Source organism: Anopheles nili, chromosome 3, assembly GCF_943737925.1.
Source record: "Anopheles nili chromosome 3, idAnoNiliSN_F5_01, whole genome shotgun sequence".
Classification (NCBI taxonomy): Eukaryota; Metazoa; Arthropoda; class Insecta; order Diptera; family Culicidae; genus Anopheles; species Anopheles nili.
In genome coordinates, this window is record NC_071292.1 from 57125726 (window position 1) to 57196810 (window position 71085).

Here is a 71085-nt window from a genome sequence, read left to right on the forward strand (position 1 = left end):
TCGTTGTTCATTTCCGGTGCATCGCTGAAATTGGCTTTCCGCGAATGGGCACATCAAGCCGAGATGATGGTGAATAATTGTTGGTCATTCTGCCCATGGGCCGTACTTTGTAAAGGTCTGATTTATCACATTTTCTACTGAAAATGAGAGGATGGGATGAAAAATAATATGCTTTACTGTAAATTTCTCTGTCAATTTAACCTATATATCGTTTGATTGAAATCAAAACCATTAGGCTACAATTGTGTGACCAGATTTGCAAAGATAACTGTGCGGATCGTAAATTGCAATCAATTACGTTAATCTCGGCGCAATCTGCTGCTGACGACGTTCTGCCTTTATAAACCTCTAAAATGCTCTATTTTGTTTTGATTGAATTTTCTCAAATTTGTTCCCGCTCTCTCCTGAAAATTGTCAATGAGCATGTGAGGCAGGAAAACGGTACCATTGCACGGATAATTGCTTTCTAAGCCCAATTTCTTCCATTTTCGAGTGACTGTTGCGTCATTTGTGTTATTTCGAATGCAACCCCGGCCATACGCTGCTCTCCGGGATGTCGATTAGGGGAAGGCAGCGATATTCAAACTCGAGAACATTAGCTTGATTGTTCGGGATTTTGGAAACCGATGGGAAGTATTTGATCCCGTGTAACAATATATGCTAATTATGATCTGATAAAGAACCCCTGCTTTCTTGCTGTCGTAATGAAAATCAAACCGTTTGTGGCTCAGCTCCGTAAAGTTCGCAACTGCAGAAGAGAACGAGAGAGATGTGAGATGTGAAAATTTCTTAATTCCTCATCGCCGCCTGTCGAACGATGCACACCGTTTTCCTCATCTCCTTTGTGCGCTGCGAGATAATTATGGGAACCAAGGTTGGGTTTCCCTGTGCAACCTGACAATCCTTGGCCTTTTCAGCGGTGCACTCAAACACACGGCTGACGATTGATTACCGAGGACTTAACACTTGATCCCCAATTGCCGTCGCTCCCGCCCGGACGCTCGTTGGCTGCCGTTTTAAATGGCAAATAAAAATTGAACATCGACCTAAACCGGGCCGCAGCCCTTCGTCGATCGAAGCTGGGAAGCTGAAATTAACTTATCTTTCCAACCCGGGGAACCGTTCGCGACGTTGATCGCAAAAAGTGCTGAGCCAAACGCAAAACACCGCCGCGCGCCTTGTCCGGGGCAACAAAGTAGCGACCGAAGGAGCTTGTGTGTGTGTGTGTGTGTGTGTGCGCCGATGACCCAAGACCCGCCGCGGTGGGTGCCAAGCCAGCAGGCGGTTCAACATGCCAACGGGAGACGAGAGCGCAACATGTTACCATCGGTACCGGAATCGACGAGCATGGCGGACGGAGGTCGAATCCTCGTCGCTCGTGATCCAGATGTTGCACAATGGCATGTCTGGAGCGGACGTAGCGTTATACAATGTCGATCGGGATGATGTGATGACGGAATGGTGGCGTGTTGCTGCTGCTGCTGTTGCTGTAGCTGCTGATGCCCTCGAAGGGTTCCGTTGCTTCACGGAGCTAGAGCTCTAGTTGAAAGGAAAAGTACCGACACCGCGTTTGGAATGATGGGTTTTTAGTTTGCACACGGCAACCGGCACACCCGGCACGTTGTGTTGGTTGAGCGGAAGCGTTGTTTTGCTTATACCATCGCCCATTTCTTTTGATTCTGTCTACCAGATGGATGCTATTTTGCACACCGGCTTCCGATGAGAGAGTTCTCTTTGATAAGGTGAAATATTGTTCAGCTGTTCAGCAACAAACTGTATGTTAAAGCAATAACGTGTTAGAGCAGAAGAATGAAAACATTTATGTAAGACATCGCGAAAGGATGTACCCATGCGCATCACCTTTGATATGTTTCAAGAAGCACCGTAGCAAATTCTATCAAATCTCATCAAAATCGATCCATAGAGAAACGCTAATTGCACGCTTATAAATGATTTATTTTTTAATTACACTTGCCAACCCCTAAGAGGGTGAGAAGCACCGATCATCTCACGCCCGATGCTGCTAGCTAACCGATCGATTCACCTTTTTCCCAGGTACCCGGGCAGCACACTTGACAATACGCCACTAATTGCACCGCGGCTTACGTAACGCGCCTGACCTTAGGGGTGCGATAACAGTATCCTGAAAATTTTCACGTAACACTAACCCCCCTCGGGATCGTTTGAACTCGCGATGCGCGAAAATAGTGCTGTCTTCCGTTGCGCAATCACGTTGCCGCACGCCAGAGAAGAATGAGATCTCGTGCCGCTAAAAGGCAGCACTAGAGTCGAAATATGTTTGCATGAGGGCAAGAAGGCGCGCTATATGACCCCGGTGGAGGAAACTCCGCGTGGTACGGCTGATATGACGCACTAATCGTACCCCTCGTGACGTCTCATTCAACTTCTTTCCAATCGAGCGCCAGGTTTCAGTATCGGTGTCGTGCAAATTTCCAGCTGCTCCTTGTTGTGCGTCGGCGAGCTGCCTCCGCGGTGATCGGCAAACGATAGCTAATTTCGTCCGAAGCAACCCTCCGCCGGTCACCTTTTCTTCCGTTATTATTTTATACTTTATCATCATTCTGCACGCCCCCCGGGGACGCCCCCGGCAGAGACGCCGTGGCGAACGCCAAACCGCGCAAAATGAGCCTTTACCGCGCTCTGTGAGGCGTTCGTCCCTTTTTTTGCCAGGCGTTTCTGGCAAGGGCCGACTGATTAGTTGTTGGCGTGTCTTGTGGCAAAACCGCACCGTGGTGTATGGCCGTGTGTGCTGAAGGTGGTGACCAGTGTGCGCCTTCCTAGTGCTGGTGTTGGGCGGCACGAGCCGACCGGAACCGTCCGCGATGACGCGAACGCTGACGTGCAAAGAGGCATCTCGGCGAGCGAAAATTGAAATTAGTAATTACGATAATTGCTAAGGATCATAAATTAAACGAAACGAAATTGGCCTGCCATTTGGAAGCGTTTTGCTTTGCGGTTTGTGTCGAGAGGTAAAGCATCTTCCGGAAAGGAGAGAGATTGCTTCAACGAACTGCAAAAGTGAGTGCGTCAAGTGGAAAACGGTTTGATGGGATAGGAAAATGGTGTGTGATATGGTGGCTCTAAATCAAGCGTCCTGCTTTTGTTTTCTTATCATGTTTTGTTTGAGTTATTGTGTATGTTTAGGAAATAGGGTGAAAATTGTTTAAGAAATTAGTTACATACTTTTTCGAATTAATATAGCTCCTTTTCTTATTAGTAAATCTATCCCCACTCATCCATGAAATGTTGAACTATTGTTGCTTTTATCTGTCCTCGTCATAAAGCTATTGGTAAAAGGTTTGTCGATCACCTTTACTACCTCCTCCTGGCTACAATTCACACATTTCGTGCACTTACCCCCGCGGCAATAAGGCGTAACAAATGTTTCAGGGTACGATTGCATCTTCGCGCGGCCGTAATGAACTCTCCCTTTCAATGAAAGCTCGTCAGAAATGGGAAACTCGAGCATTCGGTGTTTGATTAATGGGCCGCCACAGCCAGACGCACGTCCAGTCAAAGCGTTGGCAGGCGATCACGGGCACTCTGGCCGGGGCCGGAATCGGTCACCGGTTTCCGGCCCCGCTTTTTTTTTTCGACCTAATCACCGTAACAAGATCGCGCAAACCGCCACAAGCCACGCCGCGGCACCTAAACGGTGGGGCTGATTAATTGAATTCGTTTTGTAATCTTATCATTCGGACCGATCGCGCGTCCGATCGCTGGCCGAAGAATGAAGCGAAGAAAAGCAGCAGGTCCTGGCTGGCAGCGGGCTTAGGCCACGCCGCTTCCCTGGGGTCGCAGTCAGTCAGCAAGCCAGTCACTCATTCGCCCACTCGCCCGACAGCAACCCGTCAGGGCTTCTTGGTTCGGGTGCATGGCTTGATTAATTGGGACCGATCCGTGCCGTGGCCGATGGCGCCCGGGGTTGTGGCCCTTGCAGGATCGACTGTGCCGCCAGCCCTCAGCATGTGGTCCCAAGGGCCCGGCCAGTGAGGATTCGGTCGCTTTTCCTGTACCATTTTTCAAGCACCTCACACACACGCCCGCACTCAAATCCCGATGACTGTATCGGTAGATCTTGGATTGATCTCAGCGAGAAATCAGCACCACTAAGCGCCGGCGAGTAGCCTCGTGCACTGCATCGCCGATGGTGCAGCAGTCCTGCCAGGGGGTGGAGACGGGAGGAGGGAGGGGTGTCTAACACTGCACCGAAGGGGCGATCAAGTATCATTCGACCGCGTGCAAACAGCGCCACCAGCTCGATGACCCCTACGATCGAGCCGATGACGCTGCGACTTAATTGAGCAATTACAACCAATAAATCACACCGCAATCGATGATTAATGGGGACTTCCACCCAATTTCCCAGAGGGGGAGGGGCAGAGAAGAAACAAAAAGAGCCAAAAAGGGGAGTAAAACGAACCGAAAACTGCTCACCTCGAGCGCGCGAACGGTGCAGCGCTTGAAGCTTTTAAGGCTAATTTTAAGTGTTGAACGAAATAGATGGGTTTGAGGGTGCGCGGAGTGGGCCCACCAGCGGATGCGCGGGACACGGTGAAAAGTTCGCGCGTCCACATTCGCGGAGAAAGGGACCCCAGGGTCGGTGTTCCGATATCGGCCCTTCCGACACCGGGGCCATAAACTATCTTCGGCATCGAATCTACATCTTAATTATATTAATAAAAATTACCCGCCTTATGGGGGAAAATTGATCCGCGGATCGGAACTCGCGGCGTCGGGAGGGATGCACAGCGAACGGGGAAAACGGTACACCCTTCACCCTTTTGCTGGTGGGTTATTTTTGTGTATCTCCCGTAACGCGATCCGTTGATGCGTTTTGGATAAACTTTCGGACCCGATCGGTCGGCTTCTTGGCCTTTCCTTTGCGCTTCCTGAAAGGGCGTGTAGAGGCTGCAGGTGCAAGCGAACGGGCATCCCTTGTGAAAGGAGGCTCCATCTTCTTTAGGTGGCTGCGGGAAGACGATCGTGGCATTGAAACACCACTTTATGCTCCACGCCAATTCGCATTCGTGTGCGTGTTTTTATTTTATTTTAGCCCAACAAAACAATTCCGCAAATTGACTCGCCGCAGAAATGATCGTTTGGGGAGTGGTTTCCATGCTATTTGGTGCTGCTGCTGTTCGTCTTGCGGCTGCAAAAGGGCACCACCAACAGGCAGAAACACACGCAATCGGACTAATCTCGATCTGTTCACCCCAAAGAACTGCATTTACTCACCGAAGCACCGATCGCACACGTACCGCCGCCTGGCGCACGTTTCCGTTTTGATAATTTATCAAACAACAAAACTAAAAACCAAGCCGGGCGGAAAAGTGCAAACTCCCTTCCAAACACGCTGCAAATGAAACAATTTGTTCGTTCCCTCTCGAGCGTTTAATCGAGCCGCCAAACAGCTCAACCCCCTTTCGCGTTTGGGAGCGCAAGAAAAAAAATGGCGAAAAATGATAGCGATAATCGCGGGACCACCGACGACTTGGCCAGCGTAGGGTCTCGAAATCGGGAAGTGGTTTTTCCTGCCGGGCGCTGCTCCGTCTCGCTCCAGTCTGGGGGTTATTTATTTCGCTCCCTCACTCGGTGCGTGTAATCGGATCACGAAGCGAACGGAATGGAAATTAATTGGACAATTTCTTTGCGCGCCGTGCACAAAATCGCCAGCCGTAAAAGCGTTGTCGTTGGCACGTACAAGCACATGTTCGGCTACTCGATTTGATATTTATTACCTTTCCCGTGGTGACCATAACTCGGTGTGGTTATAGGTTTTTTTTTCTCCTTTCGTTCCCCATCCATCCACCCCACCGGTCGACGAAATGGCGCGGTTGGGCGAAGGATCGGTTATCAAATAAACATTTCGACAAAACACATCCCCGCAGAAATAGTGCGCGCGCGTGTGCTAGTGGTGGCTACTCGGGGGAAGAAAATGGGTGGCCAGGTATCTGGGGTGAGCTAATTTTAAAACGTGTTACTAACTGACCGCGTAGTGTGAGGGAAATGAATGGAGCGATACGTTTCAGATTGAGTGGAACATATGTAAATTTATGTCCAATATTTATATCCTCGTTGACATAGGTCCGGAATCCGAGAACATACATTCGGTGGCATTAAAATATGGACAGCTAGTAGAACATAACTATCGCTTTTTTTTCTCCCTATAATTGATCAGGATCTTACGATGATAAATCCCACATAAAACGGATATCTAAAACTTAATTTCTCTCTCTCTCTCTCTCTCTCTCTCTCTCTCTCTGCTTCCCCACAGAACCTAAGCTGGTGTGAAGGTTGGCCGCTGGCTGTCTCAGGAGCCCTGGTGCTCCATCTGGGAGCTCTTGATGAATCGCTGGTCCGGTCGCAGGATACGTACCTTTGCATTCGACCCGAGCCGGACACCAGCAAACCCGAGCTCTATGCCGTTTGGCGGGGTGCATCCGCGACCCTTTCAGCAGCAGCAGCGAACATCGCGCCTCCCGCAACCAACGCAAGTGGCCCCACCGCCACCACGTCCCATCCCTCGATCGTGTACCGTCGGTTGGATCCAATCCGCGATCCGATCACCCCTCTAGCTGTGGAGATGCTGACGGAAGATCTGCCCGCCCTGCTGCAGAACCTTTTGGTTGGCATCGAGCGGGCGATCAGCCGCGTCCCGCTGGAGGATCTGTCCTTTCCATCGGCACCTGGTCCCATCGTCGATGGAGGCACCAGTGAAGAGCTGGACACCGCCGACGCTACCGATGAGAATGGTGAACTGGCGGAACCGGGTCGTGGTCACTTTGGTGCGACACCCGGCACACCCAAGCTCGGTCAGCTGCGACGTTCGCGCGAACTGATCACCAAAAACAACAAGCCGTTAATCAACAGTAAGTACACGCAGCTCAAGCGGCACCCGCTGGTGACCGTCGTTTCCGGTGCCAACCTGTCAACGGCCGCCAGGGCAACGCCAGCGGCGACGACGACGACGACCACGGCGCCGGCTAACGCCAATGCCAATCAAAATGGAGGAAAAAGTGAAAATGCTCCACAAATCGGCATCAACACCGCCACCGGCGGCAATCAGCGTAATGACGGCCTAAGCGTAACCATCTGTGACACCGGTGGGGATGAGGGGGGCGGTGGTGGCAGTGGTGGACATGCAGGAGATAATCAGCAATCAGCAGCGCAAGCCGTGGGATCAATGGCGGCCGCGGCAACCACAGGGATGCCACTATTCTGTCTTGGAGGCTCCTTTCCACACATCGACAGCGACGAAGAGAGCAGTGACGAGCAGAAGAAGTGTGAACCAGGTAAGAACCAGGAATCCTCCATCTTTTGGTTATGTAATACGATGGATGTGCTCATTTTTATTTGGCAAAAGTAGGGATGAACGTGAGCCTTTTTGCACATATCTACAGGATCGAATATAAACTGCTAAAGCTGATAGGTACATTTATTATTTGAAGCTTAAAATAAGACGTGTAATCGAAAGAATGAAGGGAATCCATTCACTTCCAAGCACTCCCATGTCGATGAATCACTATCACCAACAGCCTGGAGGTGGTCAATGGAAATGCACTCTTTCTCGATCGTTCCGGCAAGCACCGGGCCGGTTTGGCCGGCTCTAAGGCAATTTCCAGAGCCTTCCACACCGCTTGATTATGTGCCAATGACGAAGCCGCTTTTCCCGTTGACCTAGAATTGCCGAAGAACGGGAGGTGGCTGCGTCACGTCATAGCGCAAATCGTAACGGGAAGCCGACTATCGTCACGTAATAGAGCAGGGAACTGGCCGGCACAGGATGGCTACGGACGTCCATATAAAAAGAAAACCAAATTCTTATAACCATAACTATCTCCGTCCTTGCTTTGTATAAGCGCCCAGAAAAGGAATGGTGGCCTTTCAGGAACACGCTCCTGAAAGAGGCTCGGTTTAATCAGCTCACCGATGGGAGGTGTGTTGTTTAGTGCGATTATTAATTGTTCGAACGGTGGTGCGATCGTTTAGCTGAAGCGGGTTTCTTTTACGACCCCAGCCAAACTTCACAGCATCAATGAAAACGCCGCCCGATCGAGGTTCCGATCGCGTGCGAACGCATCGAGGCCAACTGCACCGAAGGAAAGAATTAAATGAGCGGTCAAGCGAGGAACAGTTAGAATCCGTTCGATCGGAAATCGGTTTGTGGTTTGAAATCGATAACTGGCAACAGAATGAAAGGTGAGCCAAAAGAGCGCTCAGTCAATCAGGTTTGTGCGAAGGTAGGGTACCATATACGATCTCCAACGAATTAATAGCGAATTATCGTTCTACCAATGGAGGAACCATTTATGGACTCTAAGCGTTGAATTCTTTCATTTTAAATTGATTTTTGTGCTGTGTAGTAAATTTCTCGCTCCATTCCATTGACCTTTCGAACGAGATGAAATAAGTCTCTAACAAAAATCAAATATATTTAAGACAGGCGATCAACAGCGGTGACATTTTTCTACACTCGCACCCAAGCATTCGTCTTACTGCACCATCCAAGATAATGATGACAAATGCGCTAAACACGCAGTGACAGCGTTTTGCGTGTCGCAAACGCATAACAAGTTTGTCTAGACGCACTTGAAACCGTGTCGCAATTAGCATACGGAGTAGGATTAAGCATCTGCCCTCTCTGCGTCGGGTTTCGTCGCACTGCAGCGAGGCGATGAGCTGCTAAACCGTTGCAGCTGCAGTTAGTCCCTTTTTCCCCCTACATGGTACATGCTTTTCCAACGGGTACACGTGTCGAGTGTGTCACCCACCGAGAGGTGACATAATGACCGTCATTTAGTGAACTACTTAAATTGCGAACGCAGCTTTGCCCAAGCCGTTGGTCTGTCGGTGCAATTGTTACCGCGAACGGCAGCGCGCGGCACTGCGAGAGCGATTCCCATTCGGGCAAATTATGAAATTATTAAACGCACCTATTACACCGCCGCCGGGCATAATCGAATGGAATGTCTTTTCAACGCCCTGCTACGGCCTGCTGGTCCTTTATCGGCTAAGCTGCCGCCGAGGGTCGCAGGCACGAGGTCTCTTTTTTTGTTGTCATCGTCGTGTCCGCACACAAGGACAGGTCGTCTCCCGGAACACGGTCGTCCCGTCGAAAGTCGGAACCGTTTCTTGCGAGCATCAAGGAAGCGAAACGGCTCTCGGTGGCGATGGTTTCGCTTTGCTTGAGCTAATTTTAATGGGTCGCACAGCATAAAGCGAAACGCACGACCGCAAACCGCCAGAGAACCGATCGGACGAGGCCAACATGGTACGGCTGTGACATTATCTTCCGCGCTTACGGTACAACGGATCGGTTTGTGCGCTTCGGTTCGTTGATGTGGCCGGTTGATGACATCGCACCGGTCACGATTGTTGAGCGCCACGGATGCCCTTGCCATCCTTGCGAAAGTACTCGCATCAGCGAAGAGACAGTTTTGACTGACCCACCGAAGGCTCTTTTACCAATCACTCTGACCCGACGGAAATGTCACCGCCCGGGACGATTGTGGGTAATTAAATTACACACCACACACTTCCACCACAAGTGACGATCGCAACCGATCGACTTTCAAAATACATCAAAATCGAGCCAAGCTTGACAGATTGCGGGCCGATCGTGGTGCAGCTGCTGCATCCGTTTCCGATTGGGAAAACCCTCGGGCGAAAGGGCACGGCACATGAGATCGTCGGCGGCAAACCGCACCATCATCGATCATCGATCGACACGCACTCGTCCGCCATTCGATGCACTCTGCTGCACGCTGCACTCCCAATCGTATTTCAATCGATGATCGTAAACACCGTCCGTCGACCCGAGGCACCCCAAGAAAAGGGTGGTGACTTACGGGAAATAAAAACAGCCCCTAACCAAGCGAACGAAAGCGAATCTGTTGCCCTCGGGGTTTGCGCGCCGGGTGCATTTGTGCAATGTGATGCGCTTTGAATCGCAAACATTCGCAATCGCTCCGGGCAATCGGTCCGGGTTGCATCTTTGCCGACAGCCAGACTGGCGGTTCCAGCGATCGGGTGGATGGAAAGTGATCACCCAACGTCGTACGTCGGCGGTCAGTCGACGATCGCGGACGGCCTGTCAGTTGTTTCCTGTCAATTGGGAGTGGATTTACATTTCCGCTGCACCACAGAAGCGGGTGCGAAACCTCCGTCAGTCAACGAGACCGGGTCCGATCGATGTTTTATTGCTGATATATTGACCGTTTGCCCGCCAGATTGGCTGTGGTGTATGTTTGACAACGGATTGTGCTGGTGGATTTGTAGCTCGATTATGTCTTTCGACTGCATTGCCGGGAGCTCACAACAGCCGAAGTGTATGGGGTTTGCATTGAATTAAAGTGATAGGGATTTGCTAGGAAAGCGCTTGTGTTAGCAATCTCACAATATTCTACAAACCTCAATAAACATCGTAAACAATGAGGAACAAAATTGATTCAATCTCCATTCGCTTTTTATCGAAGTGGAATGCAAACCCACCCGCATCATCTTGGGTGGCGTGTGTTTTCCGACTCTTTCCCAAAAAAAAAAAACACAACCCCTCATACTAGGGCATAAGTTCATCAATGTCACTCATAAATCACCGACCGACTGACCTACATACACGTGGCATCGTTGCTGGTGCGTCAGCAACGCCACGCATGCTGGCTCACACGCCGACTGCACCATGCGCCGTGGCTCGTCTCGCAGACTCATCCCTCAGTCAGGTCCGAAAACAAGAAATCCCTCTTCACTTGACAGCGGCAACGATTGAATTTGGGAAGGAAGCAGAGAAGTAACAAAACGACAACCATACGAACCCTCCTCCCTGTCGAAAGAATGGTGTAAATTGGGCTTTTCTTTCCCGGGTCATACCCTTGAATTGGGGGCTTCAAACTGGTCGAACGAACGCACGCGGATGGCTTACGGGCGCGAGGGCCCACCCAAGGTTCGGTCGGAGATATGAGCACGGACCCGCCCGGTGATGGCCGCCAAATTATCCGAAAGCTTATTTACATATCAAGCACCGGCCCTTTTGGGTGAGCCATGGAAACGCCGCCCCTAATGAGTGAATGAAATTCATTCCACCCCATCGAATGGGCCGTTTGGAAAGGGAGAAGGTGTTTGGACGTGGCGGCGCAGAAGATGATCGAGATGGTGTGGCCCTACTCAAGGGTCACCTGCTGTGATGATACGGGTCCCCGATTGGGTAGGGCTGTAGGTTTTCCTGTGCGAAGAAACGTTGGATCAACCGCATTGTCCAAATAGAACCCCAACAGGTCTCTCATCCTACATCCGTGACCTCGTTGAATGGGTCAGCGTACGATATCGCGATCATTTCGCACCAAATCATCCCTCGCGGGAGGTTGGCCAGGGAAATCACCGGCATCTCACAGAAGGCGCACCACAGTTTTCAGGTCATCCCGCTTATCAGACGCGGTCCGCCCGAAGGATGCACGGACGAGTCCAGACGCGGTCGAGCGACTTGTTTCGTAACCACCGAGGAGATGTTCTTCCGTGGGTCAGCTTGGACACACCGTTGTAGGGAGCTTCCGATGTGATCATACGCGGTCGTGAATGGCCCGAAGGCGCGTCGGAAAATGGGGCTCAAATAAGAAAATCGTGTGCACACTTTCAACCCATCCCACGCCAGCCTTACGATGGTGCGTTTCGGTTGTGCAAGAACTCAACCATCGTTGTTGAGAAGATAGCACGTTCTAGGAACGCCTTTCTTCCCAGCATCCACCCGAAACCGGCCGCCGAGAGAGGTATTGCATGATCGAATTAGCTTCGATTGCTGCAAGAAGTTTCGCACTACGCGCGGAGGAGAAAAAAGCGCCAGCGAAGGGTGGCCTCCGCTTGAGGGAACTTATCGGCCAGCACGATTCGGAGCTAATGGAGGAAAAAGCAGTTGATGCACGATTTTTGCGTAATTTTCTTATCTGGGTTAAGTCAATGGAGATAACGGAACAGGGCCAGTTGGTCGCGCTCGGGGCCGGAAGTAAGGGTAGATGTGAAACGTTTTGACCGTGGTTTGGCCCGCGCAAGTTGCCGCAGTTTCGTGCCCAACACTGGGGAGTAGCTCCGAGCAAGCGTAACAGAAAGCGGCATACAGCCACTCCAGGTCCAGGGTTATATTGCTCGGATGCGGAGACGAGGCAAATATTTAAACTCCCCACCAACCAACTTTTACCGCCAAGGCAAGATGGCAATTTCACGAACAAATATCTATCTATTACGATGCAAAGTGTTGCGTTATCTCTCTGCTGGCCTTGAAATTAATTGGTACATGAACTTCAAACTTGGCACACTGCAACTCAACATAGAAACATTTCTTTTCACATTAGTGGAGCGATTATCATTTCATCACATCTAATTCACTCCATATTGTTCTCGTTTCCTATCCATCAGCACCTCATTTCCCGCACGAGATCCACGCCCCACGATCGATTCGCGAGCTGCCGGAGAAACTCTTGACATCAGGAATCTCAATACCAGGTACGTACACGGGACACATTCTTGGTGCGGGTTAGATCAGCAACAGATAGGGTTTCCCACGTCGATTGTCACAACGATCCGGATTGAACGATTGCCACGGCATCAGGAAGAAAAACACTTTTCCTTTCCATTACACGTCACACAAACCCTGGGATTGAACATCTCACCAGCCGGTGCTCGTGTGCCGAGAAACGGGTGAGCCAAATTGCCCGGTGCGGTTTCAAAACCACCAATCGAACGATCAGAAGCCTAAACCCACCTCACCGGCACTGTGAGAGTGAAAATAGCAACCGAAAAGGGTCACCGCGACACGCTCGTGCGTGCAGCTACGAAGCTGCCAGCTTTTCCTGCCTTCGATTCGCGAACGGCAACCGCAACCGCTGCCACGAAGACGCGACTCCTCGAACCTGGCACACCAGGTCGGTCAATCACGGCGGGGCTTTGATTGTCATTCCCGATAGGGTCGGGTCTTATTGGCCTCTAGCTCCCGGATCGATCGGTTCCGTTTGACGGGCTCGGTCCCTCGGAATTCAGCTTTTCATCATGTCCGGTGGGGTGCGTCGGACGTGCTGGGGGATCCTGGTGAAATATGAGGCCGACGACACCCGGTGGGGATGAGGACACAAAGCCGCACACGGTCGAACCGGTCCATCCTTGGGGTCACCATCGTCTCCGATGCGGAGAGCTACGTTTGTGAAGAATCTATTGATCGGGGGGAAAGTCCCGAAGTACATCCGCCTGTAGTTGCCACGCAGCAACGCGCTGTCGATGTGAATTAGCGGATTGACGTATCCTAACCTTGGGATTAATATTTCAAAAACAAACCTGCCGCAAACGCGAGCTACCTTGGTTTGGCTCTGAACGTGTGTGCGAAAAGCTTAACTGCCGTTTTTCCCTACCAACGTGCAGTGTGAGAATAATTCGTCACTGTTTCACTGTCCCAACGCCGGTTTGAAGCTTATCGATATCTTCTTTAGTGTAGCCCTCCGTTGGAATTGTGCTAATTACTTTCTCTTGAGAAGCAAAGGTCCATCCAACTGCATGGGAAGTTGGCTCTAAACGTGCTTCTAACTTTAGGCTATCAGAGTTTGATCGTCATCCCGCAAAGGGCGAACAACAAGGCATTTTACGTGCGGCGCATGCGGACAGATTAGATCGAACACATGTACCGATCGATAGTGATCTGCGAACATCAATCATCCCGCAGCGCATCCCAAACCCCCGAACGGCGCCCATCGAAGCAACGTTCGTGGTTACGTGTGGTGTGGCCGTCCCAACTGGCCCTAAAGGTCTGTGGGTCCTGTGTCACACGAAACACCCCAAGAAGCAGCCCAGTGCCCTTTTTTGGTCAACCAAGAGAGAGAGAAAGAAGACCCAGAGTGAGCAGAGTGGGGTTCGGTTTCGTGTTCAATAACTGGAAGAAACAAATGACAACAACTCCTAAAATCTATATCGCCTGTTCAAGCGCCAGTACGATCGCTTCGACGCCCGCTTCGTGTGGCCGCTCGGAAAGGTGGCCCGAGAGGTGGTGGACATGCAACATGAACATAAACCCGCTCGCGCCACGAATGGAAGCGAGTGCCACATAACTCCCGGCCCGCATCCATGTGTCCCGGGCGCTTTGCTTTGCTTCACCACCTTTTTCCGGCCTTCGGAAGGGCTCCAACCAATGCCCGGTTGCGCTTTCCGCGCATGCTGCGGAAGAAACAAATGACTGATATTTATGCTCCAACCGTTGCATTGTTATTGTTGTTCCCCCGGGGTACGAGCTTTCATCTCGGTTGGATTCCTGGTGCGACGAAGCCTGCACACCAGCACCAGCGTGGTTGGCCATGTACTCTACCACTGGTCGTTTCTAGCGATCTTGTCGAGCTTCCAGTGTTGAGCGGTATGCAAGATTCGTAAGGGTGTAGCGCTGCCAGCGCCCTTTCAGCGCTCGTGGAAGTAGAAGGGCCATGCAAGGGCTCACGGTTTGGTGCATGAACGTGTGGCGACGATGGTCCAATGGCGCGGTGGGGTTGCTTTTGTGGCATTACACTAATCGCCGTGGATGCGATCGGATCCAATGATCATATTTATACATTTTCCATCCATCATATCGCTTCGTTCGGACGCGCGCGCGCGCGTGCATGCTGCATATGTTGCACAATACCGTACCGGTGTAGTTAATCCCCCCCTACCAAAGGCCGTTTATGAATCATTGTGGCGCATTTGTGCTTCCAATTTGTGATTCCGTTCGTGAATTTCAACCCATCACTGTTGGATCGTAAACCGGGAGCATTAGTGCGTCCGTGCGGTTGGAACCTGTTTGGTTTGCAAGTGGTGCTTTGCACAGCTTCGAGTGATCATCTTTTTCATATAAATTGTTTGTGTAGGATCGTTTTAGATGCATTAATATTGCTCTAATGAATTTGCTTAATAAAATGATCCATTCAATATGTTTTTACGTCATCACCTTGAGTACATTTTCCACCTTTTGCATGATCGTTGATTTATCTCCAACATGCATCATTAGTCGATATTTCGTGTGCTGGCGACGCGACTGGCATCAAACATCCTTTTACCACTCAAAACACAACGGCTCCATACACACACACACGTTCGATTGAAAAACATGATCCATGTCCGTAAATATGCGCTTGCACCAGCGACATGTCAGTGTTGCAAAAGCTTCTAGCTGCATGAGTTCACGCCCATCAAGAACGAAAGCGCGACCGATCCCATATTCTTGCCAGAACCAGCCGGAACATACGTGTACCGGACTCGCCTGCACGAGCGCATAAACCGGGAGCATTAGTGCAGCGGTGGGAATACGTGACGAATGCGCTGACGCTTTGCTCGGCTGATCGAATTTAATCGCACGACGTATGCACGTCGCGGGCTGCTCAAATTTATGCAACCGACCCAGTTCCGCGCTCGCGCATGTCCCATGTCCGGAACATGCTCCAGGACACGGGTTCTCGCAACATCGTATTTACATTCCCGGCGCGTATTGGGGGTACGGTCGCGCGGCGTCAAATGGCGTCCAAAAGCATAACATTCATTACTGTGCCCCGCGTGCGAGAACACGCTCGTGTACGAGTCCCTTCGATGGAATGTGGCTCAAAAATCGCTTACCACACGAAACCGGAACGTGAATTGGGGTTGAATGAAAAAAAAAAGCGCAAGCATATAAAACATGCGATCAAAGAGCATGCCCAAGGTCAATGGGAGCAAACCGGGAGGATGCTGCAGCGAATGGTTTTGCCTGATGCGAGCAATTTGTCACTATTATGCGCGAATTTTTGCTTCCTCCTTGGGAGCGATCAGTTAAAAGAACGAGTCTCTTCGTCTTCGCGATGGCCGCGTGTGTGTGGATCGATTGGCCATGGATTGGAGGCCCTCTTCTTCTCCGAGAGGGTCATGTACAATTCAAATGATTTAACATCTTACCAGGGTTTGGCTTTCAATCGTCTCATCATGTACGCTTTCTTACGCGAAGCTCAACCTCCACGCGATGCTTTGATCACTTACGGATCCTCCGATCCTCGATGCCGTTGAAATCGCGAGCTAACAAAAATGCAGCTCAAAAGACACCCAACCAACCCACTCGCGGGTGGATCCCTTTTTCCTGCCTGCTCATCATCCCACACACAAACCATGAGTGGTTATTTATCGACGGGAAGCTACATCCGCAAGACAAATGCTGCTCGTTTAAGTGCATCCCTCATCGGGAGCTTCACGCGCGCGGCGATACATGTATATTAATGTAATCCGAGAGCATTAAGCGTGAACTCGTCCCGATCCGGAGACGTTCGCACGGGTGCATTTTAGCGCTCGGGTCGGTGTGTTGGTGCCAAGTGACGCGCACATGGCCCTTTTGACATGCAACAGCCCCAAACATGAATGTGCCCTCTCCACTTACGCACAGCTATTTTGCAGCGTTCGAGGGTTGAAAAAAAGGAACTGCTGCAATGCCATCACGGTGCCATCCAACCTCTCTCCATTCGGGGTGACTATATATCTTTTTTTTTCTTGCTGTTGTTAAAGAAGGCTTCTTTTTTCGCTGCCTTCAACCAATCTGCACGCGCTCCCTCTCTCTCTCTCACTCTCTCCACACAGGCGACAGGTAAAAATGCACACGAAACATGCACTTATTTAACGATGTCTTCATCCGCGCGCCCGAGCACTCGCGTCTCGAGTTGCCGTGATTTTCTGCTCGTTAACGAAAATTTATTGCTATTTGTCCGAACGGCTGGCCCAAGCGGCACCCTCGCTTCACCGTTTTGCGAACCGGCCGGTGGGACCCTTTTTCGCAGGACCTCTCGGTGAGCCCATGATTAACTAATGGAGCCGCGCAAATGTTCACAATTAGCGATCGCGCGCGCGAGACCCCTTTCGGCTTTTGTTGTCCACCTCCGCGAGGACGTAGCAGCCCAACCAAGAGCCCTGTCCTGTCATCGCACGAGAGCCCATCAGGCGTGATGGCGCGGGTCCATCTTTCTCCGGTGGAGTTTCCTCGACCGGTCCTGGTTGGCACCCGTGGTAGAATGTGTCACTTTCGACTGTGTGTGCGCGATCTCGTTACTTTGTCTCGTGTGCGCCGCTCACAATCACTCGCACCCCATGGACGGGTCACTTTCTCCTTCGCCCAGGGTGAGGTGTAGAATTTCTTCATACCCCAACAGCTCCGAGGGGATCACAAATTTGTCGGCCCCGGGGTGAGCAGGGGTGCCGGTGGAGAAGAGAACGGTAGCCGTGTGAATGTGTGAGGTTTTGTCAATTTTATTATTTTACCCTCCCAGTTCGTTCGTTAGCGTTAGCCCGGGCGTTTTCGTCTTCTAGACGGGGGTTTTTGAGCTCGGAAAAGTTGACCTGAGGGCAGTATTGAAAAATGAAAGTGTCAATCAAACGAGCGCTGTGAACGAGTCCGTTTTGTTGCCCACGGAAAGGAGCCCGGTGGTGCTGCCCATCCGACCAAAGGGCTGCTCACTTAATAACGTCCTCGAATGGACGCGTTTTGTTCATGCCGCCCCCTTTTTTTTCTCGGTCGATGTTACGAAACGGGAATGCACTGCACGAAACAAAAACCTCCACCAAACTCCTGCGTGCAGCAGAAGGAGCCGCCTGTCGCTGGATAATCTTACACGAGTGCGTTTGAGTCTTTTGTTTCGAGCACAAGCCGTCAAATAAATTACCGATATTGTAATATCTCACTCGCCGTATCGCTTTTGAGTGTTAATTTTCCTTTCCTTCCGCTATTTATTGAGGTAATATTTTCGCAATTCCATCACATTATGCGCTATCGCACGCAAGCTCATGAGCAATTCGGGCAGCTTTTTATGCCCAAGCGGTTGGATCGGAGGGCGTTTTTATCATCTCCCGGCTGCATTGAGCTACCACCTGGTTGGTTTTGAATGGTCATTCCATCGGACCACAAATCACCCTCTGCGCCACACATTTTACGGCCAAACCGGGGCTGAATCTCTCGGTCCGAAGTGCCGAAAAGAATCGAACGCGAGATCGAAAGTTTCCGATTGCACCTTGAAAAGCGAGTGCTGCATGTCCGCGCATTCCGGCTGGTGAGGCGAGCATAAAAATCTAGATAAAAATATCCCCTTCGAGCGAGGTCAGAGTATCGCACGTGTGTGTCCGTCCGTCCGTGTGCGTGTGTGTATGTGGGAAGGGAGGATCTCCTGTTGTGGTCAAAGTCCGTCCAGTGTGCCGGTGTTTGGTGTTCTTTCTGATGATGGGTTTTCTCGTGGAAGACAGCGCAAGATTTACGCACTTTCGCTCTCGCTTTCTTCGATTCGCACCTAGCGATTGGCTATCGATTTACGCAATGGCTGGACCCCGCAAGGATGTGCCCCTTTTGGGAATCGTCTTCCCTGTGTCTCGAGCGCCACAACAACGACGAAAAAAAAAGGAACTACATTGTGCGCGGGGACACGCTAAAACACGCTAAATACACACGCCGGTCCGATGAGGGAGGCAGCAAAATGTCAAGGAAAATGCGGCCGGAAACCGATCGGGCGCGATTCCCGAACCCGGCCCGAAGGGTAGTTATTTATTTTTCTGCACTTACCTCCGCGGCGATAAAATTAAATATAAATCACTTTCACGCGAACTTGCCTCTTGCCCACCAAACCCTGCCTGCTTACGGGTCGCCGTTGCGGGTCGATGGGTGGAAAATCTCACGAGGTTTCTTCTGCGCAAAACTACAACTACCCCCAACAACAACCCGCGCACGTGGTGGCGGGAAATGGCACGAAACGAAGCGATTCCTTCTGCTCCGTGCTGACCGACGAGTGCGATGGCGTTTTCTATTGATTTATTTTCCACCGCCCAACGAAGAGGGAGTGATTTCCCGACGCTGATTAGCACCGGCCACGATCGTGCCCCGGTGTCCCGGTCAATAGCGAGCGCAACCATCGTTCGCCCATGGGAATCGGGTTCTGCCTCGTTACCGCACAGAGCTTTGGCCTTCGCAATCAGGTGCGATTCGGGAGTGATTTAATTCGCTTCCCGAGCGTGTTTCGATCGGAGCCGCACAGATTTTATCGCGATTGATCGATGAGACCGGAACCGGCCCGAGGATAGAAGGGGTTCCCGTGTTCCTAGCTCTCTGTCGCTTTTGGCTGCTCGGCGCTAGTCCACCGGCGGGTCTATTCTAAGTTGAGACACTTCACAGAGCGACGTACCCTAAAGCCAGCAGTTCGTGGTAGCTTTATTCAAACAAAATTAACTCCCAACGCACAAAATTACATCGTTTTGCTATCGTTTTATCCCGCAGGAACGCACGATCGCTCCGGATCGCCGATCATCTACATCGAGGTGGCGAAAACGCTAGCATCCGGGCTGAACTGTTACGAAATCGCGACGGTGCTACTGTACTACAACACCCTGCCGATCCAAAGGTAAGTTCCGAAGGCAGCCTCGACGCAACGACGCCACTAATTTTGCTTCGGAAGATTTACGAGATCGAAACTCGCCTGCAATGATGCAATGGTGCGCAAGGGCCAACGTATTCTCCCGAATGTGACCTTCGTTGGGCAGAGAAGTGAATTCACTGGTACAGTGAATCTTGGATGGTACAAGAAAAGCTTTCTCATGTGCCGTTTATTCGGAAAGAGCTGAAGTTTCATTGCGCACTGCGAATCAGGTAGTGCTACTTTCGTATTTTCTTATACAATGTTTAAAAATATTGCTAAAATAATATACTGATTTTTTTTTTTTTTTTTTTTGAAATTTTAAAATCCTCGCCGTCTTTGAAGAGCGTTGCCAACCCGCGGTTGAAATTACCAAACCCAATAATTTACTCATCAAATCGATTTCCCTGCGGCATGTCTGCGGTTCCTCGGAACTGCAAATTCTTAAACAAACTCCCGTGCCCGCGAGCTTTAATTCTTTTCCCGGCTGCCACATCTGAACCAGTTCGATATCCGCGTTTTGCCTTTTTTTCTTGATCGTCAAAAATCCAAAAAGGTTCCACATGGTTGAAACTTTGTAGCGAACAGTACGGAGAAATTCTGCAACGCATAATTGAAAGCACGGTTCGATCATTTATCACTTTCGAACGTTATAATTACGACCATTTTTCTCGTGATCCAGCGAAGGTGCGTTTCGGTTTAGAACCCCTGCGTGGATGTAACCGATAATTGTTCCTTCAAGAAAACCCCCAGCCAGACAGGGATTTTTTTGTAATCTTTCTTATCTTTCCCGCTAAACCATTGCTTCTTTTCACGTTCTTCCAACAGACCTGCCCATTACACGCTACATCTGCTGGTGAACGAGAGCGCCCAGCTCGCGTTCCTCGACACGATCGAAAGTACGCTGCAACTGCTCGATGGACACCTGAAGCTATCCGCCGTGTTCGTGTCTGGCTCGTATGATGCACCGGATCCAGCTCACAACGGTGGTGGCGTGACAATTCCGAGACCTCCTCTAAAGGAACACCTCCGACCGGGTAGCGTGCGCGTGCGCTATCTCAACAACGAAACGATCAAGAACTTCATCAGCACCGACAACCTGCCGATCCAGTGTTGCGGCTTCTACGTGCACGATCAGCGCGAGTGGGTCGATTTCTTCCAGCTGCTCGAACCACTTCAACAGCAGTGCGTGAAGACCGGCCGCCGGCTAGTTGCGGTGCTGGGTGATCTGCGTGGTCTAGATGGCCAGCAGCAGCAGCAGCAGAACAACCACCAGCAGCAACAACAACCTCAGCAACCGAATCCGTTGGCACCGCCTCAGCAACAGGGCACGGCCACAACCCGCCGCCAACTGCACTCGCAACATCGCGCCCTAAGCCGAGCGCTGATGGACTCCGAGCTGCAGAACCTGCGCCACAAAGGACCAAACACCATACAACGACTGCAGGACAAGCTGACCGTTATCAACAACAAACAAACGCTTAAACAAACCAAAAATTTAGTTAGAGCCTTTAGTGTAGATAGTAGCATGCGTAACGTTATCGGAGCTAGTATTACCGGCGGCACGGGCCACACCGTCGCGGCCAACGGTGCGGACAACCGGATCGAGTACGAGTCGGACGTCATCGGCGGGCGGTTGGCCGAAGTCATCGCCATCTACGGTGAGGTGGACCGGGCCGTGCGCAAACTCGAGCAGCTGACCGAGCAACGCCGGGAGCGGCTCCGGGAGATGACACGCCAGCGAGCTTTGGACGACGAAATCAACGAGGTACGTGTACTTCAGCGGAACAACGACGGCAACATAAAAAATCGAAGACGGAGTTGTCGCGCGGTAAATGACCGCTTTCCGCATGTTTTTACCGCGGGATCCGAGACATTGATCGGGCATGTGACCTCTGAGAAGTTGTGTCGAATCGCCGCACCTAGCGGGTTAGGACCTGGTTGCACGGGTACTTTCTCCACGTGTTGGGTTTTTTTTTTCCACGTCGCACTGACCAAGTGGGCATCCGAGATCCAGCGGGAATACAGTGTGCGGTGTAAGACAACGCGGGCGGGAAAAAAACGGAAACATGCGCACTGCAATCGTTTATAAATTAAACATTAGCACTTTAATCGCACCCGAGAGCGCGTATAAATTATCGCACCTCGAAACGCGCGCGATGATGAAACTCCGGTGTCCGCCGGCAGGAAATGGAGTTCATGTTCCGGCCGGACATTGTTGTGCATGGATGCCTTCTAATGCCTAAATTTCTTTCTTCTTTCCATTTTGTTCCCCCAAAGGTTATCTGTTGGATACGCAACGAGGGTGAACAGCAGCTGCGAACGTTTAGCGATCCGGGGGCACTCGAGTCACCGGAAGCGGCTCGCGAGTGTGAACAGCGGTTCGAGCAGTTCTACTACGTGGCCCGGAAGCACCTCGGCAAAGGGCGCGATTTGTGTGACGCATCCGGTGACCTGGAGATCATGCGTGACAACCTGAAGCTGCTGAAGGATTGCGTGGATGAGTTCCAAGAGCGGTTGGAGCGTGTTCGCGAACGGAATGAAGGCGCTGCTCGGCTCCATTCGCTCCTGGGTATGCAACAGCTTAAGCTGGACGATGATATCCGCGCGGAGATGTTGAAGCTGGCGGAAAAGATCGATGCTCCGATCAGGCTGGTTGAACGATGTCGCCGTCTACTGCTGCCTCCATCGGCAGGTGATTCCATCGAGACCTCATTACCGTGCGCACCTACCGATGATCAGTCCTTGAGCGATCAATCGGTGAACAACACCACCACCTCGAGTAGTAGTGGGCCTCATAACCAACAGGTCCTCAACAACAACCACCACCAGCACCATAACAACAGTACCAGTGATAACATAAGTCTAGATATAAGCATGTCCGACGACACGATCACGGCCACGAGCACGCCGGAAAAGGGCAAGTTTGGCCATTCGCTTCCGCCACCACCACCTCCTCATTCACTGCCAACGCTCGCCACCGAACCATCGGACGGGCATCGTCGCCACAGTCAGGATCATCGTCACACCGATCACCATCAGCGGCACCGGCAGGAGTCCTCGGAGAGGCAGGATCAGACGACGGTGCGACACCAGCGGCATCACCACCATCATCACTCGCACCACCAGCGGCACGAGGAGGAAGACGAAGAGCTCTCGAAGATGGCCGATTCCGGGTTGGGTGGGTGCGATCGGTGCGATGGAAATGCCAAGCTGGAGCGAACGTGCTCCTGCCAGAGCTTCGATGATCCCAAGAATGTATGGTAAGTGTCGATTCCCGCAGTCCATCATCGTGCTTTCTGCTGACGAATCCTTGCTCTATCTCTCTTCTAGCAACAACAGTGACGATCTGGATGAGGATTGCTTTGAGGGCATCTCAAAACCGCCCCTGGATCTGCAGATACCGCTGCAAGCGAATGCGCACCTGTACTGTCACGCTTCTAACCTGCAGCTGGATTATGAAGAGAACAACCCGTTCGACAAGAAGACACAAAAGTAAGCAAGGACTCGTTGCATTGCGAAGAAATGCGGTACCTTGACTGTTTGTTTGTGTTCTTTTTTTCATCCTCGCACACCACCCAGGACGCTTCTATTGATCATGCGGGAAATGATTGGCACAGAACGCGACTACGTCCGATCGCTCCAGTACGTCATTGAAAATTACACGCAAGAGCTGTTGCGTGAGGACATTCCGCAGGCCCTGCGCGGCCAGCGTAATGTCATCTTCGGCAACATCGAGCGCATCTGCGAGTTCCATCGGCAGCATTTTCTTAGCGAGCTGGAAAGGTAACGCGATTGAGACGGTGTCCATTTCATCCATACACTTGTGTATCGTTGTGTGTTTGTTTTTGTGTTTGTGTCTGTGTCTTTATCCGTAGGTAACCCTCTCCCTTCGATAGGGCAAGACTTACAAGCCTCGAGACTCGAACGAAACGGCCGGGCCGGGGAATATATGCGAGACAGAACCCAAAAAGCCAATCGTTTCAAGTATCGGCAGGAGAAAACTGCTGTTGCTCTTATTTTTTTTCTTTTAAACTTCTTAACGAACTGACGAAATGACAACGACGAATGGTTGTAGATATTTGCCCTCCAGTAGTGGAAGGTTCCATTTGTACTATACACAGTCCGTCCCAAGCGGATCTCTGTCCTCTTTTCTGGTTAACAACGTTTCGCTAATACATTAATAAGGCTTCCTTTAGAATGTGTCAGCCAGCCTATAGCAGTAGATATGTGCAGTAGTCTGCGCAGTTACTCTCGAACGGAATAACACAGTAGTGCGTAGTAACTAGGGCTGAAACGTTCATCAAGTCAGACCCTCTTGATACCCTCTTTAAGACCTAGATTAACCGCGTGTCCTTGTACGCCCTAGCGCGCTCTTGTATATATGCATACGCGCGGCAATGTTTCCGAACAACACTGTACATAGCAACCAGTGAATAGCTGATCGACTTTAGCAGTTAAGGACAGTTTTCTCTCACCTCGCCTAGAGTTCTTTTTCAGCCCATTTGCGGATGCGCGTCATCCAGTTCATGTTTTGGGGGACGTGTGGAGATGGATGTACTTCAACCACCCTCACGCCCTCCACCAGAAAGGACACTCACTGCTCACGAAGACTACGGCGACGAACGGCTTACGCGGATAGATGAGGAGGTGTCCCATTCGGTGCTAGTCACAATCCGTACTTACTTGTGGTTCCCGGTTTTTTTTTTCTTCTCTCTCTATCTCGCTCTCCCTCTCTCACTCTGCTTCGGATGGGTAGCTGCGAGCATCACCCGCTGAAGGTCGGCACCGCATTCCTGCGCCACGAGTCAAAGTTCTATCTGTACGCCCTGTACAACAAGAACAAGCCGAAGAGCGACTCGCTGATGAGCGAGAACGGCACGCAGTTCTTCAAGGCGAAGCAGATCGAGCTGAACGACAAGATGGACCTGGCCTCGTACCTGCTGAAGCCGGTCCAGCGGATGGGCAAGTACGCGCTGCTCCTGCAGCAGCTGATGAAGGCGTGCGCCGAGGTGCAAGTAAGCAACAACCAAGACGTCGACAACGACGGCAGGATGCCGCCAACCGAACGAACCCCTCACAAACCGTCCGATCATCCACCCACCCAGCACACCAACAGCAACCCGGAGATCCTGGAGGATCTGGAGATGCTGCAGAAGGCCGAGGAGATGGTGCGGTTCCAGCTGCGCCACGGTAACGACCTGCTCGCGATGGACAGTCTGCGGGATTGCGACGTGAACGTGAAGGAGCAGGGCCGGTTGCTGCGCCAGAACGAGTTCCTCGTGTGGGAGGGCAAAGCGGGCAAGAAATCCCTCCGGCAGGTGTTCCTGTTCGAGGAGCTGGTTCTGTTCAGCAAAGCGAGGCGATTCCCCGACCGCAAGGTAGGTCTATTTGAAAAATATCCACAACTTAGAGCTCTTAAACACATATTTTTTGCATTGCCTTCCAGAACCTGGATATCTACATCTACAAGAACAGCATCAAAACGTCGGACATCGGGCTGACGGCGCACGTAGGCGATTCACCGTACCGGTTTGAGATTTGGTTCCGGAAGCGCAAACCCGGTGACACGTGGACACTGCAGACGATGAGCGAGGACGTAAAGAACGCATGGACGGAGGAAATCTCGAAGCTGCTGTGGAAGCAGGCGAAACGCAACCGCGAGATCCGTCTCGCCGAGATGTCCTCGATGGGCATCGGTAGCAAGCCGTGCCTGGACATCCGCCCCAGCCAGGATCAGATCAACGATCGTTCCATCAGCTTTTCGCAGCTCGGAAAAGGTAACGGTGCGAGGAAATGTTCGACTTATTAAGGACCGTATTTTAACGGTAATTTGTTTGTTTTAGCTCCCAAACTGCGCCACTCGTTCATGGGCACGTTGCCAGAGTCGAAATCGAGCAAACGCCCGCAATCGATCATCTCCGTCAGCTCGTCCTCGTCGGGCAGCTCATCCGTCAGCACTGGTACCAGCTCGACGACGAGTGGCTGCGAAGCAACGACGGTCAGCGTAAGCGGCAACAGCAACAGTTCGTCCGCTTCATCCTCCGCCGCCAGCAACACGAGCAGCAGCAGTAGTACCACCAGCAGCACCAGCAGTAGTAGCAGCGTAGGCGGCAATAACAACAACGCAAACAGCAACAACAACACCACCACCACCAGCATCACAACCACCTGCAAGCGGTTGACACTCAGCATCACCGACCCGAATGCACCGGCACCCCTTAAGACGAGCTACAAGAAGCATCAGCGATCGACGACCCTCGTGAGCCAATGTTCTATGGGTAGGTGTCTAAAGGACGATCGCTCCACCGCCGATCACGCGCATTCTAATTCTAATTCTAATTTGTCGTCTTTTCCCCTTCCAGAGAGTGGCATCATAGCTGATATCTCGCTCAGTCCCGACGAGGTGCTGGACAACCCGCACTGGCCGCATCACAACCACCATCAACTACCAAAGCACACCACCCTGAAGAAAACACTCAGCCTGGCGTCCTCATCGCACGGTTCCGGTCCTGTTTCGTTACCCTTACCGGCAGTCCCGGTTGAGGATGGCGTCACTACCGGCAAACAGCTGGACGATGGTGGCAAAGCAAACGGAACACCCGGGCTGAACGCCGCGAGCAGCAACACCATCACCGTTCACCTGTAGAAGGACCTGCCGTTCGTCCAGGTTCCATCACATCCGTCTTGTACAAATAGCGCAAAAAAAAACCCGTCATTTCTGGTCCGTCGTGTACGTGCGTGTAATTGCTAAGATGGCGAGCTGCTAGTTATAATTGTTACTACTCCTAATCTACTACCTTTGCTATTACACAATTTCTCCCTTTCTTTGTGGTGAGAAATGCGGTACTCGTCGGTCATCATTGCTATATTCATTACTGTTATGATAAGTATTATTACTCTTACTTTTACTCCTGCGTTTGGGCAGCTATCGTTTATGTAGATGCTTTAGACGAGCAGGCGATCGACGATCGAGAAGCGCTAGGAAATGTACATGTAAGGTACGGCTGCCGGTAGCTAACGCGCGTACTAAAGTAAGCTTACATCCACTCTGTTGACATTAAAATGAGAGGAAAAACCCTAAATCTAATCGAAAAAAGGAGAGAAAAACAGGAAGACAAAAAAATAATGACGACGACGAAAACTGGACATTTGATAAGGCAACTTAACGTGAGAAGTAATTTATTGTACACACTAGCAGGTTAAATTATGTTCTTTAGCGAGAAGGAATTGATAGTCTATAGCCGGGCGCGTGTTTGTATCCCGTACGATGTTGCCGGCCATCGTCAGAAGCGAAAAAAAAAACATGTAAAAGCATAGGATTTCACCCGCGAACTTTGAGCAGCGACGGTCAGGCCGAGCAAAAGAATGCTCCTGACTGCAGGAAAACTAGTTTAGTGAAACGTCCCGCGTATTTCACATCCCCGTACGTGCTATGTTTATTTTTCCCTCTTTCTTCCATTCGTGCTTTTGTTGTTTTGATAGTGACGCGCTGATTACCGCTTGCTGATTCCCCCCGGGAAAGCATCCCAAGCGCGGCACCATTTCGATAAGAATATATAGTATTTTATTTACCTGTAACTGATAGTTTCATTCGTTCGTAAAAAAAATATCATCCGAAAATTGCATTCAATTTTTTTGGGTTGAGAAACACTGGCCTCTGAAATTAGGGTTGAGAAACACTGTCTTTGTACGCTACGTAGCATGCAAGTTGCAAGATTGCACGCAAGCTTGTGTGCAAAAAATTTGACTCACTTGCATGCAAGATGTTCCGTTGCATGCAAGACCAGTTGCTTGGTGTTACCTGCTGAGATTCCTGCTCCCCTGGTATCGAGAATTTTTTGGGGCCGGTTTTTGGCGAAAATTTTCGACTCGCGAAAAAGAGATTTTTGGGGATCGAGATTTTTTAGCTCGACGACGCTGATGCACGCTCGGATTGCTGCTTCCACGGTATTACGAAATTTGTAAATTCGATTTCTTTCATACATTTTGGAGGTTTGGGAAATGATTTTTTCTGCTTTTTCAGATGATCGTGCCAGATCGAGCCGTGGGGTCCCGAGGTCCTTTGGGAGGTCCTTTTTCGTCAAAAAAAGGATAATTTTAGTTAAAAAATTGGATAAATGTCATCATTTCACGTTCAATTTTCTCAATTTGAAATAAATACACGCGCAGACACGGTTTGTTTGGTTTTTTGGTTTAGTTTATTTGTTTCTTACTTAACAATTGCACGGTTTCGCTAACTATTTGCATGATTAACGTTTAATTAAACACTGCTCTCTTGTTCTCTTGCGCGTTTCTTATTTCTTTTCCTCAGACGCGGGGTCGCTGTTGCTTCTCTTCTTCTCTTTATTTCGCTCTCTCGTCTCGTCGTCCTCGCCAACCAAGTGTTGCACTTTTCCTTATGTTTATTTGTTCTTTTTCCACTCCGAAAGCGAGTCGTCAGTTGTTTAAATACAATAAATATATCGTCGGTTGATCGAGTATCGAGGATTAATGTACAGAAAGCAACGCACCCTCACACGCAACTCTCCCTCCCTACAAGAAATAACATTAAGCTGGGTTGGGTGGTGGGTGGACTCGTGTTGTTGGATCGAGAAGCTTTCGTCGGTCATTGAGTTTCTCTCGCTATTCCCTCTGTTTCTCTCGCTTGGTTCTGCTGCTTGATTGTTTCTGCTTCTGACCAATTCGTGGTTTGATGGAAAGATCGGAGATCATGAAATACATAAGACACACACACGACTTTTTATTTTATCTTTACATTTTCGGGTTCTTTTCTCTGTTGGTGTTTGTTTTTTTTTCTTTCACAACTCGTTTGCACGTTCTTATTTCTCGTCTTTGGCTTCTTTTCACACACTTTGCAAGTTACACATCAGGACATGGATGTTTGCTCCTTAAAAGCATTCGAACGGCGGTGCATTACAGTTCCCTCTGGTGTTTGGTTGGCGGTTGGTCTTCTTCCTTAGACTTTTCACTCTTTAGTTCTCTCTTTCTATCTCAAACAACTCACGCTCTACTATTTTCTATCTCTTCCTTTAAACGTCTCCTTAACACGTACGTCTCTCGTCTCCTCACACTTTGCTAATGCTTACTCCCAGGTCTTAATGACTTCGTTGGCTGTTTGCGTTTGCAGTTTCCCGCGGGTGGTGAGCACAGGACGATCGGGTCGAGGATATTTTGTGGTTGTTGGTGTCGTTTCGTACACGGGAACACAGAGAGAGACACAGAGATGGTCGGCGGCACACGAGATCAGGTGGTCGGAGATCGGGATGAAGTGACATTAAAATGACGAACAACGAAGGGAGGAAAAACAAAAACAAAAAATGGACAACGACACAAAAAGGGAACGAAGTACGCGGACCGAGTTTCGTAGTAGAGTTGATGAAAGGGAGAGAAAGAAAAAAAGAAGAAGAGAAACAAATCATTATAGACAAAATTGCAACTCATTTGTGTAGCGCAGAAATATCATTCGTAAAGGTATAATTTTGTAACGATACACTCGTAAAGTAAGCAAAATTTGGAAGCGTATTGGTTTTTTTTATCGTAAAAAGAAACAGAGAAACTTTGAAAGCCGAAATATGAAATCGTAAAGCGGTCTTAAATTTATCGTTTTTGGGGGGAAGAAAGCTAATAAAAAGAACGAACCAAAGGATCCAATTCAATTGGATTTGGTGGCAATTTCGCGTCGCGCAAAGAACACGAGTACAGAGAAGCACGCGGACGAGACAAATGAATAAACGATCACAGGACGCTTTGAGGTGAGATAGAGAGTAGGAGAGAAGCTTTCGCGCACGCGGACTTTTAAAAGCTTCGATCGTGGGGGAAGGGAAACAAAAGCTTATGCCAATTCGTTCTAAAGCAATTGGGAAAGCAGGCCGGATAAGCCGCCCGCTGACGGTGATGGGCTTCGATCGTACGATCGATCCTACTGCTAACGTTTCGTTTACACGTTTCGTTTCAGCAGCTACCTTCTTACCCGGCGTTAACAGGACACGCTCATCGCTCTGTTCGCTCATACGCACTTGTGTTTTTTTTGTGGCCAGTTCGGTTGGGCGCCCACACGTGCTGCCGTGCGGGTGGGTTGCAGGGAGATTGGTGGTGGGTGGTCGAATGATGGAGCAGGTTTGGTGGTGGGTGGTGGTATTGATATGGTGGAACCACGCGCCGTCGATGGCTGATGATGTTGTTGTTGAAGGAACGCGAACACAAAACACATCTTCAGGGGGCTGGTGTTCCGTAGGGTGGGAGGAGGGGGGAGGGGGGTAGGAGAGCAGAGAGAAAGGAACTATTCGCGCGCGTACACACACACATACAAACACACGCACACACGCAGGATAGACGGCACGAAGACGCGAAGAGCTTTAAGTTGTGTGGCCGCCGACATGGATAAGCGTTGCTGACGTTGATGATGACGATGATGATCACAGGAAAGCAGCAAAGAGTGGGTGGGGGGGGGGGGGTGAAGAAGTGTTGACGTGGGTGAGGTTTGGTGCCACCCCACCCCTTCCAACCGTCGAAACGATGCCTCCTTGATCACGCAAAGAGGTGTGCTCTGCCACCGGAACTGAGGGGCTCGCACACACGCGCGCGCGTCACCAGGACACGCGTTGTGCGGGGGCCCAGGACACCGGTCACTGAAGCGGTTGTTGCTGTTGCTGCTGCTGCTACTCCTACTGCTCTGTCTGCCCAGGACGCGTCGGATCGGTACATCGTTCCCCCACCCGGGAGGATCGACGGGATGCGGACAAACACAGGGAGAGAAAGCACAGAGGGTCGCACACAAGGGTGGCTGGCACGATCGGCCGGTATTCGAAGCTGGTTGAGATGCGGTTGAAGCTTTCTTTGTCGCTGCACTTGTTTTTTTTTTTTATTCGAGCTTTTATTGAGCTTTTTTTTTGTCGGGAAGCCGCCAGAGTTTGCATAACACATATGATCTTTGGAGAAGGTGATGAAGGTGGTGTGTGGCGCGTCGATATGGGGTGGTGGGGGGTTTTAATCACACGCACTTCCTCTATTACATTCTGACTGATGGTGTGTGGTGGATGTGTGTACGCGTGTGTGTGGGCTGTTTTTTGTAGATCTTTTTTTTTTCGTGTGTTTGTTTTTTTGTTGTTGTTTTAATTGTAAAAGGAGGGAGCTTCTTTCTAATGGAAATCAGGATTGACTGTTGGCAGAGAAGAAGAGAAACACAAAAATCACGTCATGATTAAACGAACGAGAATATCGAACGCTACAGCTACTGAACAGCTACGGCAACTACTAGGACAAAACACACTACCAACAAAACGAAACGAAATGGTAGACTCTACTACTCGAGCACGAGGTGCTTAATTCTACGGGAGCTACTTGATGCTCTACATCTACGGTGGGTTGCACAATCTACGGTTCAACTGGTTGTACGACGATCAAATCCATTCACAGTACACCAGCTACGACTCGACAAAAGTGGTGTTTTAGTGTAGTTTTTTGTACAAAATATCAATCTACAGTTCTAGCGATCAGTCTACAATATTCACAGTGAGGGGGTTACCGGTTGGTTGTGTTCCAGCTCCTCCTAAACCAGCCTCTACTTACACGACAGGCCGGGCGGCGGGCGCGTTGTGATCGCGTAGTGAAGATCGTGTGATAGTGCATGCGTGTGATTCGACAGATGCATGAAGACGATGAAGAGATGATCATGATGCAGCAGCAGTACAAAAGGCGATGCTTTTGTGGCGCTTTTAATTCATACACACACACACGCACTCGCATAAAGGCGGCGTTCCATGCAGCTGCAGCAGCAGGTTGGTTGCACTCACTCCATCACGGCAGATTTGAGGGGCGTTCGTGTCGTTCTCCTCGCACACAATGTCATCGGTTGTGGTGGATCGTGTTCATGGTGGCGTTGATGAAAATGGTGATGGCGTTTTGTGGTTGCCTCTCGTCATTACCGGACAACTCGGGGACGAGAATGCGCACACACTGTTTCACTGCTTCGGTGGTGGCGGTTGCCAGGATTCACACAAAAAAAAACGCACACGCAGGTTAGGGAATAGAGACAGCGGGAGAGAGAGAGAGAGAGACAAGCCGAGCATTCCTCACGGCAAGGGGTGCAGTATCCTTTCCCACCCATTGGGGCTGGAATTTTCTATCCAGCTTTCCTTGCGAGCGTGGAAGGATTACCGTAGGGCCTCGTTGAAGGCAGAAGTACAGACAGACAGATAGATATAGAGAGAGAGAGAGAGAGATAGCTTTCTCAACGTCACTCAGAAGCGGGAATCAGAAAAGGAATCGGGAAAATAAAAGGTTCGGTTAGTAGCGGCTGGAGCATCCTTTTCTAAGGACACCCCCACCAAAGGGGACGTGGGCGGGCGGTGGGTTAGAAAAAAATTCGCTTATATTAATATTTCATTCGGTATGTTTAAAATGTGTTTTTCTTTTTATTTTTGTTTTGTTGTTTTATTCTTACGCCTTCCGTCACTGTGTGGCTGCTGTTAATATGCGCGCATCTTGCCCTTTCTGCACACACGGTTTTATCGCAAATTTTCCTCTTCCCCCCAAATGTGTAGGTGCGCGCGCGTGTTTCTGTATGTTTGTGTGTTGAGGTGTTAACTCGTCCTCACCTGGGGGAAAAAAGGGATCAACTGCGGCACGCGGGCAGAGAGACCCACGCAATGATTTTCCCCTCCGTGGGTGGTTATAAGATGCCGCGGTGTCCTTTTGCATTACTAATCTTGACTTCTCTCTTGACCCGGGTGAGGGTGAATTAATTCACGCCCGATTTTCTTCATCCCACCAGCCCAAGAGTGGTGTCCTCTCGCTGCGTAGGAAAGCGTCAACTGTTACATTTACTAGGCTGCTGTCTCGCACTTCCATTTGTGGCTCGCTTAGCGCCACGTTTTTGTTTCTACCGCGTTCTTTTTCGCGTCTTCCCTAATGATTTAGTGGCTCGTGGTTTTATTCGTGGGAGGGACATACACGTCTTGCACGATTCTAACAACTGCAGGGGCAGGGATGGATGTTGGATTCGAACCAGAGAGAAGAACATAACAATTCACTTCACGAGCGGAAACATTTTCCTTTTCACTGCTTCGTGAAGGAAACTCACCCACGCCGTTTTAACCCCCTTGCTTTAACACTCGTTCCCATTCTCTCTGCGTGGTGTAACAGAACAAGAGAGACACTTCCTACCCCATTCTCATCCACCTCATTCACACGAAAGGGGTTTGTTACACACATTTTTGTTTTTTTCTTTTTTGTCTATGTTTTTTGGTAGTATAAATAAAATGAAAACACTTTCAAAAAGAGATCGACAATAATCGATTCCCGGTTGTATGATTTTCGCTACTGCTCCTTCGACTCGTCTGCCTGCCAGCGTGTGCTGCCCCGGGCGTGGGATCAATGCAAGAGGGGTGAAAAACGGAACAAATGTGCCCAGCCAAAGGGCATTCAGATGGAGTATAAAGAACGGAAAGGGTAGCCCATCAATGAAGCTACCTTAACCCCCTACGCACCACGATGATCGCGCGCAAGGTGTGTTCAAATTTACTCAAAAAATATAAAAAAAGAAAGAAGCAACTACGAAATCGGTACGGGGATAATATCCTATCTACGGCCTTTTCTGGTGGCGGGCGGCAACCTACTATCCTCATGACGCCCGAAGCGGGCTGGTTGTTTCTCTTTCTCTCTCTCTTTCTACTCTAGGCACGCGTCTATTTAGTCTCAGTTTCTCCGGAAGATCCACGCAAGGGGGAAAGCACGCGATGAAAACACGGGAAATGAACCCCATGTGTTATCTGAAGCATCTGATTCGATCGAAATCGATTCGTGACACTCAATATGGCGCGCAGAACCGCTCCACTCGCTCTATAGTACTTTCTCCAATTTCTTCATCCTTTCTGCAACGGCTTAACACCTTTTTCCTGACTCGTGTGTATACAGTTCCAACATTAAACAAGTTAAGTAACTCACGCACGACGAAACAAAACTAAGATCGGAAGCTGGGACATAGATAGAGACATATAGAAGGGCGAAAATAAACTCTACACAGCGGCGTGCCAAATCTCGGTCGGCATCGAACACGAGGCTTTCCGGTTCCAAAGGATAGAGAGTTAGGACGGGAGCTATAACCGACCGATTAGGGGATCCTTTTCCACCTTTACCGGCGGTGTTTTGTTTTCCCGGGGTTTCTAGAATTCGTTAAACGCACGCACGAGGCGCTCGTGTGTGGACGTGTTAATACTAGCATTATTTCATAAAACTACCCTACCATTTTCTGACTGCTTTCCGATACAAAGCTGTAACAACCACTCGGATATCCTTAGTTATTTCTTTTTCTGCTTCTTCCTTCCTTTTTCCAACAGTGAACAAATGCTCAACTACATATTAAGTGGCAAATATTATGTATGTGTGTGTGTATGTATATATATACGAAGTAATGTAAGCGTATGACCACTTCTTGCCCATGCGGCACTCAAAACGGTTCGAGGCGACGATCCTGGTTAGCAAACGGCAAACCCTGTGGCTGAGAGTGATCTCTAACAAGGATGGCGAAACGCATCGGAAACACGGCAGCAAGGATAAACACAATTCACACAAACCAAACGGAAGCCAAACGCTTTATCAACTACAACGCGCGTGTGTGTGTGTGCTTATAGATTTAAAAGGGGGGAAAATCAAATTGGAAACGCAAAAAAAAGAGGAAACACTCCGCTGGAAAATCAAACGAAAATACACACACTCTGATTGGCGCACCATTCTTCGTTGCATGGTGTATAAAACATGTTTTGGCATAAAACAGATTACAAAACTCAAATCGTTCGCTTAGCCGAGCCGAGGTTAATATATGCGGCGATTCGATGGAGTCGAGTCCCCTTACAGCCGGGGTTTGGTAGACACCGATGCCAGCTGGTCCGGCATCGGTTCCATAACGATGTGTAATGATGTGATGGTTGGATGTACAGTAGTAAGAAGTGTTGACAGTAAAAGTAGTGATAGTAGTAGTAGTTTGCAGCGGTAAGTAAGTATAAAAAACAGCGCCATTGCTCACGCATTCCTGCTGGTTACGCACACGCGCGCACATACGGTGGCGTCTCGCACGCCCTTTGGCGTATGTGGGGGATGGTTGGAAGTATTGCATCGCATCCTCAAGCCTTACATAGTACATAGAGTTGTGATTCGGTTGTTTCGGTATATGGGGTCCATCATAATGCTGAGATTTAAAAAGAGCTACTAAACCTACACACGTTTCTTTTGTTTATCCTCTTCCACATATCCTGACTTTGAATATTTGTTTTTTTTTACTACATCCTGACTCGAATTGGTGTAAAGCGTAAAACAATCCGTCACTGCAGTTACATCTTGCACTTGCTTTCCGGCACGTGTCTACGTGAATGGGTGTACGTGTAACGAATGATCTCGTCGAGGAATGGGGAGCAGGATGTTGTTTGAAATCCTCATGTAACATGGTTTAATACGAACTAGATAGAGAGAGGCAGATTACGAAATAAAAAGGGAGCACATAGGGGTCTCCCTCTCTGCTCATCGTAGCCCTGTCCTAACATCTCGTCCTTCGATCGCATCATCCTCGATATGAACAGTAACACATACACAGTAGCTACACATCAAGGCTGAGCTGCGCTCACAGTTCTATCCTGCCATTGTGACCGTAAACCTAACCTTACTTCCTCCGTTCGGTGCCACCGAGAGACATGGACACAACACAGGCACACTTAAAATAACTGCAAGTCCACACTATCTCTAGGCTCATCGGCGTGCTTGCATGCGTGCGTACCCGTACGCATACGATGTTGCACGGTCAACGTTTATCTAAACCTTACGCAATCGGTATTCGCTAAATATTTCAAATATATATGCCCCCGCGCCGCACGCAAAAGGTGCGCATCCAAGCATCCAAGAATAATAGTAGTAATAGTAGTAGTAGTAATAGTAGCAGTAGTAAGTTTTGCTAAATAATGATAGTAACGATAAAACAGTGGGGGCGAAACTCGACTCTCGACTACAATAAACATTACACGGTGATACGATGGGCCCGCACTGGTGCCCGGATCACGTCACGCCAGGGACGACGCTTCTCAAAGATGGAGGATTCTTTGTCTTGTCTCTCTCGTATTATTTGTTTAATATTTTTTTTGCTTTATCATCTACCTCTCCTATTACCATTGCCTTTAACCTCGTTAGCGGATTTCAGTTTTGTGTATATGCTTCACGTTCTCTCATCATTGCTCATGTGATTCATCGTGCAGAAGTGGTGGATTGCACATTCGTATGACGATGGTGGTTGGTTGTTAATGGGTTCAACTTACGAAGGATCTACGGGGATGAGAGCAGGCTAATCGGGTGCCACGCGGCTCCCTAGTTATGACTTCATTGCTAGTTTGCAATTGAGAGAGTACGGGATGTGTGACGGTATATATATCTTGAATATGCGTGCTTATATGAAAGTGTGACGGTGTGCTCTGGTCTGGCCGACTGCTGACGACTCTCCCGATACACGTATCTTCGCTTCTGTGTTTTTTTGTTTTGTTTTTTTTTTTTCGTTTGTATTATCTACTCTCTGTTCCCTAGCCCTAGCACAGCAGCAGTAGTGGTAGAAATTGCGGTAGCAATCGCAGATGTTAAGTTATCATCTCACTGCCATTATGGACCCCATATGATGTAAGCAAAGAACACGGCCCACGCTAACACTAGTCCATGCATATTTTTAATGTAACTCTCACCGTCCGAAATCCTTCTGGCGACGAACTTCAGGATTTCATCCAGCAGCACGACCGGCAGCGAGAACTTCATGACGGTCATCCACTCATCTCCGTTCAGTGGCGTAACTTGGAAAACGGTCTGGAAGGAGAAGAGGGAGTTGATATAGAAAATAAAAAATCAAAACCCGCACGTAAGAAATTGTGAACGAGAACGATAAAGTAAACGACACAAGAGGCTTGTGTGATACTCACGGAAAGAACGTCAACGTATAGGATGACGAAGTGGAGAGCGAACGACAGACACATGGAGGCAATCAGCCACATGTTGGACCATGGCGGCATCTGGACAAGCGACTGGTTCTCAGACAAGCTGTAATGATAAGGAAAAACGTAGTGAACAATTATCCCTAGAACACGATACCTTGGGACGTGGTGATCAAGTCAACGCACCTGTTCATGGCGTTCAACATCTCAATGGTGACCAGCACAGACAGAGCCATGGTCATTGGGTGAGGATCGTTGAAGATCTTGCAGTCAATACCCTTGAACTCCTCGCCACCACCGAGGCAGGACAGATGGTGAGTCAGCTGCCAGTACGACAGCTGCGGGCCAGTCTCGGAGAACATGAACCACCAGGCAGCTCCACCAACGGTAGCGCAACCGACGTATCCACCGATGGCCATGTAACTAAGGTGAAAAGAAATGCGATTAGACATATTTCCTCGACCATGAAGGACACGGGGTCTCTTACCGGAAGAACAACCATCCAGAGATCAAACCTTCATCAGCCTTACGCGGCGGCTTGGTCATGATGTCCAGATCCGGTGGGTTGAAGCCGAGGGCAGTAGCTGGCAGACCGTCAGTGACCTGGGAAAATAGAATAAGAGTAACGTTTGTGAGTGACACATACCGCTGTTATTTGTTAAACGATCGAGCACATTCGTAAAGTGCTCACTCACCAGGTTGACCCACAGCAGCTGGACGGGGATCAGAGCTTCTGGCAGACCCAGAGCGGCGGTCAAGAAGATGGACACGACCTCACCAATGTTGGACGAGATCAGGTAACGGATGAACTGCTTCATGTTGTTGTAAATGGCACGACCTTCCTCAACAGCGGACACAATGGAGGAGAAGTTGTCATCAGCCAACACCATCTCGGCGGCCGACTTGGCGACAGCGGTACCGGAACCCATGGCAATACCGATTTCAGCCTTCTTCAGGGCAGGGGCGTCGTTGACACCATCACCAGTCATAGCGGAGATTTCGTTCATGCTCTGCAGGAACTCAACAATCTTCGACTTGTGGGCCGGCTCGACACGCGAGAACAGACGGGCGCGGGAACAGGCATCACGCTGGTCCGACACGGACAGATCGTCGAATTCACGACCAGAGTACGACTTGCCGGTGGTGTCTTCATCTTCTCCGAACACGCCGATACGGCGGCAGATGGCTTCAGCGGTGGCCTTGTTGTCACCAGTGATGACAATGACACGGATACCGGCAGCACGGCAGCGAACGATCGAATCCTGGACTTCCTTACGCGGGGGATCCAGCATACCGACGACACCGACGAAGGTTAGGTTGACCTCATAGGTGTAGAACTTGGTCGAGTCGTTCAGGTCCATGTCGTCCGGCTTCATCGGGTTGTCGGCGGTGGCCAGGGCCAAGCAACGGAGCGTATCGCGTCCAGTACCGTACTGGCGGGTCAGGTCCAGAATGCGCTGCTTCAGGGCAGAGGTCAGCGGCACCTTGGTGGTACCGACACGGGCGTGCGTACAACGTTCCAGGACACCTTCCGGAGCGCCCTTACAGAACAGCTTCGGTCCGGTGCCCAGCTTCGAGGCCTTCAGCGGGGTGCAGTACGACGACATGGATTTACGATCGCGCGAGAACTCAAGGGTGAATTCCTTCTTCCACTTGGTTTCGATTTCCTGGCGCACGCAGATGGCGCTCGAGCGGCGATCCAGACCCTGCTTGTTCACGCTGAAGGGATTCAGCTTCTCAGCCAGCACGATCAGAGCGGTCTCGGTGGCTTCACCGACCTTCTCGAAGACCTTCTTCACTTCGTTGAAATCAATAGCGGAGTCGTTACACATGATGCAGATCGTGCCCAATTCGTGCAGGGTTTCGAAGTCGCCAGCCTTGACGCGCTGTCCGTTGAGGGTGACCTCACCGATCGGCTCGTAGGTGGAGCCCGAAATCTCGAACTCGGTGAAGCTGCTGTCATTGCCCTCGACCTTCTCGAAGATGAACATGCGCGAGACGGACATCTGGTTGGTGGTCAGCGTACCGGTCTTATCCGAGCAGATGACCGAGGTACAACCCAGGGTTTCGACGGACGGCAGCGAGCGGACAATGGCGTTCTTCTTGGCCATACGGCGAGTACCCAGAGCCAGACAAGTGGTGATGACAGCGGGCAGACCCTCCGGGATGGCAGCGACAGCCAGGGCGACGGCGATCTTGAAGTAGTACACGGCACCCTTGATCCAGGAGCCACCGTGGGCGGGGTCGTTGAAGTGTCCAATGTTGATGGCCCAGACGGCAACGCAAATCAGCGAGATAACCTTCGACAGCTGCTCACCGAATTCGTCCAGCTTCTGCTGCAGCGGGGTCTTGATTTCCTCGGTTTCCGACATCTCAGTACGGATCTTACCGATGGCAGTGTTCAAACCAGTTCCGATGACAACACCGCGAGCCTTACCGGCGGCGACGTTGGTACCGGAGAACAGAATGTTCTTCTTGTCCTGGTTGACAGCGCGCGGGTCCGGGACGGCATCGGTGTGCTTGATCACGGACACCGACTCACCGGTCAGGATGGACTGATCGATACGGATGGTGGTGGAGTAGATCTTGATCAGACGGATATCAGCCGGGATCTTGTCACCGACCGACACCTCGACCACGTCACCAGGGACGATCTCCTTGGCGCGGACCTTCTGCACACCGGACTTGTCACTGCGGACAACCTTGCCCATCTCGGGCTCGTACTCCTTCAGAGCCTCAATCGCAGACTCAGCATTGCGCTCCTGCCACACACCGACGACGGCGTTAGCGATCAGAATCAGCAGAATGACGAAAGGTTCAACGAAAGCTTCAACACCTTCATGTTCCTCAAATAGAGCTAGTACCTGGAGGAGAAGACAACAAATGCAGTGTAATGTTAATAGGTTGTCGTGACACAATATTACATGTTTCAACCAGTGCGTGAGAATTGCATGAAGCTGTCGGAATTGATATTCTGCGCTCGTCTTCATTTTATGTTGTATTTAAAGCTATTCTCGCCAAAAGCAACATTCTCGCCTCGTGTACACACATTCCTTCGAAAATCTTGCGAGTTTTTTGGAGAAGGTTAAAATTATTATTTTTAGAAATATCTGTCTTATCGCTTTACGTCTCACTTCGCTAACGAAACGTGCGACGGCGAGGGGGGCAGAAATGATTCTCACTTTTTTTCTCCTCTCGTGCTCACGCACTGACCGTGAAAATCCGTGCGCATATTAAAACGGCTAGTGTCAAAGAAAACAACATCACGGCGCATAGTTCCGCCGAACTTTAGCCCATGGCGGCGGCAAACGTCTTCGTAAAGAGTGGTGTTATTTTTGGACAAGCCAAAAGAAAAAAAGAAAAGAAAACCAACGAACATCTGCAAATATCGCCATCGCCCCGCTCTCAACCAGGCTCTATAGGGTGCTATAAAAAAATGTCAACCACACCTAAGCACGGTGTTTGTGGTTTCGTGGTGTACCGGGAATAACATAAACAGATTTCTGGCACATCGGCAAAGTGTAGACTATATTATGCCAAACAAAAATATACACCTAAAGGACATTTCGTTGGACTGTCTTGGAAGGGGCGAAAGTTTACTTTACTGCTTCACTAACTCACATCATGCATGAATAAGACTAACAACAATGAATTACTATACAAGTGCTTAACTAACAAAAGTCTAACAAGAGGGGAGACCCTTGAATGTCATCCACCATAATTTTACTTATTTATTTTTGCACAAAATGCACTCTAACATCCTTGCTATGCAATTCTCAGCATGGCTTAGACTGCTTGCCTCTGATGTGTGTGTGTGTGAAGGATACTTACAAAAGAAATGATAGCGGCCAACAGCAGAATCTTGACAAGAAGATCATCGAACTGTTCAAGCACTAATTGCCAGAGTGTCTTTCCTGCGGGAGAAAAGCGAGAAGAGAAACGGTCCGATTAGTTCGCTGCAAGCTGCAATTGTTTATTCCGGTGTGTGCATCGCGCCGCAGATGCACCCTTGTGTCTCGGTTAAGTTCGTTGCCTCGCGGGCACACGTTACGATAGAGTGCTCTACGGTTCTTCGATAGTGCGCCCAGCCCGCCCTTGTTGCATGTTGCCGCCGGTTACAATTGCGTTGTTTTCTAGCCAATTATTTCGTTCGCCGGCGTCACCGGTATACGGCTCTTGGTCTTGGAAGCGCTTATCGCAATTTATTCCACAGCTCGACAGAATTTCAAATCGATTTAGTCGAACTTCAAGGCAGAAAAAACGCCAAACCATAGCCTGCGGGGAGCTGACTACAATACTACGAAGGACGTTTCACCGTATTCCGATTGCGAAACGGCATCCTACATCGTGGAGCAGCTTTCGTCCTTCGTCAGTCTGAAACGTAACGAATCCCGCGCTAAGAATGCTATCGGATGAGGACAGGTCAAACGCCTAGCTAGCGGCCGTAACCATACGCATACGGTACGTCCTCCGGCTCCGTTCTTCAGACCCACGCCGATTCCCTGGCTAGGTACGCAACCGACTCGCTGCGCGTACGTACGCACGCACGTACTTGGCACGTAATACTTATTTTTGTCAGGGGCGCATAAAAATAGCGCCCCTCCGACGTAGCATGTGTGTCCGCGTGTGTATCTCTTTTGCACCACCCAACCCGAAGCTGTGGTCCACCGCAGCCCGTGTGTGCTTGATGAATCCGTAACCTGACTGCCGATTGCCGGGTTGTGATTGCACCCGACCATGCAAACATCCATTCTCTGTTAATTCGTGTTTTTTTACGGCACCGTGACATGAAGTCAGCATAACAGCGCATTAGTATCACCGAGTTTCGGACACCAAAGGACACACACCGGCGGGGGGCAATTAATTCCATGCCTGCAGGACCTTTGCACCATCGGAGATATCGGGATTGTATCGAGCCAGGAGACGGATCTCTTTGTAGCAGCTTTGGGAGGGGGGGGGGGGGTGTATTCCTTGTAATCCGGTTCGTAGAGTTCGATACCGGCACGAAACAACCAATAAACAACTGGAAAGTATAAATAGAAACATCACGGGGCAAAAAGTGTCCGTTTGGCACGTTGTATAATGCTCCATTTCCCACTGTGGAAGGTGCTGTGCCTTTCATCATTTTCTTCTGGTCCGCTTCACCGCACGTCGGTTATTGTCCACAGCAGCTTCTCCACGGCGTCATCGGAGGCTTTCATTTCCCAATTCTCGCTTTCCCAACACGAGTCGGTGGTAGAAGCTGAGGAACAACTCCACAAAAATACCCCCACGGGGGCCGAAGGTGGCAATGAATACAGGTCGCCGGAACCTTTTGCCGTAGGTCGAGTAAACAGCTCCATCCTTCAGAATGCACCATCCACACCAACCACACCAGCGTGCAGGGGGGATTGCATGATAAAGATGCATCCGTTGTCCATCATCTCGGGTAGCAGGCTCATATTTACATGCCCTATTTTTTGTCTCCCTTCAGCAACCGCGACACCACGCTGGAAGCGTCTGCCGGTGGATTGATATGGCGGAACCGCGCTCGTGCTGTGTGTGAGGGAGGATTGGTCTGTGGTTGAGCACTTTAGTGAGTGAATCGCTCCCATACATCGCGACCCCAACCGTTTTATAGTACCTGCGAACGAACGGATGGGGGTGGTTCGTCTGTTTCTTATCTTCTGGCGCCATTAGACCAGTCGGGTCCAGCGCGCTGGAGAATTACGTGCACAGCAAGACCGGAACAAAGGCCATCTCTCGCACGGGGTCCCGGTGAACCGCGGCCAAAACCGAACGGCACTGGTGCGGGACCAACAAAAGGCTGGCGCTGGGTGTAATGTAGTAACATTGAAAGCGCCGGAGCGTTCGTCTGGCGAGTGACATGCACACGTCAACGCCAATCGATGGTTTGAGTCAGTGTTTGGGACCGGACGTGGTCCATGTTCAAATTTTCAAAAACAAACAACCAGATTCAGAGAACCGTTTCATCTCCGTGCAATGAAGTTAATGAATCACCGATTCCGCGGCTTCTCCTTACAATCTGGCTCGTTGTGCCCTCGCGCTCAAACGCTATTCGACGACACTGGAACGCTTTGTTTGATGATCGTTCGCTTCAGCGCTTTGGAGGGGTTTCATTTATCAGGGTACTGTTTCCCAGCAAGCTGCTGCCGCGGAACCAGTTTCCGAAACGTCACTGTGACGTCGTTCGAGACCCTAAAAGGGACTAGAGCACGCTATACAATTCTCGAACCCTCGGCCGGTATTCTAGCCTTTTTCTCTTCTATATGTCTCATTGTCGCCGTATCCGGTTACTGTTCGTGCTGTTTATATCGTGTGAGAATGGCACTGCCCATGCATTAAGGAACGAAATTCTCCTCCAGTTCACACTCTGAATCACACATGGTGTGGGTTAATCCAAGATGGATTAGCATTTCCTTTTTACTACAACCACTAGTTAAAGCACTACCTTCGTTGACGAACTAGAGCCTCTATCGTAACGCACCCGAGGAGGTTTTGCCATTTGATACGTACCTTCTTCAGCGGGGAGTTCTGTGAAGTAGATGAGAAAAGTAGCAAGAAGGAAAAACAGTTCATTAGTATTGGAATAAAACAAGTCGTACAAGGCAGAGCGAAAATAGAATTTAATTATTGACGGAAAGGATGGTGTGTCGGCCATCATGCGCAACTCATAATCTTCCGATCCCCGTCCGTCAGCCCGCGGACACCGTGTGGAAACCTTTGCAAAGATCAATCGATCGTTCACGTGCTAATTGGAGCAAGATCTTCCACACATTCCACTCGAAACCTGCCGCACAGCGCTTCGTACACCGTACGGAATCAAGATTCACGAAGAACCACGAGCAGTTGACGTCAACCATTTTTCTATCATTGCGGTCGGAGGGAGATGGTTCCACTCGCGAAAAAGATAGAGACAAAACGAGCGAAACAGAGCGAGAGAGAAAGTGTGAGAATAGCCAGGAAAACTCATTTTTCATAAGCCAACGATGCGTTACGCACTGCGAACGATACGCGCTCGAATATGATACAGAAGCGTTACGCATGAACCCGGGACTAGTGTACCAGCAGCTTCTCCTATCACGGTTGAACGATAGTACTCCCTCGGTTTTGAAAGATGTACGTTCTAAGGGAGAAGAAAAAATAATCAACCCAAGCAAAAAGCAACAACTACTGGGAGCCGGTTGCGTTGCAGATGACGATCGCGAAGATGATGGGGCTCGCAACGCTTGTAAGAATACGAGAGCGTAGTTCGCCCCAAAAATAGACACTCCTCCACCGGGTTCTGCCGTCTAAGCCAGAACCAGCAGCCGGTAGGACGTGTGGTCAGGTGGGCCGCCGCACCGCTTAATACACAACCTCCCCCCGGGACAGGGAACGGAAAACAAACTTCCTCCACAATTTCGTTGCTCGAATTACCGGAGGAAAAAATCGACTTTCTTCGTTACGCTGCCCACGTACGTTCCGGAGTTCACTATCGATGGACAGGCGGAAAAGCAACAACAAAAAAAGGTTTGACTCATACCCCCCCTTTTGCCCTACACTTGAACTCCGGCTCCAGCCCAGTGACGGGGACCTAGTAGGACGTTAAGACCAAACCATCGGATTGCATAAGTAATTCGTCGAGATGGTCTCTCTCCTTCTGGGGGCGAGCGCAAAGGATGTGTGTTTATAAATAAGCACGCATTAGGACAATATCGCGGTGATGATATTAAATTATTACTGCTTTATGATCGTGCCGCCTCTGGCCATTCATATGTAAAAGCCCACAGTCGGGAAGCAATGGATGGGTGGGCCCGTCGAATTGACCTAGATGCAGAGGTTTAAGGAAAACACACTAGTAGATGCTTTAATGTGCTTTCCCCTTTCGCAAACTGGATCAAATAATAACCCCTCCGATGGAGATATGCGGCGGTTCGATTAAGAATAGCAAAAATCACGCACCAGACCGGTAGACAGACAAGCGCGCCTGGAAATACCTGTGCCCACAAGTGCCAAACCACGCCGTGGTGATCTACGACCGGAACATGGTATGCAAATAAAATTGATACCTTGAATGCGCGAACAACAACGGACGCGCACACACGCAAGCCATCCTTGGATAGCGTAATATATTTCTTACGGCCTCAGACACACTTCCAACTGCCAATCATTTAATATTCTCGACCGTACGCACTACCAGCCCCGTCGGTTTGCCCAACAGCCCCCAATACAACCGATGATTGCCATTGCGATTGACGGAGCGATTAACTAGCGAATGCCCTCCAAAAACCCATGGTCCTCGCCGCAAGGGGGTGAGAGTTCGATAGCATCACCCGCAACATATCGAACGCGTAAAGCCACTCTTGCTCCCAGGCGGACCTTCTGCTACGCCTATCTTACTCCCGGCAAGTTGAGGACGGTAGTCTGCCGCATGGCAGAAAAGAAAAAAAAAACACGTGTCGAGAGATTTTGTTTGAAAAACATCCAACATCTGTTTATACACTTTCCTCACGGTCTCCCCCGAGCGTGTGGGTGGGTGTGCGGCGTATGTGGAGGTTGGTTTTGTTCCTTTTCTCGATCATCCAACGGAATGGAGCTCCCTTTCTGAATAGATTATTATCGGTGGTGCGTTATGCAATGGATGAATCGAGCGCCACCCGTGTAGGAAACCCCATACGGTGATGGGCTCAAAATTTTCCCCAATATCGAGTGGCGACGAAACGATGAATCATCTACCTATCGCACGTGCGAGCACATTCTAATGCGAACAAACAACCCAAACCAATAATGCTTTGCAACAGCCCTCGGAATCCACCGGATCAGTCCTGATTTCCCTGCAGCTCCGAGCCGAAGATGGACAGAGCGATGAGTAAAGGTTCGCGAGTGCTTATAGTTTTCAAGAACGCTGGGAAATGAACGCAAGAAAAATTCCACACCCTCATGGCGCTTTCTTTCACGCACCCCACAGCTGCTGTCCCACCATCGAGGGGTACCCTACGATTTGGGGATTCGAGATTATTTACTAAATGACGTCATAAATCTATCATCACATTAATAATTTGTAGTTTCGCTTCCCGTTTGCTGGCAGGATCGCAAACACCTCGGAGAGGAAACGAATTATAGGCGGAGTGCGAGAGCATGAACAGCGTACGCAAAAATACCGCACCGGTTTTTTGATCGTCACGTAAATTTCATCGCGATTCCAACAATACGTAGGGGTGCTGTGCGTGTGTGTAGCTTCAAACGAAGAGAAGAAAAAAGATAGCACAATTCATGATTTTCCACGAAAAATCAACCAGCAGCAGCTTCGGTGGCAATAAATTTACGCAACACAAGCGTAAATAACACTACCGATCCTTGGAGTGGGCGAAGGGTTTAAAAATACTTGCCCGCTCGATCGTTCGACAGATTCGGGGGTTTTATTTCTTTCCCCCACCCACCCAACGATCGACGATCGACGGATCGAATCGACGGAATCGTACCATTGCGCGGCATTTGGAAGCGATCTGCTAGCCATCCTCCGCGTGAGCAGAGTGTCTGCTTTTCCGGGATCTCGCCCGCCTCACAAAACCCCAACGCCAACCAAACCAGCGCAGAAGAGCATTCGTTGCGAAGCCGTTTGAAGTTGGATTTTTATTATAGATCTTTATTTAATACCTCCCGCGAGAGCGGCATTTGGTGCATGTGGCATCAGCACCCCCGGATCTGATCTGGTCCCGAGCGTTCCCGCACGGCGAGGAAAAAGAAAAACGTGTAACAAAATCGTAAAGCTTCCACAGGCTGTAGGAAAGCCACACAGAACGTACGTACTGCTCCCTCTCGCATATTACCATGTATGGACGTGAATCTTACGCTTCACGGAGTGGTGGTTTTTTTTTAATTTTGCCCCCCAGTCGCCAATGCGTACTCGACGACGCCGGTTCGCGATCGATCCTTGACCGCAAGAAGGAAAAACCTGTCCCCGCGGGGGGTTTATGTGCGCTTCTGCATCGCCGGCCACCATATCAAGCAGACAGGCAGGCAGGCAGGCAGAGAGTGCAAGTAACGCACAAACCAACTGACCACCATCGCACCACACCGGTTGACAAAATGGTCGGTTTCGTGCTGGCGGTGCGAATTATTCATAACCTAACTTTCAAACAGACGTCCGTCGCCCTCCTGCTGGCCACTGGGCGACCTCAATACGAAGTCCGGCCCAGTCCCCGCGCACCTTTTGGTCGGCGGTTGTTGCCGACGTTTGTATATTTCACTTCGATTAGCAATGAGTGAAACAAAACGAAATGGCAAAAAAAAAAACACTCCCCGCTTGGGGTAGATCAAATGTCTATCGTGGGGTGGAGAGACACAAACCAAACCCACCGCCCCCCGGGTGGTAACTTTCGTACTCCTTCTTTTCGCCATAAAGCGATTGAAATGACACAAACTGTCGATTAGTGCAGTTGCAGCAGCCGTTGATACGTTGATCGATCCACCCACTGGCTGGGAAAGCAAATGGAGCTTTTACGAAGCGACACAGCTGCACACACGTTTCATCTTTCCATGATCCTTACCCACCCCACCCACCCACTCTCCCGCTCGTTAATCCCAACAGTGACCCCCGGTCGAAGCGGGAACACACCTTGTCATTTAGTGTTCATCGTCGTCGTCGTCGTTGTTGACGAGCGCAAGAGAAGATCGTCGCGATCGCAGGAAGACACACGCGGTCCGCTTGGTTGCTACAACCGCGTACAGAGTCGTCACCAACGGCCTTAGACATGGGTTTGTGCCCTTGTGCGTGCGTGCACTCGCGCCCGCGTGTGTGTGTGAAAACCTTAAGCGATCGAGGGAAGAAGGGTAGCTATAGCTGCTGGCGGTGGTGTACTTTGACGTCAAACCGATGCGCGCGATCGACTGCACGGCCGTGAGAGCACGATCGTGAGTCGTCTGACGGCATTTGCTTGTGCTTACGCACGTGTTTTGAAGACGAAAGCCTCTCCGGAGCATATATGCCTCTGGTGGTGGGTGTTTTCTGCACGCTCTCTCGCTCTCTCTCTCGCAATGGGATCGGTTTTCCTTTCGCGACGAGGAACTTTTCCTGCCCGTGCAGCAACAGCAGTTGGGGAAATGAAAAAAAGCCTGCGCTCTCTCGTCGGTTTGCCGTGCGCGCGCAGCATTACGTGATACTGAGACGCACACGTTTCTTTTCTTTTGCCGTGATTATCGCCAAGGCAAGGCAACCGGCCACCCTTCTCGAACCTCCTCACGCCACGCGGCAGTGGGGTGGGATGTTTATATGATAATCTTCTCCAGCAAATCTCTCGTGATATCGAACCGCTAACCGCCTTGACCAACGCAAACTGCACAAGGTGTGGATATACACGATCGATTAGCACTTTGGCCTCTGCGCTGGTGCCCCATCCCTCCGTTCAGGGATGCGGAAAGGTGCCAGCTGGCTTGAAAATAGATCAACACCCATATATCTCGCCCTACACACGCAACTCTGTCTCTCTCTCCGGCGGATGCTTCTCGTCGTACAACCGCAGGCTCTTTTTTCCTTTGTTTCACACACGCTGACCTCGGCCATGCCCGGGGGTGCTGGCCTTTCGGGAAAATGCTTACGGAATCCACCTGTTTCGTGTTCCCTTGAATCACAGGATCATGGACGAAAAAAGAATATCACCCACCCACCGGTACACGTCATGGAGAAATAACAATCCTTTCTATTTCCTTCACGGTACGACGTTGCTATGAGAATGGTAGAAAACGCCACCCTTTTTGGAAGGGATTTTTCCGGACAGGGGGTTCTCATCTTGCTCCCACTAGGCGATCCAATCGATGGCAAAGAAAAGGGAGCACATACAAAAGGTTCATACACGTGGGCCACGGCAAGGACACGGCCAGGGAAGGCTCGTTCTTCTTCGCTCGCCGAAGGGTGTTGCTATCAATCACGGTTCAGGACGACGCTGGAAAAACGTGCTTTGCCCGGTTTAAAGGGCTTATATAGGCTCTTCTTTGCGTTCGAGCCCCCTCGGCTAGTGCAAAGAGTGCAATTTCACTTGACATTGTCCTTCGACCGGCTGCCAAAGAAGGGCCCCCCGAAAGGGTGGCCAACTTTCAAGTGGTTCAGACGTTCCATGTTCCCGGCTCGGTGGAGCTCTTTTGTGCGTCCACCATTCAAGCGACTCGCCGGCGGGTGACAATGTGTAGGGCTCTTTGGCAGGGCAAAACGTACACTTTGGTGGCTTTATACTTTACCAACCCATCAGCAGGCACGCTGGAAAAGCCACTAGCCACTTTCCCAGGCGAAGAGGGAAGCGTGGAAAAAGCTGGTGGTTTATTTTCAACTAGCACGCAATTTAAACCACCATTCAGTGCTTCAACCAAACCGGACCCGGTGCTAGCGACCGATAATTTTCATTCAAAAGGGCCGGCTCTAGAGCCACGCTCATGTGGCAATGGGATTATGCTCTTTCATTGTTCTACTTAATTATGTTACGTGCCTCCTTCCGGTGGTGGTTTCTCGCCGCCGAAGCGGATGTTATTGTTGACCAGCTGTGAACAAAAACACTCGCCAAAATTAGCCTTTTTTTAGGGGGTAGGGGGTTGAACTTGCGAAACGTCAGCCACCCAACTGCGCCGTACCGGTTTAAGGCCTCAATTTGCACTTCTTTCCCTAATTAACAACGATTGATCAACAACGACGACTCGATTGGTTTGCTGGGGCGCTAAAACAGCGCCTCAAGATACCAGAAACCTGTGTCCCTGTACCACCACCCACCCACACCTTCCTCCCCATCAGCACACAACGGCTCTTCCCTTTGTCTAATTGGATTATCACAACCTCGTTCGATGACGTGATAAAGGTCGACCAGGTGGGTCGGAGGGGTTGGTCTCGACTACCGAAAACAAACGGAAGGAACACCCTTCTCCCCGTCTTCCTTCGATGGGGTAAATTGTGTCGTCCCTTTCCACCCCATCGAGAGGTTGTTGGGCAAACAGGTGGTTGTGGAACGGCTCGCTCCAACTGATAGCCTAATCTTACAACGCACCGTTGTCCCATGCCTATCGCCCTGATTGTGTTCGCCCTATCGGCGACCGGAAAGTGTTAATTGTGGAGCGCACGAGAATGAGCCAATAATGTTGAAGCCGTTAGGCGCAATTTTGAAAAAACCCCCGCCGGCGAGCTCCAGCAGTTTTGGCCAAATTCGCGTTGATTGAAAGTGAAAGAAAGGATGCGAATTTTTACTCGCGCGACGGGACACGCCGATTTCCCACACTTTCGCGTGAGCGAAGAAAACGAAGCTCGCTTGAAGTGTAAAGCAAAAAAGGGGGTTTGGTCAAGAGTAGGGAGGCCGACCGCAACGTAAGCGCTAAATTTAGCCCCCACCGCCATCGGGCCGCTTAAATCTCGTGCCGGTTAATTGATTTTTCGTGATGTATTGTAATAAATTGCGGCCCTTTGCGAAGCGGCCAGTCGGGCCTTGCGGCCGCAGAATCAAAAAGGGTAAACAAATTTGCTTCGGGGAAAACCCTACCCTACCGATACGGGGCAACCAAAATTTTCCCGATCCAAAAGTTTCGGCGGCAAGTTATATGTTTATAATCCCAGAGCCGGTGGCGAAAGGGTTATAAATTAAAATTCACTCTCCACGGTCAGGAAGAGCGATAGGGCGAAGGCAAGGGCGAAAAATGGGAAACTCTTGGAAAACTATCCCGCGGGCACTGTAGGGCAAGGGCAAAGCAGCGCCAGATGCAAGGTGGCTTGTTTCAGCGCTTGTTCGCGGTAACTTATTTAAAACACTAAATTGAGGGCACTTTGAACGCCATCACCTCAAGGTGGTCGTGACGATGATCTTTTTTTTCGTGCGCTGCTAAAACACCCCTGAGCATTAGTTTGCCTAAATTATTGTCCCTTTTGCATACAAAATTGTTGCAACAGAGCGCGTGTGCTCATTTCAGCCCAGCATCGGCACAGGTGTGTCGAAGGGTAGTGTGCGTTTCTTAGACTACTTTTCTCGCTACTTATCAGCTGGAGCCCTTCTCTAGCCCACTCCCTACTCCGCGTATTTGCATCCTCATGCCAACACCAACATCTACCGGGAAACGGAGGGTGGCCGTCTCACTTCTCTGTTATCTCGGAAAGAACAACGTGCTCTCGGGCTCTCAGGTGGGCCTTTCGTTGTCTCGGTGGTTCGAGGTGCCCTACCCATCCTGTCACCAACCAGCCAGCCACCCAGCAGAGGGTGCTCGATTTACACCGAACGAACGGCACATATCCCGCGGTCGAATGACACGCAGGCGAAAACTTCAAACCACAACCACCCGGGGGTCCGGAACCAACCGACGGAATGGGCAAGATCGTGACGCTCCGACGCGTCTGGCCGCGAAATACCAAGGGGTGTGTGTGTGCGGTTGTCGAACGATTTTCGCTACCTTTCGTGCACTTCACCAGCAGCCTTCTTCACCCAACCACCCACCCAACAAGGCGATCACCCCTTCAGAATGGGGGTGGCTGACGACGACCACCATTGCATTACGGGCAAAACCTTTTACGTTGCCGCAAATAGACAACACGCGCGGCTGCTCGCGTTCAACTCGTTCGAGCCCCTATCACCGTGGCAATCTTTGAACGAGTTCTCTCTCTCTCTCTCTCTCTCTCTCTCTCTCTCTCTCTTTCTCTCTCTTTCTCTCTCTCCAGGTGTCTCTCTTTCTCGTCACCCTTTACCTACCATTCATCTCCACGCACTGGAGAGCGACACACCATCCTTGGAGCGATTTTCTCAAGGGTTGGAGGGAAAAAGGAAATAAAAATGGGAAAAACAAAAACCCGGCGACACTTACCATTGGGTCCGTACTTCTTTTGGTATTCCTTCACCTGGTCACTGGAGAGGCCACTCTCCGGGTTGACGCGGAAGAAACTTAGGACTTCATCGACGGTCTTGCTATGGCCGTCCTCCATGGTGGGTGATTACTTTGTGTTACCGGCAGTTCTGTGTGATGATGGGGAGGGAAAAACAAGAAGAAAAACGAAAAAGCTATTAGAACACGCGTAAACACGAGGTAGGCATGGTTTGGCTCAACGTGGTTTTTTTCGCCCCCTTTTTCGTGGGTTCGATGTTCGCCGGGTGCCGCAGGTGGTTGGAAGTTGGTTGGGACGTTTATTCAGCAGCGAAGCGAGTGCACTAGAATATGGACCACTGTCCGAGTTCGACCAGCTGATAACAGCTACACACAGCGTAGTAGCAGATCGATTGAGCGATTGTGATCACCGTGACACATTGGCGTAGGCTTTATTTTTCGATTGCCACGAGGAAGGCCTCTTCCTTGACGGAGCGGGTGACGGAATGCTGAATAAGCTTTCGAGTGTGACACATTACACGTTTCGCGAAACTCTCGCCCGGTTTCGAAGTTCAATAACCCGCACTATGTGGCACTGGTGAGGTTTCGTCCCCGGGGGTCCCAAGAAGGCGCTTAGATCCGGCAACCGGTGGGCCGGTTGTTTTGCAGCATCACTCTCCCCACTAATGGAAGGTAGAACTTCTAGAAAGCTCCAACATTACACGCACCTCGAGCAAGACGATCGAAGTAAACCGTGACACAAAACAGCGCAACGACCAGAACCCCTAACCTACAAAATTCGCCCCCGAGCCAGGAACTCACTGGAGCGGACTAAACTTGCCCCACGAAGGATGACGGCCACCTTTCCGTTTGACGCGTTCCTTTACTTGCGATCCTTTCCGGTGAGCTGGCCTGGCCTCCCGTTAGCACGCACGATCCAGGGATCCTGCGGTTCGATTTCACGTTAAGGAAATAATCTCGCGAAACATCCATCCACGGATTCGTAAGAAAAGACATTCTCCCGGCCCGTCGTTCTCTTTCTCACCCGGGGTTCCGATAAACACTTACGTGGTGATTTGTGTATTGCGCGATGTGGAAAAAAAGGAAACACGCATTCGCAGCAGCACAAAAAAAATGAACCCACACGCACACTCGCACTCACTCGCAGCGAGCGGGCGACTTGGCACGCACACCGCAAGCAAGCGTTCCGCCACGCGCGCTCTCTCTCTCTTTCGCACACCCGTCCCGGGCGAGCGGAACGGAACACGCGAGCGAGCGGTTCACGCGGCGGCGATTTTCCTGCGGTAACCGAGGAAAATGAGCTGCCTAAACGGCTGCATTTTCCGACCCGGGCGACATGTCTTCGAGGCGAACTTAGCCGTAGGATGCCGGACTTGATTTTTCACTGACAACGCGTCGTACCGCGAGGGCACTCGAGCCGGAACCTTCATGGCCACTATCGTGCCAAATCATCCGAGCGATCCCCGCAGAACCGTTGCTTTCGGTTGCGCTAATTTACTATCAGTGAAGGATGAGGGGATCCTTTTCCGTTCAGTTCCACCACATCGCACTGTCGACGACCTCGACCTGAACCAATGCTGCGCTCCCGTCTTTCTGTACAACGACCGCCAGTCATTTAGTAACGGATGAAGTGCTGGCAAAATTGCTTTGTTGCAATGGAGAACTGCATCGCAAATCTCCTCCAAAGCCAGCTGTGCCAGGACTTCGCGGGTAGCGAGCTATTGCGACTAACGTTTCTAAGGGACATCGCAGGAAGCTAACCACCGTAGGCTGAGAATAAACCAGACACCAGTACTAACCAGGATTTTTGCACCCCGCACGAGCGAGGAGTTCGGGCACGGAAGAAACTGCAACGAAAACTGCACAACGCGCGCAACAACGAGACAGCGAACTACAGCGGAAAACCGTTCGCCAACAAACACCTTGCCTCTCTCTTTCTTTCCACGATCCTAACCGTGACAGTCACCTTCCACTGTCAAAGCGCAACTGTCAGACCCCGCTTGTCAGAGGTAGGTTGTCGAAAACGTTCGAAAATAAAATTGTGCATCGACAATGGACAGTTTTCATATTAACGCCAATTTCAATAATAAATTACTTGCTAGCACACCAGATTATTCTTGAAATATTTTTGAAAGAATGTTACAGTAGCTAGGAAGTTGGAACTCTTCTTCAATAGAGCCTCTTTCACGCCGTGCAATGTCGACATAGTCGACAAAAGTTTTAAAATCAATATAGCTGTTGCAATCTCTTTTCTTCAATATTAACTACGATTTTCAGTACTATTCAACACCAACAAATGAACAATATATGTATAAATCGATTATACCCAAATTAAAAACGATTATTGCAAATTAACGATATGCGTTTTTAAATAGAGATCAACCGTTTCCCGCAACTCAACAACGCATTAGTAGCATGTTGGCCTTCACTGATCCTCGTAAAATAGTCTTTCGTCTTTCACCAAGGTAACATAATTTCGTGTTAATAGATTGACGTTACGGCTAATGGGCGTGATTCCCTTGCGGCTCGACGAAAAACGAGGGCTAGCAATTTAGAGCGGCTCAACATTGCTCTACAAAATCTGTACCCCTTCCGACGGTCGCGCTCCTAGCTGCACCAATTTAGTTCACCGATAGAAAATCATTTACGGTTCAAAGGGCTGAAGTTATTTTTGGAACCTGTCTGACACGCCAAACCAGCCAAAGCGAAACTGCCATTGACCGATTCTGTTTGATCACACACCAACACCCACAAGGATCGTTTCACGTGCGATCCCCGGTGTCCTTGCCGCACGAAGCACGTCTTGTTGACATCCAGGTGATGGTTTTCATTCGCCGACAACGCAATTAGTCCTTCACGTTGAGCTTGGACCGAGCTAGCAACTTCGTTCTAAAAGCCGTCCATTGCATGTCGGCAGCTGATGCTTTGATCACGATGGTTTTCCCTCAACCACCATAAGGGTGTTTTCCATCGATCGATCACAATAACCATGCACACCGAGTAGCAGCAGCTAACCAGCGGACCCTACACGGCCTCTCCACACGGCCATGCCCCGGAAAATCGGCAGAACACTCACCGAATGTATCTGCCCGATCTGGTTACGTAACTGGCCTCTTGAACCGCCAACTAGCCGCGGTCAGTCGGTGCCGTCGGGGGCTCCGTACGCCTGGTTGCGCAGCAGTTACAAACGGAACACGCAAGGACAGTACCGCCACCACACGACAGTGCACACCAGTGAAACGTTCGTGAACAACTAACGTGCTCTTCCTGCGGATCGGCTGCGGATCAAGCGCAACCGCGCATCTCCGCGTGGCGCACGCTCATGCTCTCGCCATCGCTGAGGGATATGCGCCTTCGATGCTTAGCTCTACCACGGCTTCAACCCCAAGTGGCCAGCTTCCAAGGAGCCAAACCATAAGCTAATCTTGCAAACAATCGGTCTGCTCAGTGATTTCCACCGAAAAAACCATCTCGCCATCAACAATACCTGCGATCGAGAGCGTGTAAACTGGCCTCTCTCACACTCTGGGGTCAGAATTCTCCCTGGCCGTTTTTCCTGAGAGTGTAGCCACGTCACGATCCCAGGACATGCGCAGTCCGGTGCTGGCTGCCAAAGCACGTTCCCCTTGCTTGTCGGCCCAGATGGCCTTTCCGAGTCATCGCGAGTCCCCGGGAAAATAGGTACCACTTTTAGAACGCTCGCCGGACCTGCGAACGGGCCGGCTAGCGGCCATGAGCAGCAGTAGAAGGAAGAAAAAATCCTACTCTCGCAGCTTGTTTCCATCAGGCGGTCTCCACCGTGCAGCCGGTTCTTCAGCAGCACCCGTGATCGACGCCCGGGACAGGGATGAATTTTGTTACACCCAAAGTGCACCCCATTTGTCTTGTCCGCGGGGGCAAGCGGACCTGCTATTATTGATTTTCATGCCCCATCTCTCGTTTCTCTCTCTCTCTGTCTCTCTCTTTCTCATCAAACTCTATGTGCCCTAAAGCCATGTGGTCTAGGCGCGAGTGTGCGATCGAGGATCAGTGATCGTGCGGCGTGGAAAATCAAAGCCGATCTCCTCTCGGGTCAGCTCGGGTGAGTCAAGCGTACGACTTTTCCTGCCTGCCGACTGAACGAGCCACTTGAAATCTCTCACCAACATGACCCGACTTCAACCTCCCCCCTCCCCGCTTCGACCTGACCATTTTCGCACACTACTTGGCGATTTTCCTGCCAAACACCCCCGGGGACGGGGAAAACATTCCTCCCGGCCGGTTCGATCTGATTTTTGGACCTGGCACCTTTGCTGGCACCGTGCGGTCAATTATTTTTACCCAATCCCAGGGTCGCGCGGTTAATATTAGTGTGCAGATAAATTATTTTAAAAATAAATTATTCCCACCCTCGGGTGTATCGCTCCGGGTGCATCGTTTTAATCCGGCGGCCACAGCTAGCGGTTGGAAAATGGAGCCAAAACTGGGCCACCGGCCCATTGGAAAGGGCGGGTAACGTGCATTGTGCGATATTGCGCGCATATTCTAACCGTCAGCAGTGTGAAAGGGCTAAAAAACGGACCACTTCCATACGCAAAGAGCACCACGATAAATATGGTTCTAATTAACATTGGGGCTGGATTTCATATTTTTCACCAAATCGGCCCCCACGACCCAGCTCTATTGGTAGTTAATTAAATCATACTTAATTACGGTAACAAACACAACCCCATCCTCGTGTAGGCCCCTGCCATGTGGGAAAAATTCGCTCGATTTTTTCCACAAACGCTGACCCAATAGACGAACGCGTCTGTCTCGGGCCGTTATTCGGTACGAGGGTTAGTGCCAACATCCTCCCGTTAGCCCGCTCGAGTGCTGCCGTATGAGTTTTGGGGCGAAAATTCAGCCCGTTCCGACGGGAAAGGTCGTAAAAATTGGCAGCTCCACCCAGCGACCGACCGAGTTTCGGAAGTTTGAACCGCTGGTGGGTGGGGTTTTGCAATTATAAAATGATTTTCATTGCCATCGGAATTATAGTTATTTCGTTTTTCCGCTCTGTGTGCTTTCTTCGCGCCGGAGACTTCGTGGGGTGGTTTGATGTTGAAAATAAATAAATAAACAGCGCACGGGCTGGAGAGAGAGAGAACGCGCGAATGGTGCGGGCCGGCTGGGGCGTCCGTGATCGATCGATCGCGAGCGCGTACTTGAACTCCGGCTCGTAAACTCAAGGAAAAGCCAAAGTAAGCCATGAAAAATGCCATCATTCACCCACGAGCCGGTAAGCCATGCGAATTTAGCTGGCCTTATCAAGGCCACAGCATCCGGAAAATGTGTCCGCACGTACGGCAGGACTCGTGCGTCGGTGTTGGTTGGCACGTGTACCGGCATTGGCGCTTGCCATCCCAGCGGAACGTGTATACAAAGCATTGTGCGCGAAAAAGAAGAACACAAAACCAAGCACCCAAAGAACACACACCGGGTGCGTTCCAAGCTCATCGCATGATCGGTAGTAATTTAATCATGTCCGCACGTTGTTTGCGTATTGTTGGGCATAACACGAACCACCCACTTATGGTGTGGTGGCCAAATGGGCCAGCAACAGGCGGTGGGAGTCGTCAGGATCACCTTTCAACGTCTTCCCATTGCGTGGAATCTCCGGAGAGGGTCGATTTTCGCCACCGGCTCCATTAGCGCGATCGTTAATATAATAATATTCCGATGAGCCGACTGGTTGGGGCATTGTTTTCCGAGGATTTGTTTATGGTTTCGTTCGCTCTAGCTCGAGCTACATAAATACTCGCTCGCGCCAAAGGTGGCTCGGGTCAGTTCCGTGTGCTTTGTTTTCGGGCGAGTGTTTTCGGTTGTTAATAAAACAAACAAAGCGCAGTCATAATATCGAGATACCATTGCACGGGAGCTTCATAATTAATGCAAGTATATTTTAATAAGTGCGCCGTGGGTCCTTCGCCGCCCGGGAAGGTGGGTGGGAATGAAAAATGCACTTCTAACCGGCCGATTATTCATGGAAATGCGCGCCATGATCGATGCACTCGAGGCGTGTACCTTGGCTGGCATAACAACAGGTGAACCGAATCCGTAACGGCGTTACGTACCGTTTGCAAAACGCCGATGGATGGGCAGGAATTTACGTTTCATCAATCAGTACCGAAATAGAATTTTCCCGTGCGCCACCATGGCGCGAGGGGTTCGTCCGCGGAGTCGCAGGGCGGCCGATGAGCGAACCCGTGCGGCACGTTTTCTGGTGTGAGTGTGTGTGTGTGTGTGCACGCGCGTGTTTTTCCTGCATTTTTCCGTGTAGCCTCTTGGCAACGGTTTGCGGTTCGGCTACGGTTCTCCTAATGTCAGCCAACATTTGATCTAAGCGGGATGGAATCTTGTTCCGAGCGTTTCGTACCGGTTGTCAGCGAGTCGGCAGGCCGGGAAGGACATGTAGGACATGCGAAAAAAAAATCTCTACTGCAAAATAGCTGATCCGTGGTTGGGAAAGAAAATAAAAAGCGCACGGTAAATCTTTGGATAAGTATCGATGCATAACGCGTGGTTCGGAGGCGTATTGAATGCTCCTTTACACTTGTCAAACGTTGGTTTAAAAATGTTACACACCATGTAGTAGCCCATGAAAGAGAAGGTACTAGAAGAGAAATAGAGTGAGAGAAGTACCAGCTCTTGTAGGTTCTTCTCTCTCGTTTCATGCGACCGAGCAAAAAAGAAGTTATAAAGTGTTACCAAACAAAATAGACACATCAGCGAGTAAATGAAAAATAATTTTTCATCTCGAAACAAACAAATATTTCCAACCCGGGGGCCGAAGGGCTGCCACACCGGGTTAGCCAGCGCGCGCACACGCGGGCAGACACACGCGGAAAACCGGTGTTGCGCAATAAATTGCGGCGTGAATAAATGGTCTAAAAATACCGCGCACATTAATGACGCCCTGGCCTAGGTTAGGCCGGGTGCGCTCGAGTCCGGGCCGCAGGACCCGGCGTGTTGCGTGAGGAGCGCGTTGACAAAGGACCTGGCCGGCTAAAAATAGCACCTCCGAGGGGTCGCAAAAATATGTCCCACCTCTTGCCACCGTCACCACCTGCCCCAAGCCAGGTTGGTGGAAAGCTGGGAGCAGGAGCAAGGGTGCTTGGGCTTGAGGAGTATCGCGAGGGTGCTCCTTGACTGCAGATGCTTAAGGCTTGTGGGCCACCACGTGAATACCGCCCATATCCGATCGTTATCGCGTTGCATAACGATCGTTTGATGTGTGCTTGCGGTTTGTGGTGTTCGCGACCTTCCACACCATTCCACCCTCACTAGGGGACCACGAGGAACTGAGGTCCCGGGGCAAAAGAAGTGCTCCCGTTCTACTAGCTAGCACGCTTGCACCGTACCGTGCACGCGGTTCGCGCGTGGTCGGTTACGAACGGCCGGAATGAGACGGGAAAATGGTTGAACCATTCTGCCAGCTTGCCAGGAGCAGAAAGCACCTGTTCACTATCTATTTCGCTCATCAAAGCTAGGAACTTTAAAAATATCACCGCTCGTTTGCGATCCGAGAGCACCACGCAACCGGTGTTTGTCCTTTGGAGAGTTTTTGGTCGAAAAACAAACAGCGGCTAATGGTGCTCGAGAAGCCGTGGATCATAGCTCTGCGTCAACTCGCACCCAGCCGGTATATACTCCCTTTCGCTGATCGAGATGTCCGCTGTCCTTCCAGTGCCAGCGTCTTGACCAGGATTCGCTCGATAGCGCGGGTTCAACTCCGGTGGCGCACTTTTCACGCACGTGTGTCCTTTTTTTTAGCGGGCAGCTCAAAGCGTTCGACCCGGTCGTGGGCGGGTTTGCTGGAAAACTCAACCAAAAAACTGTCACAGTGTCACAATCGCTCACAACGCCATCACTGTGTGCATTCGCTCTCCGTGTTCGCTGTTCAGTCTGATAATTGCACTTCGGTAACGATCCACACAATATTCCCGATCACACGTGTTTCAATATCCAGTGGTGAACGCAAAACGTCGCTACAAAAAAAACCCAAACCAACTCCTCCTAAAACCACCTTGCGGCACTCCAAAACTGAAAACGGACGGCGAAGATCGGACGGCCCAACAAAAAAAACCACTGCGGGTCCGTGTGCTGGCTGCTTCCTAACGACTGACCTGTTTCGAAAGGTCGAGACAATCGGCAACGGATCGTCGCCGTGCGAGTCCTTTTATAAATTTCGACCGGGTCCGTGCGATCGCAAACCGGGCCGCACTGCTCCGGCGCGATCGTACAGCATCGCACCACTACCGGCGCGTTATGGTGCACGCACACGCGCCCACTATGTGTGGGGAAGTATTCGCGATCGCGAACAGGTGCACGCTCGGTGGCCGCTGTCAACCCGGTTGGCAGGCGCGAGGATCACCAGAAGTGACCGTCACCATCACCACCAAACACCACCTTCCAACAGCTAACGACCCCCGGTGACATCTCAATTTTGGGGTGGCGGTTAATGCAATTTCGATAGAGATTTGAGTTGGCGAAATAAAGTTTAATTGTTACGTCGTTAGCTTGCGGGAACACGATTATTAGATTAGCCTAGATGGGGTTTTTGCTGCCTGTGTCCTTATCTCCTTCAGGAAGGGTGAGATTTCAACAATAAATCATACTAAACGTGCTGGGCTGAGTTCGAAACACACCACAAGCACCAGGGTTTTCCGAGCGTTTACGGTTGAGAAAACGTAAACAAAACAAAGCCCGATCGTTTGATTTTCCCGATCATCACCGTTCCAGCCACCACGGTGTCAGAAGCGCACCGATGTTGCATCCCACCATCACACCGAAAAGAGGGGGCCGAGTCCTTGGTAGGGGTTTCATACAAGCCGAAGAAGAAACCCATCCCCACCGTTTGATGGTACGCGTGAAGCACATCATCGCTCGGGAAGGCGCTCGTTTTTCCACACACGCTTTTGGCGCCAATCCAACAGCGCACGGTGGCAGCCGAGCGAACCTGGGCGACGCGTTTAACAATAGCGCAAATGGCAAAGGGATGAACCTTTCCCATGGGAATCCGCCGTCCGGTTGGCGAGAAAATTCCAGCCAACCTCCCCCAGGGTCCGCCCCAAGCATTCAGCGTACGGGTGATCGGGATTTTTGATCCCACCGACCATCGGCATCGATCCGAGGCGGTTTATTTTTGCAGCGCATGAAGTAACACGACAAACGGTGTGAAAAATGTGTTTCCCATTTCGGGACGGGCGATGTCATAATTGCAGCGCAGTTGTGCAACGCGAGCGAACCGCGCCAGCGTGTGAGTGGATGATTTCACGGTCCTTGCGCGTCCACAGTGTAGTTTCTTGGTAATGACAAACGAATGGCGACTTGCTCGTACGGCGCTTGTTGCATCGCGAATGTGCAAGCAATGCATTGCGCATTGCACGCTTCATGATCGATTTCGCCACGTTCCAAAGACACAGCAAGGTCGAGGACACATCGATCGAAAAGCTGTGCAAATGGTTGGCAAATAACGGTTAACTTCACGGGTTTCAACTTTGAGCTGGTTTGTCTGCGCCACGCGCCATTTAAATTAGCAGTTACGCGTGCTTACGCACATGGAGACGCCTGGTGGTTCAAGTCCAAATTCGGTGCTTCCATTGGAAATCGCTTCTAAAGGTGTCATGGTGCAGCCGAAATACCAAAATGTTCCATATCATATGACACAGCTGTGCGTGATTTTTACGGAACTGTAATGGACCGCCGGATGGTCCTAAGGCGAGAAACACCGGTAAGACATAAAACTGTACCGTAGATCGTGAAACGAGCATCCATTCTAATGCAAACTCCCATCAGCGCGCACACACAAACACACATTTGACCCCCAGGCCGAGCTTTGTTTGCGTTCCGGTAGGAACGGAACGTCGCTGTCCGGCAGCCGATTGACGTAAGGATTTTTGTTTGAATTTTTCCCCCCCGGTGTTTGGAGCCGGAGGCGAGTCGGAGAGTGCAAAAAAAGCAAAGCCAGCCATCGTGAAAGTCCCGTCCCGTGACGACGTTCCGTGGCAGGGAAGCAAAGAAAAAAAAGAAGAGTGAAAAATGAAATCACACGACTCGTCTTTCGGCGTCCTGTCTGCGTCCGCCCGCGGAACCTGGCACGTTAATTGTACTCTTGTGCGAGCTGATGGACACGAGCAGAGGTGTCAAACTACGTCAAAAGCAAGCTGGTTCCATGTTGGGCCGAGAGCGAGTGCGTTTGTTGTTATTAAAAAGTACTTAGTGGGGCGCGTAGAGACGCAAACACAACGCCCGACCATTTCCCAGCCCAATCACGGTCGCTGATTAATGCTCGATTGTTTGATTTATGGGCGGCGGTGGTGTTTGTGGGAGTGCAGAAAAACCCGCGGCCGCTTTTACCGCACAACAAATCCAGCGCATTTTAATGGCCGGAGGAAGATTTATTAACTAGCTGTTTAAGGATCAGCAATGGTTGTTTTTTTTGTTGTTGTTCCGCTACGCCTAGAAGGTCAAAGTTCCACAGCTGCAAAGATGAGGTCGGTTTGAAATTTTAATGATGCGCTTTCGGATGAAACGCTTCGTTACGCAAAGTTTCGGAGAGTGGGTAAATTTATGTACCAAGCACGCTGATAAGAAGAACTCCAGCATAAAGAGTCATCTTTTGGAAGAATCCATTTGCCTTCTTGTTTGCCATAAATAAGTTTCAGGCTATTATTGCAAGCCAGCGAATGTTTTAAAGCTTATTCATTCAATGCGGTGCACACTAAATATGCACACACTATACATAAAATGTATTCAATCCTGGAGCAACCTTTAGTTGGTTTGAAATATCTCAACCTATTTCTTAGTTCAATCCGTGTGTTTTTCTTGGCACTCGCCGTGTGAAACTGTCAAAGGTCGACCGGTCGTCATATTTCGCTGAGGATAAATGATTTGCGTTCCGCCAACCACATCGACGGTTTTCCACCGGTCAAAAGGGAAGTGTCTTCCGTCTAAACAAAACACACACACGAAAAAATTAAAGCTTTCCACGAGGAGCAGCAAACGATCAGCACCGGTACGCCGGAGGTAGCTCACGCAAGCAAAGATCAAATCCGCCACCGTTGTGTGTGGATGGATGCTGCATTGCCATCCCGAAATAGATAATAATAAAATCCTGCCAAAAACGCTGTAGCCAAGCGGTTGTAGTTTGTTTTATTCGAATCCCTTCGCACTACAATGGGGTTTGTGTCTCGTTTTACGACTTTTAAGTTGCCGTTGGAAAGCTCTCGTCGAACCATCACAAAGTAAATGCAAGCGTGTCCAAGTAGGCTTCGCGCGTCTAAATGACAAATGGACAGGCAATGACGGAACGATGCCTCCTTAGATCCGATAACCCAGCGGGGAAGCGCAAATCGCACGAAAAATGGCCAACAAAAACCCCAAAAGAGTTGCCTCACACCGTCTATGTTAATTAATTTTCCGAAATAAAACAACACCAGCGGGAAGCGAAAATTCAACAAACACGCGGAAAAACTTGCCCCCTTTTGCGGGGACACAATTCAAAGCAACGGGGAATTGCCTATTTTTTTTTGTTGCTGCTATCCTATCCAATCAAGCCGGTAACTAGCCGAAGAAAGATTTTAGCCCAGCAGCTGTGTGTGCATGTGTGTCTGCGAGGATGAGGAATTGATTGGACACCCACACGGTGGGGTTGGAGGCGGCGGGATTGAGTGTGATCATTTTTGGCGTTGCTTCCTGAGACTGAGGGTAAAACGAAACAACAAAAAAAGAGAACGCACGGAAAAGATTGCGCTGGTCTCACTGTCTAGGTTCGTTAATTTCGCTTAATAGCTTGACATAAAAATAAAAACCGGCATCCGTCCCACCGACGGTTCCACCCCCCCGTTCGGATTTTCCTCACACGGCACAAATACGAATGCCTACACACAAACAAATGACGTCGCGTTTGGGAGGACCGTAAATCGTTAATGCCGCCATCGAATCCGTGGATTCCACCGGACGGAGTCGCTTATTTCCCGTCACCGCCAACGTGCGTGTGACAAAAAAAAACGAACCTTAATTCCGGAAGGACATTTCGGGCTACATATCGGCCATATGTTTTGTAAAGGGCTGGAGCACACGGGACGATGCCGCCCTTTTCTCACACGATCATTAGCCTTTTCGCAGGGCGCGCCTCGTTCCACCCATTCCACCCATTCGTTCCACGCGGTGAAAAACATTCTTGGAATTATGTAAAATGACCACCGCAAGCAGACCCTATCCCAGCCCCTGTCAGCGTGCTCTAGAGGGAGCTAGGTAACAGCACCGGTTAGCGTGGTCGATCTGACGGCGTCGCGAACGCGCTTCGCGTTGGCGTATGTTTTGCGTGGTCGCGCCCGGGTTCAAGATCACTTGGAAGCAGTCTTTCACACGCGTGCCGGCCGCATGACGCTGCGCGCGTCCAATGACTCCTTGCGTGGCCCGAGGTGGTGGAATTTTCACGGTGACTTCATTTCATTTCGCTCACGCCATCGGAACGCGGACCGCTCCGGGTGCATGTGTTTGTGTGGACAATTTGCGTCGGAAAAACGTCGAACACCATCGAGGCGTCGTTCCGTTCCGGTCCACACCGGCGTTCTACCGTGTCCTTCTTGCAACATCCTGCGATGAAGCCGACACCGTACAGCCGGTTACGGTTTCCACCGCCGGCGCGAGCATTCGGTTGGGTTTTATTTTATTTCATCTAAATTTTTTGCTCCACCAAATTCGACCCGCCAAACTACGATGATTGATACATCACGCTTCACGGTAACGAGGAACAGGGGTGAACTATTTTTAGTGGCTTCGGTAATTGTCTGTCACTTGCAGGTGCGGCGTAATCCATAGTAGGCATTGGTGTTGGGTTGTGAGGATTAATTTCGCTCGCTTGTATGCGAGCTCACTAAGGGGGAAGCATTTCGAGGGACAAATGACCAAATAAAACCATGCCGGAACGCGTTTGAGAATGTGCATTTTCCACAGATTAGAGGGCGAATTTTTCCCCACTCAAACCGTACCCCGTTTGCAGGACTCTGAGTGGTGACCATAAAATTTTTGCAATCTCAAGATCATCTTTTCAGCGGGACGATGTTCTGCAAGCAGGGACACTCGCACACGCACGCATACATCCGCCCGCCCACTCAAGGCGCACGGGCATACGCGTTGCGATATTTTATGTGGGAGGAAAAAAAAGAGCCATAAAAATAGGCATCGCTTTATTTTCGTTCCCTCTACCATGTGCATTTTGGCCAGGTCGCGCTCGAACCGTGCCGGTGCGATCCCGTTCCCTTAAAAGCGAGTGTTCCGCGTTCGTCCCTGAAGTGCGCGCGTAGTGTGTTTCCCCTTTGACAATGAACTTGAGCCGTTCGGGGTGTCAAACGCAGTGGCAACGACACGCAACGCAATCCGCAATCCGAACCGGGGTTGGTCGGGCGATGGTGTTGATGATGATGAACCTGCCGGGGGATTTCGCTTGCATCCCGCCATTTGCGATGTCCTGCGTGCGGTGGGGTTTTTCTTTTTTTTTTTTTGAGAAACACAAAAAAAACGTCTCAGGAGGGAAGGAACATGTGGGATGGTGCTGGTTTGAATTAAGCAATCGTATCGGCTTGAGTGTTGGAAAGCGAAATTTGTTTGGACGCTAAAAAGGTCGTAAAGTTTTGGCGAAACCCATGCCACGTGATGATGTGACGCGTTGGTGGGGCGTGAAATTCCAGGAAAAGTGAATGTTTTAAAAACAAATAACGGCTTTCCTATAAATACGATAAATGTTTGAGGCCAGATTTTTTTTTGTCGAGCGAAGGTTGATGGGAATATCAAACTAGTGATTTACGGCTTATTGCTAAACGTATGCTCCTTGGTTGCTCCTTGGATGATCCTGATAAGATATGCAGCTTAAAGTGGCTTGTTGGAGTGATTTAGCCCCCATTTTGCCCGATGTAATGTGCTACAGCGATGATCTTATCGGCTTGTTTGGTGACATTTATAAATGATTGGGGCATACGTAACGCACTTGTTAACACGATCAGGCTGTCAGAATTATTTATCAGCTGTAACCACAACCAACTGACAGCAGGAGGTGGAAAGCTCTTTGAAGCCCGCAGTTTCACCATGTGTTGAAAAATGTATGGCTCTGATCAGGACAAATTAATGCGCGCGAAGAATAGAATTTCCACTGACAAGCCGCACCGTGACGTGAGTGAAGGGTTGCTGATGGTGTTTATTCATTGTATCCGATACCCGCTTCCGCCGTTGGTTGGTGGAACGAACAAAAAGGCAAACTAAAAACCTTCAAAAAACCCATCGTAAAAATATAACAGTTTCCCGAAAAAACCGATACCGGCACGGCCAGGTTCGGTTCGAGCGGAGCGATACAGACGCCAGCGATCTTGATTTGACTTGATCGCGCGCACCGCCATGCGAATGCCGGCGTTCAAGTGTACTTAATTCCGATCAGCTCAACCGAAGGCGGGCTCATTGTGCGGGCTATTTTTAATGTGATCCCTACACCTTCGAACCGAGCGCCGGAACAGCTGTGCGTGCGCGTGAACCGACCGGTACCGGGGGGCAGGGCGTATCCTCTAATCATCAGCTGTATATTTTTTGTGCTGTCAAAATAGAGACTTTTCTTTCGATTTCGAGCATCGGTTCGGTTTCACAATGCGTATCGGTTGCTGGGCGTCGCGTTCTGTGAACGGGAAGGGTGTGTGATGTTGGTAGGAGACCAAGGTGGCAAGGATGTGTGATTAGACGGGCGCACTTGCCTCGTCAGCTGGCGGGGGGTCCTTGTGAGGTCAGTGTGCAGCCCGGGAATGCTGAAAATTGAGCTAATTACTCGCCGATGGGCAGTTGGAGCGAGCAACATACAAATTTAAACGCGCCCGACTAAGTGAATGCAAGGGAGAAAAAAATGGAAAGTGTGCATGATGAGTGCTATTAATATAAAAAATACTTATATTAATGCGATCCACTATGTGGACGGCAAAGGTAACGCCGGTTGCTGGTAATCCCGTGCCATAAGGTGAACCGTGATCGCGATCGCGGAAGATCGCGGCGAGCTAAAAGGTTCCTTCGTCATATTTTTAGGACCGGTGGCCTCGCGCTAACAAGAACAATGTAAAATGTCGCTTTAATAATAGCGCGGCGTAGGAATTATAAAAACCCTTGCGTGGCGGGTCGCGAAATCCGCGCAAAAACGTGCTCTCGGAGCAGGATGGGGTCGGGTTTTGGGTACACGGACGACGATGGCGTCTAAGCAAGCAAACGAAGCGTACCGGTTATATAATCGAAAGGAAGCGGCTCATCGAGCCAAGCGCTAGCCACTGCGTGCGAAGTGAGGTTAAATTTTTTACACGCGGTTCGAGGGATTTTCTCGAAGAAACGTCGGATTTAGGGGACCGTTATTCGCGGGAACATTAGACCTTTCCATGGAGCAAGCTGCTGGTTGGATATAGCCTTGCTGAGTTCAAATCCTTTGGTTTAAAATACGCATATCAAGTTTTCGTATAATCTTACGATGGTTTTCAAAGTATTTTGAAAAATATTGCTCCTTGGTAAAATGCTCCTGACGAGACAATAAAAATAAGCACACCCCCAAAATTACAATCTCAGCTCGCGTGTATTTTTCTACTCACGATATTTTCTTTCCGATTCGCCCGCAGCACAAAAGTACATCGCTCATTAATTATAGAGCACGACCGCGCAGAGCACAACCCGGCCCAGGAAGCGATGCACCATTTTGGCAACTTTGTGCAGCTTATGTAACCGAGCCGTGGATGCAGGCGCTGTTGTTTGTCGCTTTCTCCGCATTGTCGCCATCCGCCAGGCGGTGAGTCTTTACTCACGTCCGCAGTTGCAAAAGGGCACCCGGGGAACCTGTTATAGCGGATGCCCACGATTGGGCGATTAACGCGAAATTGTCGCAGTGACGCGAGAACGCGCCAAAAAGGCCGAAGGTTGTCCCACTGCTGGTCAGGAATGTTCCGATCAGTTGGCTTCCGTAGGTGAATACTAGCAAACAGCTGTTTCTATTTTGTTGCTCTTTGTGAGCAAGGGAACAGAAGCAACAAAAAAACAAGTAGCGATAATTGTCACACCACGCGTTGGATGCAAAAACGTTGTGCCAACGTTAAAGCATTTTGGAAGCGAGCAAACTACAAACCAGCGAACCAACGCCCGGCGCCTGGTTTTAGCGCGTCATAAAAAGCCGCAATAAATCAGCCCACAATTTGCTGACAAAATGTTGACCAACTGATGAGGTGTGCATGTTGCAATAAGAGCCCTGGCCGCGGTGGTTATGTGTCACCTTTGCTCACTCGGTAGCGCCATTCAACACGCCGTTTGATCAGTGAAGCTTATGCACACTTTTAAATCACCAGCTCCAGCTGGCCAGAAGCAATGCTGGCCAGCGAGTGGTTACGTTTCGTTGCAGTCTCAAACCTCGGCACGGCAGTTGGAAAGGGTAAATAAATAAACCTAAGCCTCACGGGAGCTGAAACGAGCACAAAAGCCGCGGAGACAATGCAAGCGAAAGCCTAATGCACCGCGCGTGGTCCGGTGCATTATGCAACGCGGTGGAATTATTGCAAGCTTTCTGTCTTCCAGCGATGTCTCGCGAGAGCGTGATCGTACATCACGCGTGCATCAGCAACCCCCCACGGATGCAGGTCGCGCGAAGCCCAAAAAGCGAAACCAACACCTCGACGCGCTGGAGAAAATTTCACTTACTTCGCGTGTGTTTGTCGACGATCGATCATTTGTTGTCGGCGAGCGGTTGTTTCTGGTTTCGCGCTTGCATCTTGCATGCTGCAGCATGCATCAGGCGGTTTGCATTGCGTCGATTGGCACTCGGTCAATGTGCATCGAATTGAACGCTTCCAGGACCATGCTTCCATGGATCGCGCGTTGGCGATCTTGCCTTGTTAGTGGGCCTTTTTCAGTTGCTTTCGGGTCGCCTTCTGTGGATGGTCATTGTTGTGCTTGGATAGGGGTTCGGTCGGACGGGACGCCATGTACTGAGTGTTTGAGGTTGTGTACGCGTTTCGGCTCGTTGTTTGGAGCAACATCGGTGAGGTTTCGACGTTGCTGGATCGATTTCCGCGGTGCAAAGGAGCTGCCCAGTTTTTTATTTCTCTCTCGCATACGTTCCCGTCAGCCGAGTTGGGCTGGAGAGCATATACGATGAAAACATTGCGGCTCGTTGTTGTGATTGTGCAGCGGGTTTTGATTACCGGGGCGGTGTTTTTTGCCGCCGCCGTCCTAATCCACTTCACCGCCATCGACCCGAGTGAGTATCCGAAACGGTACCAGAGTAGTGAAAAATCGGAGCAAATTCGCATTTCAGGTCGATACTGGATCACGCGTGTGTGTTTTGGTTTCGATGAAACGAGCGAGTTGTTTCAGTGCGTTTGTTTATTTTTTGTGAGGGTTTTTTTTGTGTGCGTTGTATGATTTTCCTTTCCAACGTGGCTTCCTATCTTCCGAAATGAAGAGCGTTTCATTTTCAATGCCAGCGGGCTTCGACGCGCGAAAATCACCGCAGAAAGTTGCGTTCATTCGCCGCAATGGTTCGCAGCTGCGAACAAAACGACACCGGGCTCATGGCCGTTCGCGATTCTCATCACAAAGCGAACAACGGTCCAAACCCCCCGATTCGGATGCAGCTTCCCGTGCGGCTCGGCTCGGCTTAAAAATAATTTCCAATAAAAACTTTTAATTGCTAGGAATTTTTGGCTTTCCCGAGGGTCGCCGCCGCCAGGCTGTAGCTTGCACCGGTGCGACCCGTAGACCGTGGGCATTATAATTCACCGCGATTTGACACCTTTACCCGTCGGAGCATAGCTAATGCATCTCCTTCGGGTGGACGCACCAAAACAGACGGATCAAAGCGGGCATTTTTGAGTTTTTGTTTTAAGCCGCGGGTATTATGGCTCCTAAAAGGCATTAAAAAAAACGCGCACATACGTGACACGGGGCGAGAAAGCGAGCGATTATGACAATATCCTCCGAGAGCACTTGCTGCCGGTCCGTGAGGAGTAATAAAAATGGACCTGCTTTTCCTCGTTACCATTTTTTTATATATGTGTCTGTCTTTCTCACACAGCAGCTAGGGAGGAAAGCACTAAATAAACAGAAGTCTAAAATGCACGAGAAAAATAGAAGCGATAAATCAAATCCTCTTCCCATGCGCCTTCTCAGCGGTCGGGAGATTAGATTCGCAGCCAAAAAGTGCAGCCAATTCAGTGAAAGCCACCCGAAGTGCACTAGAAAGTGAAACATGAAAATACTCTTATTTTCCGATGGAATAATTTGGGGAAAAAAAGGACCCAAATCGCTGGCCGGTTGGGCCAGAAAAAAAAGGTGGGCAAAATCCCAAATCTCGCCACCGATGAGGGATGCCTGAGCGGCGAATAGGCGCACCGTGGGATCAAAAATTCGTGCCTGCGCTGAAGGCCGCCAGCCAAAATCTGGTTTCGTCACGATTTATTCTTCAGCACCGTCACCACGTTCAGCGTCGGTGCGCTCCTCGAATTATGTTTTCTTCAAATGCTTAAAAATATCATTAAATGTGGTGAAAATTCGATACCCTCCCCGTGTGATTCTCGTCACGGGTCGCTCGCCGTCCTTTTTGGGACTGTTGTCCTCTCGCTCTTTCACTCTTTCTCTCTCTCTCGCATTCGTCCTTTTTCCCATGGAAACCATTTAGCTTTGTCAGATCTGAGCGCGCACGGCTTCTACAGACGGCTAGATGGATGGATGTCGCGGATCCGTCCCGCTGTCCCGTTTCTCCGCTTAAAAACTCAACAAAAAAAATTACCATCCCCAAACCACGGAAACACAATACATACAACCGTGGGCCTGTGTGTCGGCAACCTGCCCTGGGTCCGGGTCGTGGCAGCATACTCCCAAGAGTCGCCGCCGGTGTGCGCTTCAAGCTGGTGTGTCCAAGCCAGGGAGGACATCTATTTTTGTAGTCCTCGACGTCCGTCTCCGTTCGGCCTCTCAACCACCGGCCGTGTGAAAATCCCTGCCCCACCCCGGTGGAAAATCAGCACCCGCGACGCTCGACAAATGGCGGCGCGAACGGTAATAAGTGTCAGGAAAATTTATCTAGCCCGGCCATGGCTCCCACCCGGTCCGGGTGCGTCCCAGTCGGGGAGGCGGATCTCGCAAACGATCGCACCGTGAGTCGGGTCCGGTCGGCGTCGGGACGCCTATTCTTTTGCTAATGACGGGTTGGTTCGAGCGGCCGAACGATGCGGCACCCTGGGAGGGCCTCAACTGCCCGGATCCGGACTGACCGGGGTGTCCGGCAGTTTCCTTGCGCTGGCAAGCGATCGTACGCACACTTTCAAAGCGGGTCGCGTAAAGACGATCACCTTCCGGAAGCGGCGTGATCGCGCGTCCTGTGACCTTCCGCAATGTGCGCTAGTGGGGTGGATCGAGGATCGAGAAGTGTTACTTCTTTTTATCGAAATTCAACCACTAATCGAAATGGGCAGTTTGGCTTCCTGGGGGGTGCTGTCGTTTCACGGGCATTCGAACGAAGTGGATGTCTTCGAATTATAAAGCGTGCTGTCGAGAAGCTAGTAAATGGCGTACTTTACATAATTTAGATCTCAGATAATCAGATGGATTAAGAATAATGAGGCAAATTGTAATTCGTATACCAAGTAGACTAGAAATTGATTGTAATCCTCTGTAACCCTTCGTTCTTCTTGTAGTGTTGTGTGACGAAAACCAAAAGTTGCACTTAAAACACATCTCAATTTAAGGACAAACATTACGCGATCATATTAAAGAAGGAGAGTAATTGGAATGATTTGTTAGCACGTAATTTACTCTCTACAGTCCATTAACGTTTGATGGTTTCAAAATCAAGCATCATG

At 50.3% G+C, this 71085-nt stretch overlaps 3 protein-coding genes across 6 annotated transcripts in view; 2 read left to right on the plus strand and 1 right to left on the minus strand.

The window, feature by feature from the left end:
- Positions 1-6592: 6592 nt before the first annotated feature.
- On the plus strand, positions 6593-27002 carry LOC128723122 (uncharacterized). The gene is made up of 12 exons (XM_053816830.1): positions 6593-7316; positions 12427-12513; positions 19286-19409; positions 20250-21189; positions 21702-22684; positions 22755-22916; positions 23004-23207; positions 24181-24439; positions 24530-24802; positions 24871-25201; positions 25268-25702; positions 25787-27002. The coding sequence occupies exons 1-12, from the start codon at positions 6608-6610 to the stop codon at positions 26068-26070; spliced, it is 4791 nt and encodes a 1596-aa protein (XP_053672805.1). The 5' UTR covers positions 6593-6607; the 3' UTR covers positions 26071-27002.
- Positions 27003-28140: 1138 nt separating this feature from the next.
- Positions 28141-59373, minus strand: LOC128723123 (calcium-transporting ATPase sarcoplasmic/endoplasmic reticulum type). 4 transcript variants are annotated; one of them, XM_053816835.1, is made up of 11 exons: positions 59344-59373; positions 51182-51330; positions 42896-42913; positions 40211-40293; positions 37075-39243; positions 36867-36982; positions 36566-36802; positions 36368-36485; positions 36137-36254; positions 29395-30582; positions 28141-28535 (listed from the first exon to the last, which is right to left on the minus strand). In XM_053816835.1, exons 2-10 carry the CDS (start codon positions 51297-51299, stop codon positions 30563-30565), a joined length of 2997 nt encoding a protein of 998 aa, XP_053672810.1. In that variant the 5' UTR covers positions 51300-51330; positions 59344-59373; the 3' UTR covers positions 28141-28535; positions 29395-30562. The 4 variants fall into 4 exon arrangements, with proteins under 4 accessions (XP_053672810.1, XP_053672809.1, XP_053672807.1 ...); XM_053816834.1 differs by lacking the exon at positions 29395-30582; XM_053816832.1 differs by lacking the exons at positions 28141-28535; positions 29395-30582 and having other exon boundaries at positions 35900-36254.
- Positions 59374-68377: 9004 nt separating this feature from the next.
- Positions 68378-71085, plus strand: part of LOC128725823 (uncharacterized) — a 6723-nt gene continuing 4015 nt past the window's right edge. Inside the window, exon 1 of the mRNA XM_053819594.1 lies at positions 68378-68483. Coding sequence (XP_053675569.1) covers positions 68378-68483 — 106 coding nt within the window. The remainder of the gene's footprint in view (positions 68484-71085) is intronic.

What these genes read in the sequence shown, in the direction of transcription:
- LOC128723123 (XM_053816832.1), bottom strand. Translation starts at nt 51,299, where the DNA reads ATGGAGGACGGCCATAGCAAGACCGTCGATGAAGTCCTAAGTTTCTTC. An exon ending in AGCTGCTGTGGGTCAACCTG is followed by an intron (nt 36,983 to 37,074) that starts GTGAGTGAGCAC and finishes CTATTTTCCCAG; the next exon opens with GTCACTGACGGTCTGCCAGC. An exon ending in TATACGTTGACGTTCTTTCC is followed by an intron (nt 36,255 to 36,367) that starts GTGAGTATCACA and finishes TTCTCCTTCCAG; the next exon opens with ACCGTTTTCCAAGTTACGCC.
- LOC128723122 (XM_053816830.1), top strand. Translation starts at nt 6,608, where the DNA reads ATGCTGACGGAAGATCTGCCCGCCCTGCTGCAGAACCTTTTGGTTGGC. An exon ending in TGGACGACGAAATCAACGAG is followed by an intron (nt 21,190 to 21,701) that starts GTACGTGTACTT and finishes GTTCCCCCAAAG; the next exon opens with GTTATCTGTTGGATACGCAA. An exon ending in CTTTTCGCAGCTCGGAAAAG is followed by an intron (nt 25,202 to 25,267) that starts GTAACGGTGCGA and finishes TGTTTGTTTTAG; the next exon opens with CTCCCAAACTGCGCCACTCG.